We start from the raw sequence: 72,089 nt of genomic DNA, 5'->3' as shown, positions 1-72,089 counted from the left end.
GGGTCCCAAATCTCCAGGTTCAAGGGCATCTTCCTACAACGAAAACATGCATGGGAAACCCAGAAGATGGTACACCGTGTGATCGGGAAAGGTTTCTAAAACGCACCTCACTTCTCCTCTCCTTGTGCTCGGGTTCGCCATTCCAGCCGCTTTACTAACAATCTCCCTACTTGGAGAATCAGCACCGTTAACCTCCTGTTTCGTACAGGTTGCAATTTGTCCTGAGGATGAACGGGAAGAGGGGGAACCAATGAGAGACGAGCTCTCGGTGTTGGGACAGGCACAGGTCACTCTATTTTCCCATCAGGAAGAAGAATGAACCACAGGCTCAGTCTGCCCCCCCGGAACCAGAATGGGGCCTGAAGCAATCCTGCGCTTTTGCGGCCAGCTCCCAAGCAAGCGAGTTGACAAATGGAGCTCAGGGGCACTGCAATTCACAAACCTGCAGAGTTATAAAGGATAACTATCGTCCACAAATGTATTGAGGGAAGGCAACGAAGAGGATTTGAAAGCAAGGCAGAATTGCAGGAAACAGATTTCAGGAGGTAGATTCGACTCGCCTTTAAAGCCCATGAAAAGCGGCAAAACGTCGACAATGATGCCCTTGGCCAAAAAGGGCGTATGCGTTTTTTCCTGAATATATTCAGGAAAAAACGCATACGCCCTTTTTGGCCAACCAAGCAAGCCGGAAAGGCAAATCGGCACTACAAAGAAGTCTCGCTTGCCATCGGTCAAAAGGGCCATGCTGAAAAAAGTGTAAAAACCAGAAATGCAGGACAGGCCATGGAGACATGGGAGCCTTGCTACGCTGATGGGCGGGATGTAAATTGCCAACAGCCACTCTGGAGAAGTGTACGGTGTGATCTGAAACATGTAATAAACACAGCTTAGAGAGCATAGGGCACTTCCACTCATGGGCGTATACATTGCGAAAACTGAAAATCCACAAGACACAGGGACCCCAAAGTGTAGGGCTGCTCTGTTTACAAGAACCTCCACTTCGGTACACCTTAAATAGCCCAGGAAGAAGTTGTGGTACTTATGCACAATGGAATATCCCTCAGCCATGAAATCAATGTCATAAGGCTAGTAGCAGCATGATGAGTGGATTTAGGTACGATGACTCTAAGTGAAATAAGTCACACAGAAAAAGACACTTATCCTAAGATATCACGTACAGAGGGAATGTCAAAATCGCTACCCTTGAACTGAATTACAAAACAGAACAGAGTCACACGTTTAGAAAACACACTATGGCTGCTTAAAGGGAAAGGTCAGGTGGGGTGATGCATAAAACAAGGGTTTGAAATTAGCACAGATACCGTTCCATAAGCCAAATATGTAATAGACAAGACCTACTCCCTGCTCAGTGAACTGGACGCAACACCCCCTATTCACCGCACAAGAATATATCTGACTAGTAAGAATCTGAAAACCTATGTATTGATATCTCTCTGGAAGTGAATCAAGAGGGTGTAAAGCGGCATCAACACAGCAGTGAAAAGCAGCTAAACCCCATTATAAAAATAAATTACTTAAAAAAAACCCCCCTAAAACAAAGACAGTGACAGAGAGAGAAATTCTTACAAAATCCGTTCAGGGGCTCTCATGCAACCTGGATTGACCATATCTAGACCCACAGCTGGATGAGACATTAGGCTGGACACTCTTGGGGCTGAGAGGATTGGTGAGGTTGAGTGAGCAAACGCAGACCCTTTAAAGTAATACTGCGTGCTACCCATCCCATGGGTCCCAAATCTCCAGGTTCAAGGGCATCTTCCTACAACGAAAACATGCATGGGAAACCCAGAAGATGGTACACCGTGTGATCGGGAAAGGTTTCTAAAACGCACCTCACTTCTCCTCTCCTTGTGCTCGGGTTCGCCATTCCAGCCGCTTTACTAACAATCTCCCTACTTGGAGAATCAGCACCGTTAACCTCCTGTTTCGTACAGGTTGCAATTTGTCCTGAGGATGAACGGGAAGAGGGGGAACCAATGAGAGACGAGCTCTCGGTGTTGGGACAGGCACAGGTCACTCTCTTTTCCCATCAGGAAGAAGAATGAACCACAGGCTCAGCCTGCCCCCCCGGAGCCAGAATGGGGCCTGAAGCAATCCTGCGCTTTTGCGGCCAGCTCCCAAGCAAGCGAGTTGACAAATGGAGCTCAGGGGCACTGCAATTCACAAACCTGCAGAGTTATAAAGGATAACTCTCGTCCACAAATGTATTGAGGGAAGGCAACGAAGAGGATTTGAAAGCAAGGCAGAATTGCAAGAAACAGATTTCAGGAGGTAGATTCGACTCGCCTTTAAAGCCCATGAAAAGTGGCAAAACGTCGACAATGATGCCCTTGGCCAAAAAGGGCGTATGCGTTTTTTCCTGAATATATTCAGGAAAAAACGCATACGCCCTTTTTGGCCAACCAAGCAAGCCGGAAAGGCAAATCGGCACTACAAAGAAGTCTCGCTTGCCATCGGTCAAAAGGGCCAAGCTGAAAAAAGTGTAAAAACCAGAAATGCAGGACAGGCCATGGAGACATGGGAGCCTTGCTACGCTGATGGGCGGGATGTAAATTGCCAACAGCCACTCTGGAGAAGTGTACGGTGTGTCCTGAAACATGTAATAAACACAGCTTAGAGAGCATAGGGCACTTCCACTCATGGGCGTATACATTGCGAAAACTGAAAATCCACAAGACACAGGCACCCCAAAGTGTAGGGCTGCTCTGTTTACAAGAACCTCCTCTTCGGTACACCTTAAATAGCCCAGGAAGAAGTTGTGGTACTTATGCACAATGGAATATCCCTCAGCCATGAAATCAATGTCATAAGGCTAGTAGCAGCATGATGAGTGGATTTAGGTACGATGACTCTAAGTGAAATAAGTCACACAGAAAAAAACACTTATCCTAAGATATCACGTACAGAGGGAATGTCAAAATCGCTACCCTTGAACTGAATTACAAAACAGAACAGAGTCACACGTTTAGAAAACACACTATGGCTGCTTAAAGGGAAAGGTCAGGTGGGGTGATGCATAAAACAAGGGTTTGAAATTAGCTCAGATACCGTTCCATAAGCCAAATATGTAATAGACAGGACCTACTCCCTGCTCAGTGAACAGGACGCAACACCCCCTATTCACCGCACAAGAATATATCTGACTAGTAAGAATCTGAAAACCTATGTATTGATATCTCTCTGGAAGTGAATCAAGAGGGTGTAAAGCGGCATCAACACAGCAGTGAAAAGCAGCTAAACCCCATTATAAAAATAAATTACTTTAAAAAAAAACCCCTAAAACAAAGACAGTGACAGAGAGAGAAATTCTTACAAAATCCGTTCAGGGGCTCTGATGCAACCTGGATTGACCATATCTAGACCCACAGCTGGATGAGACATTAGGCTGGACACTCTTGGGGCTGAGAGGATTGGTGAGGTTGAGTGAGCAAACGCAGACCCTTTAAAGTAATACTGCGTGCTACCCATCCCATGGGTCCCAAATCTCCAGGTTCAAGGGCATCTTCCTACAACGAAAACATGCATGGGAAACCCAGAAGATGGTACACCGTGTGATCGGGAAAGGTTTCTAAAACGCACCTCACTTCTCCTCTCCTTGTGCTCGGGTTCGCCATTCCAGCCGCTTTACTAACAATCTCCCTACTTGGAGAATCAGCACCGTTAACCTCCTGTTTCGTACAGGTTGCAATTTGTCCTGAGGATGAACGGGAAGAGGGGGAACCAATGAGAGACGAGCTCTCGGTGTTGGGACAGGCACAGGTCACTCTCTTTTCCCATCAGGAAGAAGAATGAACCACAGGCTCAGCCTGCCCCCCCGGAACCAGAATGGGGCCTGAAGCAATCCTGCGCTTTTGCGGCCAGCTCCCAAACAAGCGAGTTGACAAATGGAGCTCAGGGGCACTGCAATTCACAAACCTGCAGAGTTATAAAGGATAACTCTCTTCCACAAATGTATTGAGGGAAGGCAACGAAGAGGATTTGAAAGCAAGGCAGAATTGCAAGAAACAGATTTCACTAGGTAGATTCGACTCGCCTTTAAAGCCCATGAAAAGCGGCAAAACGTCGACAATGATGCCCTTGGCCAAAAAGGGCGTATGCGTTTTTCCCTGAATATATTCAGGAAAAAACGCATACGCCCTTTTTGGCCAACCAAGCAAGCCGGAAAGGCAAATCGGCACTACAAAGAAGTCTCGCTTGCCATCGGTCAAAAGGGCCATCCTGAAAAAAGTGTAAAAACCAGAAATGCAGGACAGGCCATGGAGACATGGGAGCCTTGCTACGCTGATGGGCGGGATGTAAATTGCCAACAGCCACTCTGGAGAAGTGTACGGTGTGTCCTGAAACATGTAATAAACACAGCTTAGAGAGCATAGGGCACTTCCACTCATGGGCGTATACATTGCGAAAACTGAAAATCCACAAGACACAGGCACCCCAAAGTGTAGGGCTGCTCTGTTTACAAGAACCTCCACTTCGGTACACCTTAAATAGCCCAGGAAAGAGAAAAATGGACAAAGAAGTTGTGGTACTTATGCACAATGGAATATCCCTCAGCCATGAAATCAATGTCATAAGGCTAGTAGCAGCATGATGAGTGGATTTAGGTACGATGACTCTAAGTGAAATAAGTCACACAGAAAAAGACACTTATCCTAAGATATCACGTACAGAGGGAATGTCAAAATCGCTACCCTTGAACTGAATTCCAAAACAGAACAGAGTCACACGTTTAGAAAACACACGATGGCTGCTTAACGGGAAAGGTCAGGTGGGGTGATGCATAAAACAAGGGTTTGAAATTAGCTCAGATACCGTTCCATAAGCCAAATGTGTAATAGACAAGACCTACTCCCTGCTCAGTGAACTGGACTCAACACCCCCTATTCACCGCACAAGAATATATCTGACTAGTAAGAATCTGAAAACCTATGTATTGATATCTCTCTGGAAGTGAATCAAGAGGGTGGAAAGCGGCATAAACACAGCAGTGAAAAGCAGCTAAACCCCATTATAAAAATAAATTACTTTAAAAAAAGAACCCCTAATACAAAGACAGTGACAGAGAGAGAAATTCTTACAAAATCCGTTCAGGGGCTCTAATGCAACCTGGATGGACCATATCTAGACCCACAGCTGGATGAGACATTAGGCTGGACACTCTTGGGGCTGAGAGGATTGGTGAGGTTGAGTGAGCAAACGCAGACCCTTTAAAGTAACACTGCGTGGTACCCATCCCATGGGTCCCAAATCTCCAGGTTCAAGGGCATCTTCCTATATCGAAAACATGCATGGGAAACCCAGAAGATGGTACACCGTGTGAGCGGGAAAGGTTTCTAAAACACACCTCACTTCTCCTCTCCTTGTGCCAGGGTTCGCCATTCCAGCCGCTTTACTTATAATCTCCCTACTTGGAGAATCAGCACCGTTAACCTCCTGTTTCATACAGGTTGTAATTTGTCCTGAGGATGAACGGGAAGAGAGGGAACCAATGAGAGACGAGCTCTCGGTGTTGGGACAGGCACAGGTCACTCTCTTTTCCCATCAGGAAGAAGAATGAACCACAGGCTCAGCCTGCCCCCCCGGAACCAGAATAGGGCCTGAAGCAATCCTACGCTTTTGCGGCCAGCTCCCAAACAAGCGAGTTGACAAATGGAGCTCAGGGGCACTGCAATTCACAAACCTGCAGAGTTATAAAGGATAACTCTCGTCCACAAATATATTGAGGGAAGGCAACGAAGAGGATTTGAAAGCAAGGCAGAATTGCAGCAAACAGATTTCAGGAGGTAGATTCGACTCGCCTTTAAAGCACATGAAAAGCGGCAAAACGTCGACAATGATGCCCTTGGCCAAAAAGGCAAATCGGCACTACAAAGAAGTCTCGCTTGCCATCGGTCAAAAGGGCCATGCTGAAAAAAGTGTAAAAACCAGAAATGCAGGACAGGCCATGGAGACATGGGAGCCTTGCTACGCTGATGGGCGGGATGTAAATTGCCAACAGCCACTCTGGAGAAGTGTACGGTGTGTCCTGAAACAGGTAATAAACACAGCTTAGAGAGCATAGGGCACTTCCACTCATGGGCGTATACATTGGGAAAGCTGAAAATCCACAAGACACAGGCACCCCAAAGTATAGGGCTGCTCTGTTTACAAGAACCTCCACTTTGGTACACCTTAAATAGCCCAGGAAAGAGAAAAATGGACAAAGAAGTTGTGGTACTTATGCACAATGGAATATCACTCAGCCATGAAATCAATGTCATAAGGCTAGTAGCAGCATGATGAGTGGATTTAGGTACGATGACTCTAAGTGAAATAAGTCACACAGAAAAAGACACTTATCCTAAGATATCACGTACAGAGGGAATGTCAAAATCGCTACCCTTGAACTGAATTACAAAACAGAACAGAGTCACACGTTTAGAAAACACACGATGGCTGCTTAACGGGAAAGGTCAGGTGGGGTGATGCATAAAACAAGGGTTTGAAATTAGCTCAGATACCGTTCCATAAGCCAAATATGTAATAGACAAGACCTACTCCCTGCTCAGTGAACTGGACTCAACACCCCCTATTCACCGCACAAGAATATATCTGACTAGTAAGAATCTGAAAACCTATGTATTGATATCTCTCTGGAAGTGAATCAAGAGGGTGTAAAGCGGCATCAACACAGCAGTGAAAAGCAGCTAAACCCCATTATAAAAATAAATTACTTTAAAAAAAGAACCCCTAATACAAAGACAGTGACAGAGAGAGAAATTCTTACAAAATCCGTTCAGGGGCTCTGATGCAACCTGGATTGACCATATCTAGACCCACAGCTGGATGAGACATTAGGCTGGACACTCTTGGGGCTGAGAGGATTGGTGAGGTTGGGTGAGCAAACGCAGACCCTTTAAAGTAACACTGCGTGGTACCCATCCCATGGGTCCCAAATCTCCAGGTTCAAGGGCATCTTCCTACATCGAAAACATGCATGGGAAACCCAGAAGATGGTACACCGTGTGAGCGGGAAAGGTTTCTAAAACGCACCTCACTTCTCCTCTCCTTGTGCCTGGGTTCGCCATTCCAGCCGCTTTACTTATAATCTCCCTACTTGGAGAATCAGCACCGTTAACCTCTTGTTTCGTACAGGTTGCAATTTGTCCTGAGGATGAACGGGAAGAGGGGGAACCAATGAGAGACGAGCTCTCGGTGTTGTTACAGGCACAGGTCACTCTATTTTCCAATCAGGAAGAAGAATGAACCACAGGCTCAGCCTGCCCCCCCGGAACCAGAATAGGGCCTGAAGCAATCCTGCGCTTTTGCGGCCAGCTCCCAAACAAGCGAGTTGACAAATGGAGCTCAGGGGCACTGCAATTCACAAACCTGCAGAGTTATAAAGGATAACTCTCGTCCACAAATATATTGAGGGAAGGCAACGAAGAGGATTTGAAAGCAAGGCAGAATTGCAGCAAACAGATTTCAGGAGGTAGATTCGACTCGCCTTTAAAGCACATGAAAAGCGGCAAAACGTCGACAATGATTCCCTTGGCCAAAAAGGCAAATCGGCACTACAAAGAAGTCTCGCTTGCCATCGGTCAAAAGGGCCATGCTGAAAAAAGTGTAAAAACCAGAAATGCAGGACAGGCCATGGAGACATGGGAGCCTTGCTACGCTGTTGGCGGGATGTAAATTGCCAACAGCCACTCTGGAGAAGTGTACGGTGTGTCCTGAAACAGGTAATAAACACAGCTTAGAGAGCATAGGGCACTTCCACTCATGGGCGTATACATTGGGAAAGCTGAAAATCCACAAGACACAGGCACCCCAAAGTATAGGGCTGCTCTGTTTACAAGAACCTCCACTTTGGTACACCTTAAATAGCCCAGGAAGAAGTTGTGGTACTTATGCACAATGGAATATCCCTCAGCCATGAAATCAATGTCATAAGGCTAGTAGCAGCATGATGAGTGGATTTAGGTACGATGACTCTAAGTGAAATAAGTCACACAGAAAAAGACACTTATCCTAAGATGTCACGTACAGAGGGAATGTCAAAATCGCTACCCTTGAACTGAATTCCAAAACAGAACAGAGTCACACGTTTAGAAAACACACGATGGCTGCTTAACGGGAAAGGTCAGGTGGGGTGATGCATAAAACAAGGGTTTGAAATTAGCTCAGATACCGTTCCATAAGCCAAATGTGTAATAGACAACACCTACTCCCTGCTCAGTGAACTGGACTCAACACCCCCTATTCACCGCACAAGAATATACCTGACTAGTAAGAATCTGAAAACCTATGTATTGATATCTCTCTGGAAGTGAATCAAGAGGGTGGAAAGCGGCATAAACACAGCAGTGAAAAGCAGCTAAACCCCATTATAAAAATAAATTACTTTAAAAAAACAACCCCTAATACAAAGACAGTGACAGAGAGAGAAATTCTTACAAAATCCGTTCAGGGGCTCTGATGCAACCTGGATTGACCATATCTAGACCCACAGCTGGATGAGACATTAGGCTGGACACTCTTGGGGCTGAGAGGATTGGTGAGGTTGGGTGAGCAAACGCAGACCCTTTAAAGTAACACTGCGTGGTACCCATCCCATGGGTCCCAAATCTCCAGGTTCAAGGGCATCTTCCTACATCGAAAACATGCATGGGAAACCCAGAAGATGGTACACCGTGTGAGCGGGAAAGGTTTCTAAAACGCACCTCACTTCTCCTCTCCTTGTGCCTGGGTTCGCCATTCCAGCCGCTTTACTTATAATCTCCCTACTTGGAGAATCAGCACCGTTAACCTCTTGTTTCGTACAGGTTGCAATTTGTCCTGAGGATGAACGGGAAGAGGGGGAACCAATGAGAGACGAGCTCTCGGTGTTGTTACAGGCACAGGTCACTCTATTTTCCAATCTGGAAGAAGAATGAACCACAGGCTCAGCCTGCCCCCCCGGAACCAGAATAGGGCCTGAAGCAATCCTGCGCTTTTGCGGCCAGCTCCCAAACAAGCGAGTTGACAAATGGAGCTCAGGGGCACTGCAATTCACAAACCTGCAGAGTTATAAAGGATAACTCTCGTCCACAAATATAATGAGGGAAGGCAACGAAGAGGATTTGAAAGCAAGGCAGAATTGCAGCAAACAGATTTCAGGAGGTAGATTCGACTCGCCTTTAAAGCACATGAAAAGCGGCAAAACGTCGACAATGATGCCCTTGGCCAAAAAGGCAAATCGGCACTACAAAGAAGTCTCGCTTGCCATCGGTCAAAAGGGCCATGCTGAAAAAAGTGTCAAAACCAGAAATGCAGGACAGGCCATGGAGACATGGGAGCCTTGCTACGCTGATGGGCGGGATGTAAATTGCCAACAGCACTCTGGAGAAGTGTACGGTGTGTCCTGAAACAGGTAATAAACACAGCTTAGAGAGCATAGGGCACTTCCACCCATGGGCGTATACATTGGGAAAGCTGAAAATCCACAAGACACAGGCACCCCAAAGTGTAGGGCTGCGCTGTTTACAAGAACCTCCACTTCGGTACACCTTAAATAGCCCAGGAAAGAGAAAAATGGACAAAGAAGTTGTGGTACTTATGCACAATGGAATATCACTCAGCCATAAAATCAATGTCATAAGGCTAGTAGCAGCATAATGAGTGTATTTAGGTACGATGACTCTAAGTGAAATAAGTCACACAGAAAAAGACACTTATCCTAAGATATCACGTACAGAGGGAATGTCAAAATCGCTACCCTTGAACTGAATTCCAAAACAGAACAGAGTCACACGTTTAGAAAACACACGATGGCTGCTTAACGGGAAAGGTCAGGTGGGGTGATGCATAAAACAAGGGTTTGAAATTAGCTCAGATACCGTTCCATAAGCCAAATATGTAATAGACAAGACCTACTCCCTGCTCAGTGAACTGGACTCAACACCCCCTATTCACCGCACAAGAATATATCTGACTAGTAAGAATCTTAAAACCTATGTATTGATATCTCTCTGGAAGTGAATCAAAAGGGTGGAAAGCGGCATCAACACAGCAGTGAAAAGCAGCTAAACCCCATTAGAACAATAAATTACTTAAAAAAAAAACCCCGAAAACAAAGACAGTGACAGACAGACAAATTCTTACAAAATCCGTTCAGGGGCTCTGATGCAACCTGGATTGACCATATCTAGACCCACAGCTGGATGAGACATTAGGCTGGACACTCTTGGGGCTGAGAGGATTGGTGAGGTTGGGTGAGCAAACGCAGACCCTTTAAAGTAATACTGCGTGCTACCCATCCCATGGGTCCCAAATCTCCAGGTTCAAGGGCATCTTCCTACATCGAAAACATGCATGGGAAACCCAGAAGATGGTACACCGTGTGATCGGGAAAGGTTTCTAAAACCCACCTCACTTCTCCTCTCCTTGTGCTCGGGTTCGCCACTAAAGCCGCTTTACTAACAATCACCCTACTTGGAGAATCAGCACCGTTAACCTCCTGTTTCGTACAGGTTGCAATTTGTCCTGAGGATAAACGGGAAGAGGGGGAACCAATGAGAGACGAGCTCTCGGTGTTGGGACAGGCACAGATCACTCTATTTTCCCATCAGGAAGAAGAATGAACCACAGGCTCAGCCTGCACCTCCGGAACCAGAATAGGGCCTGAAGCAATCCTGCGCTTTTGCGGCCAGCTCCCAAACAAGCGAGTTGACAAATGGAGCTCAGGGGCACTGCAATTCACAAACCTGCAGAGTTATAAAGGATAACTCTCTTCCACAAATGTATTGAGGGAAGGCAACGAAGAGGATTTGAAAGCAAGGCAGAATTGCAAGAAACAGATTTCAGTAGGTAGATTCGACTCGCCTTTAAAGCCCATGAAAAGCGGCAAAACGTCGACAATGATGCCCTTGGCCAAATAGGGCGTATGCGTTTTTTCCTGAATATATTCAGGAAAAAACGCATACGCCCTTTTTGGCCAACCAAGCAAGCCGGAAAGGCAAATCGGCACTACAAAGAAGTCTCGCTTGCCATCGGTCAAAAGGGCCATGCTGAAAAAAGTGTAAAAACCAGAAATGCAGGACAGGCCATGGAGACATGGGAGCCTTGCTACGCTGATGGGCGGGATGTAAATTGCCAACAGCCACTCTGGAGAAGTGTACGGTGTGTCCTGAAACATGTAATAAACACAGCTTAGAGAGCATAGGGCACTTCCACTCATGGGCGTATACATTGCGAAAACTGAAAATCCACAAGACACAGGCACCCCAAAGTGTAGGGCTGCTCTGTTTACAAGAACCTCCACTTCAGTACACCTTAAATAGCCCAGGAAAGAGAAAAATGGACAAAGAAGTTGTGGTACTTATGCACAATGGAATATCACTCAGCCATGAAATCAATGTCATAAGGCTAGTAGCAGCATGATGAGTGGATTTAGGTACGATGACTCTAAGTGAAATAAGTCACACAGAAAAAGACACTTATCCTAAGATATCACGTACAGAGGGAATGTCAAAATCGCTACCCTTGAACTGAATTCCAAAACAGAACAGAGTCACACGTTTAGAAAACACACGATGGCTGCTTAACGGGAAAGGTCAGGTGGGGTGATGCATAAAACAAGGGTTTGAAATTAGCTCAGATACCGTTTCATAAGCCAAATATGTAATAGACAAGACCTACTCTCTGCTCAGTGAACTGGACGCAACACCCCCTATTCACCGCACAAGAATATATCTGACTAGTAAGAATCTGAAAACCTATGTATTGATATCTCTCTGGAAGTGAATCAAGAGGGTGTAAAGCAGCATCAACACAGCAGTGAAAAGCAGCTAAACCCCATTATAAAAATAAATTACTTAAAAAAAATCCCCTAAAACAAAGACAGTGACAGAGAGAGAAATTCTTACAAAATCCGTTCAGGGGCTCTGATGCAACCTGGATTGACCATATCTAGACCCACAGCTGGATGAAACATTAGGCTGGACACTCTTCGGGCTGAGAGGATTGGTGAGGTTGGGTGAGCAAACGCAGACCCTTTAAAGTAATACTGCGTGCTACCCATCCCATGGGTCCCAAATCTCCAGGTTCAAGGGCATCTTCCTACATCGAAAACATGCATGGGAAACCCAGAAGATGGTACACCGTGTGATCGGGAAAGGTTTCTAAAACGCACCTCACTTCTCCTCTCCTTGTGCTCGGGTTCGCCATTCCAGCTGCTTTACTAACAATCTCCCTACTTGGAGAATCAGCACGGTGAACCTCCTGTTTCGTACAGGTTGCAATTTGTCCTGAGGATGAACGGGAAGAGGGGGAACCAATGAGAGACGAGCCCTAGGTGTTGGGAGAGGCACAGGTCACTCTATTTTCCCATCAGGAAGAAGAATGAACCACAGGCTCAGCCTGCCCACCCCGAACCAGAATAGGGTCTGAAGCAATCCTGCGCTTATGCGGCCAGCTCCCAAACAAGCGAGTTGACAAATGGAGCTCAGGGGCACTGCAATTCACAAACCTGCAGAGTTATAAAGGATAACTCTCGTCCACAAATATATTGAGGGAAGGCAACGAAGAGGATGTGAAAGCAAGGCAGAATTGCAGCAAACAGATTTCAGGAGGTAGATTCGACTCGCCTTTAAAGCACATGAAAAGCAGCAAAACGTCCACAATGATGCCCTTGGCCAAAAAGGGCGTATACGTTTTTTCCTGAATATATTCAGGAAAAAACGCATACGCCCTTTTTGGCCAACCAAGCAAGCCGGAAAGGCAAATCGGCACTACAAAGGAGTCTCGCTTGCCATCGGTCAAAAGGGCCATGCTGAAAAAGGTGTCAAAACCAGAAATGCAGGACAGGCCATGGAGACATGGGAGCCTTGCTACGCTGATGGGCGGGATGTAAATTGCCAACAGCCACTCTGGAGAGGTGTACGGTGTGTCCTGAAACATGTAATAAACACAGCTTAGAGAGCATAGGGCACTTCCACTCATGGGCGTATACATTGGGAAAACTGAAAATCCACAAGACACAGGCACCCCAAAGTGTAGGGCTGCTCTGTTTACAAGAACCTCCACTTCGGTACACCTTAAATAGCCCACGAAAGTGAAAAATGGGTAAAGAAGTTGTGGTACTTATGCACAATGGAATATCACTCAGCCATGAAATCAATGTCATAAGGCTAGTAGCAGCATGATGAGTGGATTTAGGTACGATGACTCTAAGTGAAATAAGTCACACAGAAAAAGACACATATCCTAAGATATCACGTACAGAGGGAATGTCAAAATTGCTACCCTTGAACTGAATTATAAAACCGAACAGAGTTACACGTTTAGAAAACACACTATGGCTGCTTAACGGGAAAGGTCAGGTGGGGTGATGCATAAAACAAGGGTTTGAAATGAGCTCAGATACCGTTCCATAAACCAAATATGTAATAGACAAGACCTACTCTCTGCTCAGTGAACTGGACACAACACCCCCTATTCACCGCACAAGAATATATCTGACTAGTAAGAATCTGAAAACCTATGTATTGACATCTCTCTGGAAGTGAATCAAGAGGGTGTAAAGCGGCATAAACACAGCAGTGAAAAGCAGCTAAACCCCATTATAAAAATAAATTACTTAAAAAAAAAACCCTAAAACAAAGACAGTGACAGAGAGAGAAATTCTTACAAAATCCGTTCAGGGGCTCTGATGCAACCTGGATTGACCATATCTACACCCACAGCTGGATGAGACATTAGGCTGGACACTCTTGGGGCTGAGAGGATTGGTGAGGTTGGGTGAGCAAACGCAGACCCTTTAAAGTAATACTGCGTGGTACCCATCCCATGGGTCCCAAATCTCCAGGTTCAAGGGCATCTTCCTACATCGAAAACATGCATGGGAAACCCAGAAGATGGTACACCGTGTGAGCGGGAAAGGTTTCTAAAACGCACCTCACTTCTCCTCTCCTTGTGCTCGGGTTCGCCATTCCATCCGCTTTACTAACAATCTCCCTACTTGGAGAATCAGCACCGAGAACATCCTGTTTCGTACAGGTTGCAATTTGTCCTGAGGATGAACGGGAAGAGGGGAAACCAATGAGAGACGAGCTCTAGGTGTTGGGACAGGCACAGGTCACTCTATTTTCCCATCAGGAAGAAGAATGAACCACAGGCTCAGCCTGTCCCCCCCGGAACCAGAATAGGGCCTGAAGCAATCTTGCGCTTTTGCGGCCAGCTCCCAAACAAGCGAGTTGACAAATGGAGCTCAGTGGAACTGCAATTCAGAAACCTGCAGAGTTACAAAGGATAACTCTCGTCCACAAATATATTAAGGGAAGGCAACGAAGAGGATTTGAAAGCAAGGCAGAATTGCAGGAAACAGATTTCAGGAAGTAGGTTCGACTCGCCTTTAAAGCACATGAAAAGCGGCAAAACATCGACAATGATACCCTTGGCCAAAAAGGGCGTATGCCTTTTTCCCTGAATATATTCAGGAAAAAACGCATACGCCCTTTTTGGCCAACCAAGCAAGCCGTAAAGGCAAATCGGCACTACAAAGAACTCTCGCTTGCCATCGGTCAAAAGGGCCATGCTGAAAAAAGTGTAAAAACCAGAAATGCAGGCCAGGCCATGGAGACATGGGAGCCTTGCTACGCTGATGGGCGGGATGTCAATTGCCAACAGCCACTCTGGAGAAGTGTACGGTGTGTCCTGAAACATGTAACAAACACAGCTGAGAGAGCATAGGGCACTTCCACTCATGGGCGTATACATTGGGAAAACTGAAAATCCACAAGACACAGGCACCCCAAAGTGTAGGGCTGCTCTGTTTACAAGAACCTCCACTTCGGTACACCTTAAATAGCCCAGGAAAGAGAAAAATGGATAAAGAAGTTGCGGTACTTATGCACAATGGAATATCACTCAGCTATGAAATCAATGTCATAAGGCTAGTAGCAGCATGATGAGTGGATTTAGGTACGATGACTCTAAGTGAAATAAGTCACACAGAAAAAGACACTTATCCTAAGATATCACTTACAGAGGGAATGTCAAAATCGCTACCCTTCAACTGAATTACAAAACAGAACAGAGTCACACGTTTACAAAACACACTATGGCTGCTTAACTATGGTCAGGTGGGGTGATGCATAAAACAAGGGTTTGAAATTAGCTCAGATACCGTTCCATAAGCCAAATATGTAATAGACAAGACCTACTCCCTGCTCAGTGAATGGACTCAACACCCCCTATGCACCACACAAGAATATATCTGACTAGTAAGAATCTTAAAACCTATGTATTGACATCTCTCTGGAAGTGAATCAAGAGGGTGGAAAGCGGCATAAACACAGCAGTGAAAAGCAGCTAAACCCCATTATAAAAATAAATTACTTAAAAAAAAACCCCTAAAACAAAGACAGTGACACAGAGAGAAATTCTTACAAAATCCGTTCAGGGGCTCTGATGCAACCTGGATTGACCATATCTAGACCCACAACCGGATGAGACATTAGGCTGGACACTCTTGGGGCTGAGAGGATTGGTGAGGTTGGGTGAACAAACGCAGACCCTTTAAAGTAATACTGCATGGTACCCACCCCATGGGTCCCAAATCTCCAGGTTCAAGGGCATCTTCCTACATCGAAAACATGCATGGGAAACCCAGAAGATGGTACACCGTGTGATCGGGAAAGGTTTCTAAAACGCACCTCGCTTCTCCTCTGCTTGTGCTCGGGTTCGCCATTCCAGCCGCTTTCCTAAAAATCTCCCGACTTGGAGAATCAGCACCGTTAACGTCCTGTTTCGTACAGGCTGCAATTTGTCCTGAGGATGAACGGGAAGAGGGGGAACCAATGAGAGACGAGCTGTAGGTGTTGGCACAGGCACAGGTCACTCTATTTTCCCATCAGGAAGAAGAATGAACCACAGGCTCAGCCTGCCCCCCCGGAACCAGAATAGGGCCTGAAGCAATCCTGCGCTTTTGCGGCCAGCTCCCAAACAAGCGAGTTGACAAATGGAGCTCAGGGGCACTGCAATTCACAAACCTGCAGAGTTATAAAGGATAACTCTCGTCCACAAATATATTGAGGGAAGGCAACGAAGAGGATTTGAAAGCAAGGCAGAATTGCAGCAAACAGATTCGGGAGGTAGATTCGACTCGCCTTTAAAGCACATGAAAAGCGGCAAAACGTCGACAATGATGCCCTTGGCCAAAAAGGGCGTATGCGTTTTTCCCTGAATATATTCAGGAAAAAACGCATACGCCCTTTTTGGCCAACCAAGCAAGCCGGAAAGGCAAATCGGCACTACAAAGAAGTCTCGCTTGCCATCGGTCAAAAGGGCCATGCTGAAAAAAGTGTCAAAACCAGAAATGCAGGACAGGCCATGGAGACATGGGAGCCTTGCTACGCTGATGGGCGGGATGTAAATTGCCAACATCCACTCTGGAGAAGTGGACGGTGTGTCCTGAAACAGGTAATAAACACAGCTTAGAGAGCATAGGGCACTTCCACTCATGGGCGTATACATTGGGAAAACTGAAAATCCACAAGACACAGGCACCCCAAAGTGTAGGGCTGCTCTGTTTACAAGAACCTCCACTTCGGTACACCTTAAATAGCCCAGGAAAGAGAAAAATGGATAAAGAAGTTGTGGTACTTAGGCACAATGGAATATCCCTCAGCCATGAAATCAATGTCATAAGGCTAGTAGCAGCATGATGAGTGGATTTTGGTACGATGATTCTAAGTGAAATAAGTCACACAGAAAAAGACACTTATCCTAAGATATCACTTATACAGGGCATGTCAAAATCGCTACACTTCAACTGAATTACAAAGCAGAACAGAGTCACACATTTAGAACATACACTATGGCTGCTTAACGGGAAAGGTGAGGTTGGGTGATGCATAAAACAAGGGTTTGAAATTAGCTCAGATACCGTTCCATAAGCCAAATATGTAATAGACAAGACCGACTCCCTGCTCAGTGAACTGGACTCAACACCCCCTATTCACCACACAAGAATATATCCGACTAGTAAGAATCTTAAAACCTATGTATTGATATCTCTCTGGAAGTGAATGAAGAGGGTGTAAAGTGGCATAAACACAGCAGTGAAAAGCAGCTAAACGCCATTATAAAAATAAATTACTTTAAAAACCCCATAAAACAAAGACAGTAAAAGAGAGAGAAATACTTACAAAATCCGTTCAGGGGCTCTGATGCAACCTGGATTGACCAAATCTAGACCCACAGCTGGATGAGACATAAGGCTGGACACTCTAGAGACTGAGAGGATCGGTGAGGTTGGGTGAGCAAACGCAGACCCTTTAAAGTAATACCGCGTGGTACCCACCCCATGCGTCCCAAATCTCCAGGTTCAAGGGCATCTTCCTACATCGAAAACATGCATGGGAAACCCAGAAGATGGTACACCGTGTGATCGGAAAAGGTTTCTAAAACGCACCTCATTTCTCCTCTCCTTGTGCTCAGGTTCGCCATTCCAGCCGCTTTCCTAACAGTCTCCCTACTTGGAGAATCAGCACCTTTATCCTCCTGTTTCGTACAGGTTGCAGTTTGTCCTGAGGATGAACGGGAAGAGGGGGAACCAATGAGAGACGAGCTCTAGGTGTTGGGACAGGCACAGGTCGCTCTATTTTCCCATCAGGAAGAAGAATGAACCACAGGCTCAGCCTGCCCCCCGGAACCAGAATAGGGCCTGAAGCAATCCTGCGCTTTTGAGGCCAGCTCCCAAAAAAACGAGTTGACAAATGGAGCTCAGGGGCACTGCAATTCACAAACCTGAAGAGTTATAAACGATAACTCTCGTCCACAAATATAGTGAGCGAAGGCAACGAAGAGGATTTGAAAGCAAGGCAGAATTGCAGCAAACAGATTTCAGGAGGTAGATTCGACTCGCCTTTAAAGCACATGAAAAGCGGCAAAACGTCCACAATGATGCCTTTGGCCAAAAAGGGCGTATGCGTTTTTTCCTGAGTATATTCAGGAAAAAACGCATACGCCCTCTTTGGCAACCCAGCAAGCCGGAAAGGGAAATCAGCACTACAAAAAAGTCTCTCTTGCCATCGGTCAAAAGGGCCATGCTGAAAAAAGTGTAAAAACCCGAAATGCAGGACAGGCCATGGAGACATGGGAGCCTTGCTACCCTGATGGGTAGGATGTCAATTGCCACCGGCCACTCTTTAGAAGTGTATGTTGTACCCTAAAACATCTAAAAAACAGAGCTACAGAGCATACAGCACTTCCCCTCATGGGCATATATCTTGGGAAAACCAACAAATCGACAGGACACAGGCACCCCAAAGTTTAGGCCTGCTTTGTTTAGAAATGCCTCGATTTGGGTACAACTTACATGTCCTTGGAAGGAAAAAAAATGGATAAAGAAGATGTGGTACTTATGTACAATGGAATATTACTCAGCAATTACATGAATGAAATAAGCCCAGTGGCAGCAAGTCGTGGAGACTGAGGTACGATGATTCAAAGTGACATAAGTCAAACATAAAAAGAGACTTACCATAAGGTATCACTTAGAGATAGTATCTAAAAATGTCTACACATGAATGCAATTACAAAACAGAAACGGAGTCACACATTTAGAAAACACACTTATGGCTGCTAAAGGAGAAAGGTGGGGTGGGGTGATGCATAAACCAGGAGGTTGAAATTAGCATAGATACGGTTCCATAAACAAAATAGGTATTCGACAGGACCTACTCTATAGCTCAAAGAGCTGGACTCAGCACACTGCTGTCACCAGAGAAGGATATATAAGACTGGTAAGAATCTGTAAAAGAATTTATTGATGTCTCTCTTTAAGTGAATCAAGTGGATAGATGTAGAGCAGGAAGAAACACAGTATTGAAAATCAGCTATACCCCATTATAAAATTAAATAACAAGAACAAAATAAAGACAGTGAGAGAGAGAGAAATTCTTACAAAATTTGTTCAAGGGCTGTGATGCAACCTGGACTGACCACATCTAGACACAGAGCTGGATGGGACCTAAGGCTCTACACTCGTTGGTCTGAGAGGCTTCGTGAGGATGGGACAGCAAATGCAGCACTTTTAGAGTAATACTGCCTGGCCCCCATTCCATGGGTCCCATATCTCCAGGTGCAGGGGACCCTTCCTACAGCTAAAACATGCATGGCACATCCAGAGGATGGTACACCGTCTGATCGGGAAGAGTTTGGAAAAGTCACCTCATCTCCACGTCTCCTGGTATTCGGGTTCCCCAGCTCCTTTCCTTAGAGTCTCCCCACATTGGGAAGGCAGCACACTCAACAGCCGGTTTTTCACAGCTTGGAATTTTCCGGGTGAAGAAGGGGAATGGGGGGATGGAATGAGACACAAGCCTTAGATGTTTGGACAGGCATATGCCACTCTAGTTTCCTACCTGGAAGAAGAATTTCCCTATCCTTCAGGTGCCCCAGTAACTGGAATGGGTCTGTAGAAATCCTGCCCCTTTGTGTCTGCTTCCCTAAACAAGTTGAAAACCGGTGCTCAGGGGCACTGCAATTCACAAACATGCAGGGTTGTAATTGACACCTCTAATGGAGTCATTTCTTGAGCCAAGTATTCGTAAAGGCCTTGTAAGCAAGGCAGAATTGCAGGAAAGGGATTTCAAGAGGTAGTTTGCACTCGTCATTAAAGCACACGCAAAGCTGCTGAACATCGCCAATGATGCAGTTTGCCAAAAAGGCCGTATGCGTTATCCCTTAATATATTCAGGAAAAACCCTTACTCCATTTTTGGCCAACAAAAGAGGTGGGCAATGTAAATTAATACTACAAAGAGATATCGCTTCGCACCAGTCAGAATGGCCAACCTCACAAACTGTAAAACCTGAAATGCAGGACAGGGCGTGGAGAAAAGGGAACCCTGACAAGCTGATGGTGGGAATGTAAATTGCTAACAGCCACTCCGGAGAAGTGGGTGGTGATTCCTTAAAAATCTAAAAACCAGAGCTTCAGAGCATATGGCGCTTCCACTCCTGGGCCTGTATCTTGGAATAAACGTAAATTGACAGGACCCAGGCACTCTAAAATTTATGCAGCCCTGTTTACAAGAGCCTCTACTCGGAAGCTACCTAAAAGTTCTTGGAAGGAAGAATGGATAAAGAAATTATGGTAGATATGTACAATGGAATATTACTCAGCCATGAAATGAATGAAATAAGGCCATTTAGGGCCACTCAGAAGGACCTACATACATTCATACTAAGTGTCATAAACCAGACAATGAAAAATATCATATGATATTACTTATTGGTGGAATCTAAAAATTGATAGAAAAGTACTATCTTACAACACAGAAACAGAGTCCCAGACTTAGAACACAAACTTATGGTTACCAAACTGGAAAGGTGTGTTGGAGGCATAAATCATGAGGTTGGAGTTAGTATATACATATTTACAGAGAGAAAACTTGTAATCAACATGGACCTGCTGTAGAGCACTTGGAACTCTTCTCAACACCCTTTGGTAACCTCAATGGGAAAATAATTCTAAAAAGAATATATAGTCATCTCTGTATAAATGAATCATGTTGGTGTATGTCAAAAATGAACACAACATGATAAATCAACTATATACTCCATTATAAATTTAAAATTAAATTAAAGAAAAGAAAAATGATCACTAAATTTGTTTAGTCGCAGTGAACGTACTAGTGTCACATCCCTGGACACAGACACAATTTGGTCCCAAGGCTGGACTGTTGTGGGCCTGAGGACCTCGGGAGGATATGCCAGCTAATTCGCCCCCCTTGAACATGTAGTACCTGGTCCCCTCTGCATGGGATCACTATCTCCAGATCTAAGTGTGCCCTCATACTACTAAACCAACCCTCTGACACCCAAAGGATGGTGGACTCTCTGGGCTGGATGACATTTGGAAAATCACCTGCTCTCAACATATCCTGGTGTTTGGGTTCCGACCTCCCGACTCCTTCGTAAGGGTCATCCCACTCTACAAGACAGCACCCTCAACAGGTGGTTTTGCAGGGGTTTATACTTGTTCGGGGGACGAAGGGTAAGGGGGAAGAAGGAATGGGACAGAAGCCCTTACATGTTTGGTCAGGCACATTCCACTCTAATTTAAAACCCAAGAACAGGACTTGCCCTACATCTAAGGTTGTGTCAGTAACCAGAGAGGGACAGTAGAAATCCTGCCGCCTTCTGTTTCCCATAACAACAATTCTAAAACTGGACTTTATACGCACTTCATATTCACAATGCCTGGGGAGCTGTAAATGACAACAGCCCTCAAAAAATGTCTTGGGGTAGGTAATCGAAATAGACTTCAAAACAAGGCAACTTTTCAATAACCCTCTTTCAAGGGGTAAATTTTACTGACACTGTTCAAAAAAAAAAAAAAGCACATATGAAGATGCTCACCATTGCTTTATGTTAGACAAATGCAAATCAGATGTACAAAGAAGTATCACCTGGAACCACTCAGAATAGTCATCATCACAATGTCTACAAACAAGAAATGCTTCAGAGGGTGTGGGAAAATGAGAAACCTACTACTTATTTTTTTTTTAATCTGCGTTGGGTCTTCGTTGCTGCGCGTGGCTTTTCTATAGTTGCAGCAAGCGGGGGCTACTCATCGTTGTGGTACGAAGCCTTCTCTTTGTGGTGGCTTCTCTTGTTGTGGAGCACAGGCTCTAGGCACACAGGCTTCAGTAGTTGTGGCTCGTGGGCTCTAGAGTGCAGACTGAGTAGTTGTGGTGCACGGGCTTACTTGTTCTGTGGAATGTGAGATCTTCCCAGGCCAGGGCTCGAACCTGTGTCCCCTGAACTGGCAGGCAGATTCTTAACCACTGTGCCACCAATTCTATGCTATCGGTGGCAATGTCAATTGGTAACAGGCACTATGGAGCACAGAATGGAGGTTACCAGAGTAAGGGGAGGTGGGAGGGATAAATTGGAAATTGGGATTGACATATACACACCACTGTATATAAAAGAGATAACAAATAAGGGCTTACTGTATAGCACAGGGAACTCTACTCAATACTCTGTAATGACCTGTATGGGAAAGGAATCCAAAAAGGATTGGATATATGTATAACTGCTTCACTGTGCTGTGCAGCAGAAAGTAATACAACATTGTAAATCAACTATACTCCAAAAAAATTGAAATTGAAATGAAATGAAATGAAATAAAATAAAATAGAGCTACCAGATGATCCAGCAAGTTCACTCCTGTGCGCATATCTGGAGGAAAGCATAAATCGAAAAGACACATCTTCCCCAATGTTCACTGCAACACTCTTTACAATAGCGAAGACATGGAAGCAACCAAAATGTCCATCAACATATGAATATAGGTAAAGAATATGTGATACATATATATAATGGAATATGACTCAGCCATAAAATAGAAGAAAATAATGCCAATTGCAGTAACATGGATGGACCTAGAGATGATTGTACTAAGTGAAGTAAGTCAGACAGAGTAAGACAAATATTGTATGATATCACTTCTAGGTGGAAGCTAAAAATGGATACAAATGAACTAACTTACAAAACAGAGGCAGACTCACAAACTTGGAAAACAAACTTATGGTTACCAAAGGGGAAAGGTGGGGGGTAGGGATAAATCAGGAACTTGGGGTAAACATACGAATACTACTATATACAACAGATAAGCAACAAGGACCTACTGTATAGCACAGGGAGCTCTACTCAGTATTCTGGGAATACCTTTATCAGAAAAGAATCTGAAAAAGAATGAATATATGCATATGTGTAACTGAATCACTTGCTGTGCAGCTGAAATGAACACAACATTGTAAATCAACTATACTCCAATAAAATTTAAATTACAAAATAAAGAAAATCACCTATATTTCAAAAGAAAAAAAAGAATTCCCATCTATTTATATGGCTTGATAGCTTACTTTTTTAGTGCTCAACATTATCCCATTCCCAGAATATATTAATACTATATCATTTCATTCACCTATTGGAGGACACCTTAGTTTCATTCACATTTTGGCAATATTGAATTAGGTGCTATAAATATCCATATGCAGGTTTTCCTCTGGAAGTATGTTTTAAACTACTTTCAGTAACTATCCATGAGAACACTTGCCGGATTGTACAGTAAGGGAATGTTCAATATTATAGCAAGTGTCAATCAGACTACCAAAGTAGCTGTATTATTTTTCATTTCCACCAATGGCAAATGACATTTCCTATTGTTCCACATCTCCTACAGAATTTGTTCTTGTCATTGTTCACATTTTAGCCATTCTAAGTGTTACATAGTGGTATGTAATTGTATTTTTAATTTGCTTTTTCATGGCAGCATGTAATCTGGATTATTCTTCTGTATACTTATATGCATAGTGTCTATTTTCTTTGGTGAGGTGTCCATAAAGTATATTGGTCCACATTTTATTTAGGTTGCTTTCATTTTTTTCTACCCAATCTGTATTTGTTTTATTTATTTTCGTGCCTTATTGCATTAGCAAGGACTTGGAGTAAGATATGGAAAAGGAGTCATGAAAGGGGACGTCCTTGCTTTTACCTGAACTTAGTGGAAAAGCTTCATGTTTTTGACCATTAATCATGATGTAAGATAAAAGTTTCCTGTAAATCTTTGTTATCAACTTGAGAAAGCTCCAGTCTATTTCTTTAACTGAGAGTTTTTATGAAGAATGGGTGTTAGATTTTTTCAAAGGTCTTCTGAATCTATTGATATGCTAATGATTGTCTTTAAGGTGTTGATATGATGGATATAATTATTTGATTTTAGAATGTTGAACCAGCCTTTCATACCTGGGATTATTCCCTCTCATTCATGATATAAAATTCTCTCAAAATATTGTTGGATTCGATTTGGTAACATTTTGTTGAGGATTTTTGCATTGATGTTCCTGAGAGATATTGGTCAGTTTCCTTTACTATTCATATGTTCTTCTAAGTTTGGATGTTGTGGATTTAGTGTCAGACATTCATCTGGGGAGATTCTCAGTCATTTTTAAAAAATATTTTCTGTTCTTTGTTAACTTTATTCTCCTCCTGCTATACCCATTATGTATAGGTCACAGCATTTTTCATTGTTCCCCAATTATTGATTACTCTGTTCTGTTGATTTCTTTCCTGCCCATTTTCTCTTTTCTCTTGAGATTTAAAGGTTTCTCTTGATATGTCTTCAAGCTCACAGATATTTCTCCTCAGCCAGCTCTTTGACTGCTAAAACAAAATACGAGAGACTTGGTATTTTATAAACAACAGAATATTTTTGTTTTCTCATAATTGCTGAGGCTGAAAAGTTCAAGAACAAGTAACCAGGGGCTTCCCTGGAGGTGCAGTGGTTAAGAATCTGCCTACCAATAAAGGGGACAAGGGTTCGAGCCCTGGTCCAGGAAGATCCCACATGCCATGGAACAACTAAGCCCGTGCACCACAAATACTGAGCCTGTGCTCTAGAGTCCACAGGCCACAACTACGGAGCCCGTGAGCCACAACTACTGAAACCCACACGCCTAGAGCCCGTGCTCCGCAACAAGAGAAGCCACCCAATGAGAAGACCGCGCACCGCACCAAAGACCCAACACAGCCAAAAATTAATTAATTAATTATCTAATTAATTAAAAATAAAAAGAACAAGTTGCCAGCTGACTTAGTGTCTGGCGAGGGACCAATTTCTGGTTCATAATGTGGGTCTTCTCGCTCGGCAATGAAATCATGGAATGGGCATAAGATCTTCTGTGTGCTACATTTATTAGGTCACTAATCCCATGTTTGAGGTCTCTGGCCTCATGACCTAATCACCTCCCAAAAGCCCCACCTCCTAATACCATCAACATGGGAGGTGGGTTTCAAAATTTTAAAATTAGAGGTACAAAATATTTACAACATAACAGGGACCACAGAGTTAACTGATTTTTCCTTTCATGTTAAAGGTTTGCACACTTATATTTATTATATAATCCCAAAACCCTTGTTTTTTTTTTAAGATTCTTTTTCCGTATACGCCAGTACAGACCATTGAGTAGAGTTCCCTGTGCTATAAAGCAGGTCTTTATCAATACTTATCTATTTTATATATAGTAGTGTGTATAAGTCAGTCCCAATCTCCCAATTTATCCTTTCCCCACTTATCCCCTGGTAACCATAAGTTTGTTTTCTATATCCATGACTCTATTTCTGTTGTGTAAATAAGTTCATTTGTACCTTTTTTTTTCTTTTTTAGATTCCTCATATAAGCAGTATCATATGATATCTGTCTTTCTGTGTCTGACTTGCTTCACTCAGTATAACAATCTCTAGGTCCATCCATGTTGCTACGAAACCCTTAATTGTTAAGGATAACTCTCAATTTCTTCCAGTATCATCAGCAATTCTTTCTGGCAGACACTTTTTAAACAGGGATATTGAGACCAAGGCTTCTGACCTGCAAACAAACAAAACATCATTCATATAGTGAAAACTTTGCAAATCAAAGGATGAAAGCACTTGGTCTAAATCCCTTTGCACCCACTGCTGACAGAGGGCAGAGGAGTTTGACTCACTAATCTTCCTTACGTGCACTTCTTCCTAATGGGGTATTCCATCTAAAACTTATAAGAAGCGGGAATGCATCATGGAACACAGCAATCTCTACTACAGATACTGAAGCGGGAATGCATCATGGAACACAGCAATCTCTACTACAGATACTGAAGCAGCAAAAAAAAAAAAAAAAAAAAAAAAACCATGATGAATCCATCCAAAGGGTTCTGTCCACATTGTTACAATAGTTTCCCTCGCACTGTGAACCCTTTTCAAACCCTATCACTTGAACCTATTTTTATTTTTTTCAACAAAAATAATGTTAATCTGCAGTCACACACTCCAGTAATATTACACTATCCCTTGTGCAAGTATGTAGGGATTTGAGGAGCTATGGGAGGCCATCATGAGAGGTTGCCTAGAGTAATTAGGACATTTCATTTAATGTTGGCTCTTCTCCCTAAGATGTCTGCTATCCTCTTCTTTTTGTAGCTACTAGCATTGAGAAAGTGACCAAGATAAGGCCCTTCTCTTTTACTGCCCATGAATGCAGCTGTGATTAACCCCACAGAACTTGGTGCTTCCAGAATCCCCTGAACCTACTGACCCTCCATGCATGGCAGGACATAGATAAGGATGGTGACGTGTATCCTTGTATAGAGCATGTTATAAAATTTTTGACTCTTCCCTTCCTCATAATTCCAAAGAATAGATTTCTTTGGATTTCTGCTTAATGCTGCTGGAGTTGGTACATAAGTTGAGGGAGGTATCAGGGCACACCAAAACAGAGGGTAACTGCACAGAAAATACAAGCAGGTACATTTCTGTGTAGTTTCAAGCAGCTTATTTGCTATATCAACCATGGTGACAGGTTGACCCTTCCTCTTTCTACTAGTAGTACAACAAACATAAAGGACATTTAGGCTGCTTGTTTTATCCCCACCTCTCACAATTGATCTGCATTAACATATAGGACAATGAAGGGCCCTTTCTACCATCTTAACCAATATCTGAGAACTAGAAAATGTCCAGATTTTTCTGGGGATTATTTTCATATTCCCCAATCAGGCCTATGAAGGAATCTTACCTATTGTGTTTAATGAAGTCATATCTCTGACGGCATCCCATCATCAACAAGACTGGGAAGAAATCTGAAGGGTCTTCGATTTTACCATATTTGAAATAACAATATTTTAGCCTGACACGTTTTTGGATTTTAGAAAAAAATATTTTAAATGAGACAAAAAATCATTTTTATGACACAAAAAGACAGCAATAGTTTTATAGTTTTATCTGTTCCACTTGCACACAAGTGTCTCATGGGGTTATGTAAAGCACTCCTGTTGGGTGCTGTGCATGGTGCAAGTATGGATTAAAGCTTAGGAATTTTAAGCTTCAGTCACCTGAAACATTTAAATTAGGATGCAAGCAATCCTGTCCAACATTTGAAAAGAGCAAGACACTCTCTTTATTTTATTTGTTAGGTAATTAATCTGTCTTTTCCCCAAGGAGAGAAACAACTGGCATCTTCCATCAATGTGTTGTACAAAAATCTTTGAACAGAGAGTGCAAGCAGAGGCTGATACAGGATGTGAAAAAAAAAAAAAGAGAGACCCTTGTGGCATTTTCTCCTAACTTATTGCAATCTCCCATTTAAAATGTGGGAATAATCAATCTTCTGAGGAAAAAGGCCCAAGGAAGGTTTTTGCTTCTGTGGAATAATGGGATTGCTAAAGATTTCAGGAGGCAAGATGAATTAGTGAGAATGACCATGAGAACTCAGAGAAAAGTCAGATCCATGGATGAAGTGATGTTTACCACTGTGAATCAATGAGAAGTAGGAGCAAATGAAAAGAAAGCTGATACAACATTTTCTGAATAAATATAACCTTTCAGCTGTCATAGAAAAATTAATATTCACTATGATACAACATATTTAGTTTAGAAAGTTAACTTAAATTTAAAGCTTAATAATTACATTTATTGAAGAAACAAAAACATATTTGTGGTTTAGAATAAATAATGTGTTCTGCTACAGATAAGAAGACTACATAAATAAATAGAAATAAGACTAAATAAATAAATAAAGAGGAAAATAACAAATTAGATGTTATTAACATTAAAAACTGACACTCATCTAAAGAAAGAGAAGGAGAGACAGAAAGAGAGAAGAACTCATATCAAGCATGTATTAAAAACTCCTAAATAAGAAGTCTTCAGATGTTAAAAAAAAAGGAAGTCTTCAATAAGAAGACAATGGAATAGCAAAATGGGGAAAACATACCAAAAGATATTTCCAAAAAGAGAGTACAGAATGTTAAGTAAACATATCAAAAGATGCTTGGCTTCTTAGTAGTCAATTAAATGCAAAAACGTGATACCTGGAATTATCACTCACCAACCAGAAAGTTCAAATGAAAATGACAGGTATTATCAAGTTTGACAAGAATGTGTATAATCCTTGAATCTCATTCACTGCTGCTGAAGATGAAAAATCATACAAATGTTTTGAAAATATTTAGAAATATCTAAAAAGATAAACACAAGGAAGCTATGACTCGAAAATTTTACTACTACATGTATACTGAACAATAATTTATACACACACCACAAAAGCTCAAGTTCTAGAATTTATATACCAGTGCTGTTCTCAATAGACACAAACTGAAAATCACTCATATTGTAATACACATTGGAATAAATTAATTAATAGTTAAATATTTACACTATGGAATCCTATGCAACAGTGGCAATGCATGATCACAACAACAGGCAACCATATAGGCATATTCACAAACAACATAAAATAAAAAAGCCCAATCCAAAAGTGATTTTACTGTGCCATAACATTTATATAAAATACAAAATACAGGTAAAGTTATCTTTTTGTTAGATACCAGAACAATATTAAACCTTAAGGGGAGTCACTAGAATGGGACCAGGGGGCCTCTGAGTATCCGGCGATTTTCTGTGTCTTTATCTAGAAGCTATGTTTAGAGTGTATTCAGATGCTGAATTTTCTGAAATTTGTCATTTCCTTACAAACCAGGCATGTTTTTCGTTGTTTTTTATACATAAGAAAAACTAAAAAAGATAGACTAGGGAAGGTAATTGTATTAGCACTTTAATACCCATGCTTTTCAAGGTGGAAGTGAAAAGTATTAAATACTTGACATTGTGATTACTTCTTAAAAGTAAGGTGAAAATTTGAGGTTAATAAATAAGACATACTTCTTCATATATAATCCTCAAAGAGGAGGGGTAGAAAGGAGTATTATTTTTTTTTCTTTAATACAGATTCGTTAAGATAGAAAATAATGAAAACAGACTAGGTTTAAAAAAGAGCACACTGGACTTCCCTGGTGGCACAGTGGGTAAGAATTTGCCTGCCAATGCAGGGAACAGGGGTTCCATCCCTGGTCTGGGAAGATCCCACATGCCGCAGAGCAACTAAGCCCGTGTGCCACAACTACTGAGCCTGTGCTCTAGAGCCTGCAAGCAACAACTATTGAGCCTGCATGACACAACTACTGAAGCCCATGCACCTAGAGTCCGTACTCCACAACAAGAGAAACCACCGCAAGGAGAAGCCCGTGCACCACAACGATGAGTAACCCCTGCTTGACACAACTAGAGAAACCCTGTGCAGCAACGAAGACCCAACGCAACCAAAAATAAAAAAAATTAAATCTTTTGACTTCTGAGATGACTCACTCACGTGGCTGTAGGTAAGAGGCCTCAGTTCCTTGCCACATGGATCTCTCCTTAGGGCTGCTTGAGTGTCCTCATGACATGGCAGCTGGCTTACCCCGGGATGAGTGATCTAGCAGAAACCAAAGCAGAAGCTGCAATGTCTTTTATAACTTTGGAAGCTGCACTTTGTCATTTCTGCAATTTCTTATTAGTTAAACAGTCAACCCTTTTCAAGTGCGAGGAGCCACACTGGTACATGAAGACTGGGAGATAATTAGGGCCATCTTGGAGGCTGGCTACCAAAGTGGCTGACTAGCCAAAGTCTGAATTTTGTTTTCTTCACTTCTGGAGAGAAAATGGTCAGTGAATCTCATTGGTAGTCTTTGAGATGTACCAAAGCTACCTCTTGCTCTCACCCCCAGCCGTGTGGCTGACAGGGTCTTGGTGCTCCAGCCGGGTGTCAAGCCTGTGCCTCTGAGGTGGCAGAGCCGAGTTCAGGACATTGGTCTACCAGAGACCTCCAGTACCTTGTAATATCAAATGGCGAAAGCGCTCCCAGAGATATCCGTCTCAACGCTAAGACCCAGCTCCACTCAGAGACCAGCAAGATCCAGTGCTGGACATCCCATGCCAAACAACTAGCAAGACAGGAATGCAGGCCCACCCATTAGCAGAGAGGCTGCCGAAAATCACAATAAGGTCACAGACACCCCAAAACACACCACCAGATGCTGATCTGTCCACCAGAAAGAGAAGATCCAGACACAGCCACCAGAACACAGGCACCAGTCCCCTCCATCAGAAAGCCTACACAGCCCACTGAACCAACCTTAGCCACTGGGGGCAGACACCAAAAACAACGGGAACTACGAATCTGCAGCCTCTGAAAAGGAGACCCCAAACACAGTCCCCAAAGCCAAATGAGAAGACACAGAAACACACAGCAGATGAAGGAGCAAGGTAAAAACCCACCAGACCAAACAAATGTAGAGGAAATAGGCAGTCTACCTGAAAAAGAATTCAGAGTAATGATAGTAAAGATGATCCCAAATCTTGGAACTGGAATGGAGAATAGACAAGAAACGTTTAACAAGGACCTAGAAGAACTAAAGAGCAAACAAACAATGATGAACAACACAATAAATGGAATTAAAAATTCTCTAGAAGGAAACAATAGCAGAATAACTGAGGCAGAAGAATGGATAAATGACCTGGAAGATAAAATAGTGGAAATAACTACTGCAGAGCAGAATAAAGAAAAAAGAATGAAAAGAACTGAGGACAATCTGAGACACCTCTGGGACAACATTAAATGCACCAACATTCGAATATAGGGGTCCCAGAAGTAGAGGAGAAAAAGAAAGACACTGAGAAAATATTTAAAGAGATTATAGTTGAAAACTTCCCTAATATGGGAAAGGAAATCATTAATCAAGCCCAGGAAGCGCAGAGAGTCCCATACAAGATAAACCCAAGGAGAAACATGCCAAAACATATATTAATCAAACTATCAAAAATTAAATACAAAGAAAAAATATTAAAAGCAGCAAGGGAAAAACAACAAATAACATACAAGGGAATCCCCATAAGGTTAACAGCTGAACTTTCAGCAGAAACTCTGCAAGCCAGAAGGGACTGGCAGGACATATTTAAAGTAATGAAAGGGGAAAAGCTACAACCAAGATTACTCGACCCACCAAGGATCTCGTTCAGCTTCGACAGAGAAATTAAAACCTTTACAGACAAGCAAAAGCTAAGAGAATTCAGCACCACCAAACCCGCTTTACAACAAATGCTAAAGGAACTTCTCTAGGCAGGAAACACAAGAGAAGGAAAAGACCTACAATAAGAAACCCAAAACAATTAAGAAAATAGTAATAAGAACATACATATCAATAATTACCTTAAATGTAAATGGATTAAATGCTCCAACCAAAAGACATAGACTGGCTGAATGGATCCGAGAACATGGCCGGTATGTATGTGGTCTACAAGAGACCCACTTCAGACATAGGGACACATACAGATGGAAAGTGAGGGGATGGAATAAGATATTCCATGCAAATGGAAATCAAAAGAAAGCTAGAGTAGCAATTCTCATGTCAGACAAAAAAGACTTTAAAATAAAGACTATTACAGGAGACAAAGAAGGACACTACATAATGATCAAGGGATCAATCCAAGAAGAAGATATAACAATTGTACACATTTATGCACCTAACATAGGAGCACCTCAATACATAAGGCAAATGCTAACAGCCATAAAAGGGGAAATCGACAGTAACACAATCATAGTAGGGGACCTTAGCACCCCTCTTTCACCAATGAACAGATCATCCACAATGAAAATAAATAAGGAAACACAAGCTTTAAATGATACATTAAACAAGATGGACTTAATTGATATTTATAGGACATTCCATCCAAAAACAACAGAATACACTTTTTCTCAAGTGCTCGTGGAACATTCTCCAGGATAGATCATATCTTGGGTCACAAACCAAGCCTTGGTAAATTTAAGAAAATTGAAATCGTATCAAGTATCTTTTCCGACCACAACGCTATCAGACTAGATGTCAATTACAGGGAAAAATCTGTAAAAAAAGAGAAACACATGGACGCTAAACAATACACTACTTAATAACCAAGACATCACTGAAGAAATCAAAGAGGAAATAAAAAAATACCTAGAAACAAATGACAATGAAAACATGAAGACCCAAAACCTATGGGATGCAGCAAAAGCAGTTCTAAAAGGGAAGTTTATAACAATACAATCCTACCTCAAGAAACAAGAAACATCTCAAATAAACAAGTTAACCTTACACCTAAAGCAATTAGAGAAAGAAAGGAAAAAAAAAAAACCCCAAAGTCAGCAGAGGAAAGACATCATAAAGATCAGACCAGAAATAAATGAAAAAGAAATGAAGGAAACAACAGCAAAGATGAAAAAAAACTAAAAGCTGGTTCTTTGAGAAGATAAACAAAATTGATAAACCATTAGCCAGACTCATCAAGAAAAAAAGGAAGAAGACTCAAATCAATAGAATGACAATTGAAAAAGGAGAAGTAACAACTGACACTGCAGAAATACAAAGGATCATGAGAGATTACTGCAAGCAACTATATGCCAATAAAATGGACAACCTGGAAGAAATGGACAAATTCTTAGAAAAGCACAACCTTCCAAGACTGAACCAGGAAGAAATAGAAACTATAAACAAACCAATCCCAAGCACTGAAATTGAGACTGTGATTAAAGATCTTCCAACAAACAAAAGCCCAGGACCAGATGGCTTCACAGGCAAATTCTATCAAACATTTAGAGAAGAGTTAACACCTATCCTTCTCAAACTCTTCCAAAATATAGCAGAGGGAGGAACTCTCCCAAACTTATTCTATGAGACCACCATCTCCCTGACTCCAAAACCAGACAAAGATGTCACAAATAAAGAAAACTACAGGCCAATATCACTGATGAACATAGCTGCAAAAGTCCACGGCACAATACTAGCAAACAGAATCCAACAGCACCTTAAAAGGATCATACACCATGATCAAGTGGGGTTTATCCCAGGGATGCAAGGATTCTTCAATACATGCAAATCAGTGTGATACACCATATTAAAAAGCTGAAGGATAAAAACCATATGGTCATCTCAATAGATGCAGAAAATGCTTCCGACAATATTAAACACCCATTTATGATAAAAACCCTCCAGAAAGTAGGCATAGAGGGAACTTTCCTCAACATAATAAAGGCCATATATGACAAACCCACAGCCAGCATCGTTCTCAATGGTGAAAAAGTGAAACCATTTCCACCAAGATCAGGAACAAGACAAGGTTGCCCACTCTCACCACTATTATTCCACACACGTTTGGAATTTTTAGCTACAGCAATCAGAGAAGAAAAAGAAATAAAAGGAATCCAAATTGGAAAAGAAGAAGTTAAGCTCTCACTGTTTGCAGATGACATGATACTATACATAGAGAATCCTAAAGATGCTACCAGAAACCTACTAGAGTTAATCAATGAATCTGGTAAGGTTGCAGGATACAAAATTAATGTACAGATATCCCTTTCATTCCTATACACTAAAGATGAAAAATATGAAAGAGAAATTAAGGAAACACTCCCATTTACCACTGCAACAAATAGAATAAAATACCTAGGAATAAACCTACCTAAGGAGACAAAAGACGTTTACTCAACAAACTATAAGACACTGATGAAAGAAATCAAAGATGACACAAACAGATACAGAGATATACCATGTTCTTGGATTGGAAGAATCAACATTGTGAAAATGACTCTACTACCCAAAGCAATCTACAGATGCAATGCAATCCCTATCAAACTACCAATGGACTTTTTCAGAGAACTAGAACAAAAAACTTTCACAATTTGTATGGAAACACAAAAGACCCCGAACAGCCAAAGCAATCTTGAGAAGAAAAACAGAGCTGGAGGAATCAGGCTCCCTGACTTCAGACAATACTACAAAGCTACAGTAGTCAAGACAGTACGGTACTGGCACAAAAACAGAAATATAGATCAATGGAACAGGAGAGAAAGCCCAGACATAAACCCATACACATATGGTCACCTTATTTTTGATAAAGGAGGCAAGAATATACAATGGAGAAATCACAGCCTCTTCAATAAGTGGTGCTGGGAAAACTGGACAGCTACAGGTAAAAGAATGAAATTAGAAGACTCCCTAACACCATACACAAAAAGTAAACTCAAAATGGATTAAAGACCTAAATGCAAGGCCAAACACTATCAAACTCTTAGAGGAAAACATAGGCAGAACACTCTATGACATCAATCACAGCAAGATCCTTTTTGACCCACCTCCTAGAAAACAGAAATTAAAAAGAAACATAAACAAATGAGACCTAAGGAGACTTAAAAGCTTTTGCACAGCAAAGGAAAATGTAAACAAGACAAAAAGGCCACCCTCAGAATGGGAGAAAATATTTGCCAGTGAAGCAGCTGACAAAGGATTAATCTCCAAACTTTACAAGCAGCCCATGCAGCTCAATATCAAAAAACACAAACAACCCAATCCATAAATGGGCAGAAGACCTAAATAGACATTTCTCCAAAGAAGATATACAGATTGCCAACAAACACATGAAAGAATGCTCAACATCACTGATCATTAGAGAAATGCAAATCGAAATTACAATGAGGTATCACCACACACAGGTAAGAATGGCCATCATCAAAAAAATCTACAAACAATAAATGCTGCAGAGGTGTGGAAAAAAGGGAACCCTCTTGCACCGTTGGTGGGAGTGTAAATTGATACAGCCACTATCGAGAGCAGTATGGAGGTTCCTTAGAAAACTAAAAATAGAACTACCATATGACACAGCAATCCCACTACTGGGCATATACCTGGAGAAAACCATAATTTAAAAAGAGTCATGTTCCACAATGTTCATTGCAGCTCTATTTGCAATAGCCAGGACATGGAAACAACCTAAGTGTCCATCAACTGATGAATGGGTAAAAAAGATGTTGCACATCTTCAATATAAAATGGAATATTACTCAGCCATAAAAAGAAATGAAATTGAGTTATTTGTAGTGAGATGGATGGACCTAGAGTCTGTCATACAGAGTGAAGTAAGTCAGAAAGAGAAAAACTAATACTGTATGCTAACACATATATGTGGAATCTAAAAAGAAAAGAAAAGAAAAAAAAATGGTTGGGAAGAACCTAGGGACAGGACAGGAATAAAGATGCAGACATAGAGAATGGACTTGAGGACATGGGGAGGGGGAAGGGTAAGCTGGGACGAAGTGAGAGAGTGGCATGGACTTATATATACTACCAAATGTAAAATAGCTAGCTAGTAGGAAACAGCTGCATAGAACAGGGAGATCAGCTCAGTGCTTTATGACCACTTAGAGGGGTGGGATAGGGAGGGCGGGAGGGAGACACAACAGGGAGGAGATATGGGGATATATGGATATGTATAGCTGATTCACTTTGTTATAAAGCAGAGACTAACACACCATTGTAAAGCAATTATAGTCCAATAAAGATGTTAAAATTAAATAAATAAATAATTTATGCCCCCCCCACAAATTCAATCTTTTTTAAAAATAAATAAATAAAAAAGAGCACTCAGTGACATGGAACTCTAAACCAAAGTATTTTCAGTACTATAGTAAATGTAAATGGATTAATATCTCCTATTAAAGTGTGATTTTTTATATTATGTGCAACTAAATTTTTTTCACAATATACAGGTAAAATAAAAGAATTACATTAGAAAGGAGAAAACATTCCATGTATTTAAAAACAATAAAACAATAAGCATATAATATGCATCTTAGATATAAGTAGTCTTTAAGTTCAGAACAATTTGTCATTATTGTAATTAGTATTATTATACCAATTTCTTTAAAACATTTCAATACTTTTTGTATTTGAAAAAATATTTTACTATTTTTTCTTCGCTCTTTTGTGGTCTAATACATGGTAAGTATTTAGGTGCTAACATAACTTAAAAATATATTTTGTTTTTTTACAGCCGAACAAAACTGAATCAAGAAGAAATAGATAACTTGAACATACTGATCACTAAAAGCAAAATAGAGGGTTTCCCTGGTGGCGCAGTGGTTGAGAATCTGCCTGCCAATGCAGGGGACACGGGTTCGAGCCCTGGTCTGGGGAGATCCCAGATGCCGCAGAGCAACTGGGCCCGTGAGCCACAACTACTGAGCCTGAGCGTCTGGAGCCCGTGCCCCGCAACAAGAGAGGTCGCGATAGTGAGAGGCCCACGCACCGTGATGAAGAGTGGCCCCCGCTCGCTGCAACTAGAGAAAGCCCTCGCACAGAAACGAAGACCCAACACAGCCAAAAATAAATAAATAAATAAATAAAATTTAAAAAAAAATAGAATCTGTAATTTTAAAAAACTCCCTACCAACAGAAGTCCAGGATCAGATGGTTTCACAGGCAAATTCTACCAAATATAAAAAGCAGAACTTACACCGATTCTTCTCAAACTCTTCGAAAAGATTGAAGAGTAAGGAATACTTCCAAAGACATTCTATGAAGCCACTATCACGCTGACATCAAAAACAGATGGGGGGGGGACTTCCCTGGTGGCACAGTGGTTAAGAATCTGTCTGCCAATGCAGGGGACATAGGTTCGAGACCTGGTCTGGAAAGATCCCACATGCCACGGAACAACTAAGCCTGTGTGCCACAACTACTGAGCCTGCGCTCTACAGCCCACGAACCACAACTACTGAGCCTGATAGCCACAACTGCTGAAGCCCACGCACCTAGAGCCCATGATCTGCAACAAAAGAAGCCACCACAATGAACAGCCTGCACACCACAACGAAGAGTAGCCCCCGCTCGCCGCAACTAGAGAGAGCCCGAGCGCAGCAACGAATGCCCAATGCATCCAAAAATAAATAAAGAAAGAAATTTACTTAAAAAAAAAAACAAATAAAACAGATGGGGACTTTTCTGGTGGTCCAGCAGTTAAGATTTCGCCTGCCAGTGCAGGGGGTGCGGGTTCGATCACTGGTTTTGGAGCTAAGATCCCACATGCCTCACAAACAAGAAACCAAAACATAAAACAGAAGCAATATTGGAACAAATTCAATAAAGACTTTAAAAAAAAAAAAACACAGAGAAAGACACTACCAAAAAAGAAAACTGCAGGCCAATATCGTTGATAAATATAGACGCAAAAATTCTCAACTGAATATTAGAAAACCAAATCCGACAACACATAAGAGGATCATACACCATGACCAAATTTGATTCACCCCAGTGTCACAAAGTTGTTTCAACATATGCAAATCAATCAACATGATACACCCCATCAACAAAGGAAAAACAAGAAACAAACGATCATCTCAATAGATGGCGAAAAAGCATTTGAAAAACTTCAATATCCATTCATGATAAAAACACTTACCAAAGTGGGTATAGAGGAAACATATCTCAACATAATGAAAGCTATTTATGACAAACCCACAGCCAATATAATACTCAATGTTCATAAGCTGAAAGCCTTCCCGCTAAAATCTGGAACAAGACAAGGATGCCCACTCTCACCTCTTCTCTTCAACATAGTATTGGAAGTCCTAGCCACAACAATCAGACAAGAAAAAGAAATAAATTCTAACCAAATTGGAAGGGAAGAGGTAGAGTTGTCATTATATGCAGATGACATGATAATATATATAAAGGAAACCCTAAAAATTCCACACAAACACTACTAGAACTGATAAACAAATTCAGCAAAGTAGCAGGATACAAGATTAACATATATAAATTGGTTGCATTTCCTGGTTTTTCTTCCTTTTTTTTTTTTTAATTTATTTTGGCTGCATTGGGTCTTCATTGCTGTGCACGGGCTTTCTCTAGTTGTGGCCAGTGGGGACTAGACTTTCTTGTGGTGCGCAGGCTTCTCATTGCAGTGGCTTCTCTTGTTGTGGAGCACGGGCTCTAGGCACACAGGCTTAAGTAGTTGTGGCACATGGGCTCAGTATTTGTGGCTCACTGGCTCTAGAGTGCAGGCTAAGTAGTTATGGCACACAGGTTTAGTTGCTCCACGGCATGTGAGATCTTCCTGCATCAGGGCTCAAACCCGTGTCCCTTGTATTGGCAGGCGGATTCTCAACCACGGAGCCACCAGGGAAGTCCCTGGTTGCATTTCTTTACACTAACAATGAAATATCAGAAAGGAAATGTAAACAAGCAATCCTTTTTTAAATGGCATCAAAAACATAAAATGCTTAGGAATAAACCTCACCAAGGAGGTGAAAGACTTATATACTGAGAACTACAAAACATTAGTAAAGGAAACTGAAGATGATTCAAAGAAATGGAAAGACATCCCACGCTCTTGGATGGGAAGAATTAATACTGTTAAAATGGCTATACTACCCAAAGCAATCTACAGATTTAATGTGATCCCTATCAAATTACCCATGACATTTTCCCCAGAACTAGAACAAATAATCCTAAAATGTATCTGGAACCATAAAAAGTCAGAAATGTCAACACAATCCCCAGGAAAAAGAACAAAGCAGGAGGCATAACCCTCCTAAACTTCAGACAATACTACAAAGTTACAGTAATCAAAGCCACATGGTATTGGCACAGAAAGAGATACATGGATCAATGGAATAGAATAGAGAGCTAAGAAATAAACCCACACACCTATGGTCAATTAACCTTTGACAAAGGAGGCAAGAATATACAATGGGGAAAAGATAGTCTCTTCAGCAAGTGGTGTTTTGAAAGTTGGAGAGCCGTATGCAAATCAGTGAAGTCAGAACATACCCTCACACCATACACAAAAGTAAACTCAAAACGACTTATATGCTTAAATATAAGATAGGACACCTTATAACTCCTAGAAGAGAACATAAGCAAAACATTCTCTGACATAAGTCATACCAAAATTTTCCTAGGTAGTTCTCCTTAGGCAGTACAAATACAGTAAGTCACCTACATACGAACCTTCAAGTTGCAAACTTTCAAAGATGCAAACGTCCATTCGCATGTCCAATCATGTACGTTAGTTCACGTGTCTGGCATACGTTGTCACGTGCGTGCTTCCTCTATATGTGGTTGTGCTTTTGTGTACTTTACAGTACTGTATAGAGTACAGTAGTACAGTACCTTTATTTCAAGCCCAAGATGTCTGGAAGCAAGCATAAAAGCAGAGGTGATGTAGCTGGTACTGTTAAGAAGCGCCGAGCGATAATGATGGAAACAAAAGTGAAAGTAATTGAGAGAGTGGAGCGAGGCAAAAAGATGTTAGACATCGCTCATTCTTATAACATGAATCATTCAATCATTGGCACGAATCTAAAGAACAAGGACAAGATCATGGAACATGTGAAGTCTGCTGTGCCGACGATGTTGACAAAATATCCAAGAAGCATGGAAAAGTGATGGAGGAGATGGAGAAACTTCTCAGTGTGCGGATGCAGGATCAACATCAGCGCTGAGTCCTGCTCAGCTTAACGCTGATTCAAGAGAAAGCTAAAAGCCTTTATGAAGACTTGAAGAAGAAACACGGCAAAGAATCAGAGGGCACATCTTTTAATGCCAGCCATGGCTGGTTTCATCGGTTCAAGGCTAGAGCCAACCTTCACAATGTAAAAGTAAGTGGAGAGGCAGCAAGTGCAGATAGGGTAGCTGTCCAGGAACTTCCAGAAACACTTTGAGAAATTATTGAGGATGTGGATGAGACACAACTGTACTGGAAGAGGATGCCAGACCGAAGTTACATCAGTAAGGAGGAAAAGTTGATGCCGGGCTGTAAAGCAGCAAAGGATAGGCTAACTGTTGTTTGGTGGCAATGCTTCCGGTGAATTGAAGCTGAAACCTCTCTTAGTTTATCATTCACAGAACCCAAGAACCCTTAAAAACATAGCCAAGGGCTCTCTTCCTGTTGTGTGGAAGCGTAACCCCAAATCCCGGATTACACAGGCCACGTTCCAGGACTGGTTTTGCCACCACTTTATCCCAGATGTAGAGAAATATTGCTTGGAGAAGGACGTTCCAGCAAAACATTCTTTTGCTGCTCGACTATGCTCTGGGCCACCCCCCATTCATGGATGACTTTCATCCCGACGTCAAAGTACTGCATCTGTCACCAAATACTACGTTGCTCATCCAACCTATGGACCAGGGAGTTATAGTGACTTTCAAGAAATACTATTTATGTCACACTTTTTGTCAGGCAGTAAAGGTAAGTGACAAATCAGGAACAACCTAGGGACAACTTTGGAAGGACTATAACATCTACAAGACCATAAAAAACATTGACTTTGCATGGTGTGAGGGTATGGCGGTCACCATGAATGGGGTTTGGAAGAACCTTTGCCCACAGTTTGTTCATGAGTTTTGTGGATTTGAGAAGGTAGATCAGAAGTCCGAAGAGGTCTTCAGCAACGTAGTGACCCTCAGCGAGAAGCTGGAGCTAGATCTGCAAGAGGACGATTTTGCTGAACTCCTTGTTGTGCAACATGAGGAGCTTACTGATGGAATTGGAGGCCCAGAGAAAGGATGAAGAGGGACAGGAGGAAGAAGAAGTAACTGAAGAGATTCACGACACAGAAAATGGCAAGGGAATCTTCGTTATTTGAGGAAGCACTGTTAGTTTTTGAGGCACAGGACCCGAACCTAGAATGGGACCCAAAGGTGGCAGCAGCCATTCAGAATGCAATCCAGTGCTACCTTGTCATCTATGATGAGAAAAAAAGAGCTACTACCCAGACATCAATGGATCATTCTTTCAAGAGGGTAGATAGGATTAAATCCAGCAAGGAACCAGAACCTTTGCCCTCAACGTCAGGTATGAGTGAAATTGCAGCTTGCCCTCTGTCTCCTACTGCTGATAATCCTTCACCTCTACCATCTCCCACCTCCTCTCCCTCCTCCAATCAGTAACTCTTCTCGCCTGTTCCCTCGATGCCAGCCCGAGTATCCCAGGTGTTGTACTGTATTACTGTACTTTTCAAGTTACTGTACTGTAAGATTAAAAATGTTTTCTTGTTTTTGTGCTTGTTTTTTATGTATTGTTTCCGTGAAAAGTATTATAAACCTATTACGGTACAATACCATATAGCCGACTGTGTAAGTTGGGTACCTAGGCGAACTTTGTTGGACTTACAAACGCACTCTTGGAACAGAACTTGTTCATATGTAGGGGACTTACTGTAAAAGCAAAAAAGAAACAGGAACTAATCAAACTTATAAGCTTTTGCACAGCAAAAGAAACCATAATCAAAATGAAAATACAACCTATGGACTGGGAGAAAATATTAGCAAATGATGAGACTGACAAGGGCTTAATTTCCAAACTATACAAACAGCTCATACAACTCAATAACAAAATAACAAATAACTCAATGGAAAAATGGGTAGAAGACCTAAATAAACATTTCTCCAAAGAAGACATACAGAGAGCCAATAGGCACATGAAAAGATGCTCATCATCACTAATTATTAGATAAACGCAAATCCAAATTACAATGAGGTATCACTTCACACTGATCAGAATGGCCATCATTAAAAAAAAATCTACAATTAACAAATGCTGGAGGGGGTATGGAGAAAAGGGAACCCTTCTACACTGTCGGCGGCCATGTAAGTTGGTGCAGCCACTATGGAAAACAGTATGGAGGTTCCTCAAAAATACTATAAAGACAGTTGCCATATGATCTAGCAATCCCACTTGTGGACATATATCTAGACAAAACTATAATTCAAAAAGATACATGAAACCTTATGTTCATAGCAGCGCTATTTATAATAGCCAAGACATGGACACAACCTAAATGTTCATTGAAAAATGAATGTATAAAGAAGGTGTGGTATACGTATACAATAGATATTACTCAGACATAAAAAAGAATGAAATAATGCCATTTGCAGCAACATGGATGGACCTAGAGATAATGATACTAAGTGAAGTAAGTCAGAGAGAGAAAGACAAATACCATATAATATCACTTATATGTGGAATCGAAAACAGGACACAAATGAACATGTCAGCGAAACAGAAACAAACACACAGATATAGAAAAGAGAGTTGTGGTTGCCAAGGAGAGAGTGAAGGAAAGATTGGGAGTTGTGGAATAGCAGAAGCAAACTATTCTACATAGGATGGACAACCCACAAAGACCTACTGTATAGCACAGGAAACTATATTCAATATCCTGTGATAAACCATAATGGAAAAGAAGATATATAGATATATAGATATAGACATACAGATATAGATATAGATACATAGATAGATATATATAAAACTGAATCACTTTGCTGCACAGCAGAAATTAATACAACAATGTATAAAGGCTGCAGAGGGTGTGGAGAAAAGGGAACCCTCCTGAACTGTTGGTGGGAATGCAAACTGATACAGCCACTATGGAGAACAGAATGGAGATTCCTTAAAAGCTAAAAATAGAACTACCATATGACCCAGCAATCCCACTACTGGGCATATACCCGGAGAAAACCATAATTCAAAAAGATACATGTACCACAATGTTCACTGTAGCACTATTTACAATAGCCAGGACATAGAAGCAACCTAAATGTCCATCGACAGATGAATACATAAAGAAGATGTGGCACATCTATACAATGGAGTATTACTCAGCCATAAAAAGGAACAAAATTGAGTTATTTGCAGTGAGGTGGTTGGACCTAGAGTCTGTCATACAGAGTGAAGTAAGTCAGAAAGAGAAAAAAAATTCCGTATATGGAATCTAGAAAAATGGTACTGACGAACCTAGTGACAGGGCAGGAATAAAGACACAGATGTAGAGAACGGACTTAAGGACACAGGGTGGAAGGGGAGACAGGGACATAGTGAGAGAGTAGCACTGACATATATACACTACCAAATGTAAAATAGCTAGTGGTAAGCTGCCGCATAGCACAGGGAGATCAGCTCGGTGCTTTATGTCCCCCAGAGGGGTGGGATAGGGAGTGTGGGAGGGAGGCTCAAGAGGGGGGGATATGGGGAATATATGTATACATATAGCTGATTCACTTTGTTGTAAAGCAGAAACTAATAAAGTGTTATAAAGTAAGTATACTCCAATAAACATGTATTTAAAAAACCCACAACATTGTAAATCAACTACACTTGAAAATATTTCTTAAGTGCAAAAAATTTTCTGAATGTAAGTTTTACTGTATGTGTGTACCACAGGTTCAATATATATGAATTATGTCAAATTGATTACATTGCTTTTCAAAAAAAGATTTTTTGATATTTTACATCAGCTTCATATTATAAATGCAGAAAAACTATATTATTTGTTTCTAAAGTTCAGAAATAGCCATTTTGCTCATTCGGTATACTATAAACCGTTAACTATTAAAAAGGGATTCGTGACCTCTTCCTTCCAAAGAAATATTTCTCCACTCACACAAGTTTAATAGAATGTTCCGCCATGAACTGACTTCCCACCTTAGAGACACGAGATTTGCATCCTGAAATCTCTTTCTTGCAAAAATGTCCAATTATCATCCTAGCATTACAGAAAAGAAATGCTTTTTTCCAGATCTCAAATTCCATACAACTTTAGTCAAGACATCATGTATGTTTTTTTTCACACACACACAGACTGTATTTTATTTTTACAAGAGATAAATCAACTGACACCAAGCATTGTAAATGGATGACCACAACAAAAGCAACAATCATACTATGTCATAATATTGACATTCAGTCCAGTAATCCTCCACTGTGACAGCTCCTTTACTTTGCAGTGAAAGACATCATGTATTTTTAAATAATCAGCACTCACCTGAGGTCTTTAAAAATCAACATAAACATAATTTTGTGTTCTCTTTCATTTATTCTGGTTCTAAGTGGTCATTTCTAAACGAAATTATTTAAGTATGTTAACGTCATCTTATAACATCATATTTCAAATGACTACCGTGTCTCCAAAGATGAAATATGAGGAACTCACAATTAGGCTCTCCAAGGTTTTGCTCTCTGAATGTGTATGACCCTTCTGCTGAACTCCACACTGTTCATTATTCTCTGAGAATATTCTTTTTCTTGTATGGCCATCTCACATGCTCTTTCATTTCATGAAGTTTTTTCCTACAATGTTATGCCTAGTTTATTTCTGAGAATATGCATTATTTCAGAATGATATTTATAGACACAAAGACTTCTCTATAATTCCCTGAGAGTTTCAAGAACTCCTTCTTCTTTTTTTTTTTTAATACCTAGATTCTGAAGCTCTGCACAAAGCATTACTAAACTTGCATTTACATAAGTATCTACATATTAATCACACATTAATGCATTCACAATTGTATTATGATTTATTGCTAATTTTGGAGCATAAACGTAGCTGTCTTATTTACCACCCTCTTGGAAATCACTTTAATATTTGCACTTAGGACTTGAAAGAGAATGGATAAATAAAAACCTGAAGAATATGCAAATACAATTTATATATTTCTCATAAAATTAGGTGATTATCTAACCTTTATCCAGAAAAAAAGAAGAGCCCAGATACTCCGCAGGCATGATCCTCGAGAATGTGTGGTCTTCCAGCAGGAAAACATGCAGTAATCCATGTGGCAGAGTTTACCTGTGACCAGCTGGGGTTAGTGACCTATGCATTCCTTACATGCAACATATCAGGAGTGGAAAAAGGGAATTTGTCCGTTGTGGCAATAAGTATAATGAAGATTTGTAGCAGGTCATGCTCATATGTTCAACACAGGTACAATCAAAAGTTTGTTCAATTCTGGTAGATCTAAGTCTGTATCTGTTACCTTGTCTTTAACGAGGAAATGTCAGAACTGACTTACCAAAAAAAAAAAAGTGTTTTGTTTGTTTGTTTGTTTTAATTAGAGTCACGGTGAGTAAGGCAGAGCTCAGAACAGCTAATGTGACTTAGTGATTCTCTCATCAGGAAATACAGTTTCTACTTCCTTGTTTATTCTCCACATCCTGTAGTAAGTAAAGTTTCAACGAAAGATAAATCTACAGCGTGAAAAGAAAAGAAAACTTACATGTGTCGATAAGATCATTTTGACAGATTTTACCACGTATGTCAGTGTTTCTGGGGATGGACACAAGCCAGAGCTCCCTACTCTGACATTTTCACTGATGTCATTCCCCTTGATCCTCAATTTGAAAACGGATAAAAATGTTTTCTATGTTTTCTTCTTTAAGAAATTAAATAAAGAATGCTTTCTAGACATGATCCTCTAATGATTTTCAGTCAGTGGTCATCAACAGAGGAAAAGCACAGAATCTCATCCCAACAGAAGGGTGACATTCAGTCAGGTTAAAAAAATTCTCCCCGAAATCAGAGCTTCATCTTTAACATGCAATCAAAGGCTTTCACAGGTTCTTCATCACTCTGCACTCAGCCCTACCATATGGGATTGGCTCTGAGAATCTCACATCAGATGACTGACAAACATGTCATAGTACACTGATCTGGTACCAGATCCTGCCTCTCTTAATGATCTCCTGCAGGGACATTGGAATATTCTAGGATATTTCCTGGAGCCCTCTATTCTACACAGGTACACTTCCAAGTAGAAACAGAAGCTTGGATTCTCACTGGGACCCCTGCTCTGTCCAACCAACCTCTCTAGAAATATGATGTTCTAATCTCTCCTGATTAGAACATTTCACAGTCTCTCCCTGTGCTAATTTAGTAAAGGTAAAAGAGAAACAAGAAAGAGCAAACTATGCAGGGAGCAATATATAAGATTCCTTTACTTAATGTATTTATCTGATATACCCAAATATTGAGAAATATAGATTCATTTCATAATGTTCAAGAAAAGAGGAGGAGGAACCTCCATGCCAACAGTATATATAAAATGGAATCAATATTGCATAAGCTCCAGCTTAACCTTAGCTACGAGGTACTAACTCTTCTCATAAAGAAGCAATAGTTCTCCATCATTTGAAGCACACTGAGGACTCAGATAGCTGGACACTGAAGGTGTAGCCTCCTCACTGGAATCCTGTACCTGCATCACAGAACAGTGAAATATTCCCAAAGAATTATTAAGGATGAGGGGGGGGAGGCGAAATAAAAAAGATGAATCCATAGTCTGTCCTACCATCTGTTCTGTTGGATATTACCACCATCTTGGCCCAATATGACCTTCCCACTTTTCTCTGGGCCTCCCTACTTTCCACCTCCATCCTCTCATTATATCTTACCTACACTTGGGAACGACTCTAGTTTTTCCACTTATCTTTATCAACAAGTAATCCAAATAGCAACTGTGTATATAACGCCTTAGAAACCTCAGGTCTGACTCAGTAATAATACATGACCTTCGAAGTCCAAAGTTTTCCTAATTCCCTTTATTATTTTTTTTTCTAATTTCCATGTACTTACACTCTTAAGACCTCCACTGTTCTCAGGTTCGTCTTCCCTGCAGAATCTGTCAACCTAGACATAGACTTAAGTACCACCCTCTAATTATCTCCTGGGGAATCCAGATTTTTAAAAAGCCTCAGCAAGCCTTATGGACTTTATTAAAGACTCTTTAAGATAACCCATGGGAGATAGCAGCACACCCACAGATATCTATCTAATACAACCTCAGAGTAATTTTTTTTTTCTTTTTTATAAAGTCTCTTCTGGCCAATGAAGACTCTCAGCTCTTCTTCTTCAACATATGCAGTGTCTCACCCTTCTGATTACTCTCTGCTCTATCCCAGGTCCACTCCCTTTCCTGATATTACATTCTTTCCCAATTTTGTATGTTGGTAAAATCAAATAACATAAAATATAACATGTTAATTATTATAAAGTGCACCGTTCAGTGATATTAAATACATTCATATTATTGGGCGATCAACATCACCATTTATCTTTCTAATTCTTTTCTACGTTTTAAAAGTGTAACTCTATATCCTTTAAACATAACTTTCCTTTTTGTTCCATAACCACCTGAAAAGCATCATTACCCTCCCAATTTCTATGGTTCTGACTACACTAAGTACCTCATATAATTGAAATAAGTAGTTGTATTGTTATGACTCACTAAAAGTCACAAAAATGGCATTTTTGGTAGCTAAATTTCCTCAAGACTCATCCATGTTGTAGCATATTCCTAGATCTTTTCCTTCTTAACACTGAATAATATTGTATTATATGGGTATATCACACTTTGCTTATCCAGGAACTAGTGGATGAACACTTAGGTTGCTTTCATATTTTAGCTACTGTGATTATTACTGCTCTAAACACTGGAGTACAAATATTTCTTTAAGACCCTGATTTCAATACCTTTGGGTATACCTCATAGTAAAATTCCTGGATCATGTAGTAATTCTATTTTTCAATATCTGAAAGAAAAATTGCCATACTCTTTTGCAAAGCAGCTGTATCATTCTGCATTCCCTCTGACATAGCACAATGGTCCCAACTCCCTCACACCCTCACCAATAGTTGTTTTCTGCTTGTGTATGTGTGTGTGTGCTTGTGTGTGTATGCATGCACACAAATATATAAACATGCATTTAGTGATATGGAGCATCTATTCAAGTGCTTAGTCATTTGTACATCTTTTTGAAGAACCATCTATTCAAGTCTTTTATCCATTTTTGAATCAGGGTGTTTGCTTTTTGTTCAGTTGTAGGAGTTCCCTGTATATTCTGAATAGAAATCTCTTGTCAGATAGATGGCTTTGAAATATTTTCTCCCATCTTGTGGGTTGCCATTTTATTCTGTTTACATTTCTTTGATACACATTTTTTTTTAATTATGTACTGCAAATTGTTTATTTTTTTGTTAGCTGTACCTTTGTTGTTCCTTCGTTTCATATTGAGGAAAACACTGCCAAATCCAATATCATGAAGCTCTTGCCCCGTATCTTCTTCTAAGACTTTTTATTTTATTAGGTCTTATATGTAGTTTCTTGATACGTTTTCATTAATTTTTGCATATGATGTTAGGTAAGGGTCCATCTCCCTTCTTTTGCATGTTGATCACAAGACTTCTCAGCACCATTTGTTGAAAATACTATCCTTTCTACTTTGAAAAGTCTTGGCAACTTGTCAAAAATCATTTGGCCATATATCAGGGTTTATTTCTGGGTGTTCTATTCTATTCTATTGGTCTTGAATAAGGGAGAAAATAGTATAACCTATCCAGGTTGATGAAGAACATAAAGAAAGACCAGGACTGAGAATTAGGAGGGCAATATAAAAGAGCAGGGAGTAAAAGACAGTGTGAGAGAAGATCTTGTATTTGTGAGTTCATGGAAATAGGATCATGCTAAAACCACTAAACGCCTGACTTTGAACAATACGGTAAATGTGCCAGCAAGAAACATAACACTTACCCATCTCTGGGAAATATAGTATGGGCATAAAGATAAACTACACACAAATATATTAAAAAGGGAAGGGTTTTCATGGTGTGAGAATATTGTGGCATTTGAAATACAATTTACTTCCGTTCTACCATTGTCTCTAAAATTTATCAAAGTGTATATACAAGCAATTCCAATTCTGGTAATGTGCTTGACAGGTTTATATATGAACTTCAGTAGAGCAGTAAGTGTACATTCATAGTAGGACTGTTCCCTAAACCAAAAAACAAAACACAAAAACTGCAAAGACTAGAGTTCACTTTGTCAACACACATACAGATGCAATGATGGTTAACGGTCCGAAAACAGAAGGTGAGCATGGGTGCAAGAGGTTAATCCCCAGGCTGGGGTGGGGTGCAGAGTTTGAGGGTAACACAAGTAGAAAAGGCTTTTGTCCTATCCTTGATTATTGAGGTATGGAAATTCGCAGGTCACTACCTTCATTTCAAACTGAATGAATGCACTATTCAATTTTTTTAAACAGGCGAAGTAAACATGAGTGATAATAAATTTCAAACTGTCGCTAATCAAATAAGATACTAAGAAAACTTAAATAATATGATTTAAGCATGAAGTAGAGAGACTGTCCAACATGGTAGCACTCAGAGACCCAGAGCTTGATGCCTCTCATGGGCACACCAAAGTCACAACTGTTTACAGAACAGCAATTGATGAAAAAGGCCGGGACCTACCATAGAAGATATTTTACAGCTAAAGATACAAGGAAGGCACCTCGACAAGACAGAAAGGAAGGGCAAAATCTCAATAGAGTCAAGACCCATACCACCAAGTGGGTGGCCCACAAATGGGAGAATAACTACAATTTCAGAGGTGCTCCCAGGTAGCAAGGGGTATGAAGCCAACATCAGGCTCCCAAGCCCAGGGATCCTGTTCTGGAAAGAAGAGTTCTTAGAAAGTTGGGCTTTGAAGACCACTAGTGCTTATTTTCCAGAGAGCCAGAGGGTTGTGGGAAATAGAGATTCCACTCTTAAAAGATGCTCACAAAACCCCACATGATCTGAGAATCAGAACAGAAGCAGTCATTTGAAAGGATCCCGGGTCACACCTACCTCCTGATCTTGGAGAGTCTCCCAGAGAGGCAAGAGGCAACTACAGCACAGCCTCAGGGACAGAGGCACTGGCAGCAGCCATTCGGGGGAGCTCCTTCTACCTCGTGGACGCTGGTACCGGCAAGCATAATTTCAGAATCCTCCCTCTAGCTTATCAGCCTCAGGACTGAGCCCTACCCATTTCCACCAGACTATAGACACAAGTACTAGGATGCTGCAGGCCAAGCAACTAACTGAGCAGGGGCATAGCCCCACCCACCAGCAAACAGGCTGCCTTCAGATCCTCTCAATGCACAGCTGCCCCTGGACATGGGCCCAGCCACCAAAAGCCCCAGGACCAGCCTCCACACCTCAGTGGACAGGCACCAGCCCCAGAGTCCCTGGCCCCTCTGACAAGTGAGCCTGCTCTGGCCTTGGAGTCAGCCTCACCATCGGCAGGTGATAACTGCACAGGGACTGGATGGAGCTTGGACCTACCCAACAGCAAATCTGCTCTAGCAGTGGGATCAGCCTCATACACCAACAGGCACACACCAGCTCCAGGAATACCACAGCCCAGCAGCCTGTGTGACCAGAACACTCACTTGCAGGCCAGAAGCAGCCATGGACTCAGCTGGGTCCTGACCCTGCCCATCAGAATGCCAACACAAGATTAGGGATACCCCCGACCCTGCAGAGAGCTGTGTCAGGAACAGTGATCCAACACCAACTCTGTGACTCCTGGGCCCTGCAGCCAGAACGCAGGACCTGTCTCTTCCTCCCAGTAGCCAGCATAGCCCCAGAAGCAGTGACTGGGCACTAGCCCTGATATCACCTGGACTGCAATTCTACCCATAAGTGAACCAGCACCAGATTTGGTGTCCCCCAGAGTTGTGCAGCCAGCTGCCTTATGATTTAGTCTCACCAAGCAGCACAGACAGCCTCCATACAAGGCAGAGCCTGGCAAACAAGCAGTCTGGGGGCAGCCAAGCCTACCAGACCACCCACAGTAGTCAGCCCACCACAGCAGAAGAGCCCAAGCAGCCCACATAGGGGGTACACCTAGAATAAATAGCTCTAGTGACCAGGGGAGAGGGGGCTGCTGGGACCCATAGGACATCTCCTACAAAAGGCCACTTCCCCAAGGTCAGGAAATGTAACAAACCTACTACATACATAGCAATAAAAACAGGAAGTTAAGAAAAATGAGGTGACACAGAAACACGATCCAAATGAAGGACCAAGATAAGAATTCAGAAGAAGATCTAAGTGAAGTGGATATAGCCAATCTCCTCAACAAAGGGTTCAAGGTAATGACTGTAAAGATGATCAAAGAACTCAGGAGAAGAATGGACGACCAGAGCAAGAAGTTAGAATTTTTTAAAAAAGAGTTAGACCATTAAAGAACAACAAAACAGAGATGAGGAATACAATAACTGAAATGAAAAATACATTAAAGGAAACTACTGTAGACTAAATGATACAGAGGAATGAATCAGAAAACTGAAGGACAGAGTACTGGCAATCACTGAAGATGAACGGTAAAACAATAGATTAAAATGACATGAGGAAAGTTGAACAGACTTGTGAAACAACATCAAGTGTACTAACATTTGCATTATACTGGTCCCAGAAGCAAAAAGGAAAGAGAAAGCAGTGTAGAACATACCTGAAGACATAAGAGCTGAAAACTTCCCTAACCTGGGAAAGAAAACAGACATCCAAGTCCAGTAAACACAGTAAGGCCAAAACAGGATCAACCCAAAGAGGACCACACCAAGACTCATTGTAATTAAAATGGAAAAAAAATAAAGATAAAAAGACACTATTAAAAGGAACAAAGGAAAAGCAACAAGTTACAAACATGGGAAATTGCATAAAGTTATCTGCTGACTTTTCAGGATAACCTCTGCATGCCAGAAGGGAGTGGCATGGTATATTTAAAGTCATGAAAGGGAAAAGCCTATAAGCAAAAATACTCTACCCAGCAAGGCTCTCCTTCAGATTTGATGGTGAGATCTAAAGTTTTACAGAGAAGCAAAACTAAAAGAGCTCAGCATCGCCAAACCAGCTTTATGAGAAATCTTAAAGGGGCTTTTCTAAGTGAAAAACAAAAGGTCACGATTGAAACATAAAAATTAGGAAAGGAAACTTACTAAAGGAAAAACCTCATTGGTTAACGCAAATATTCAACAAAGGTAGTAAATCAACCATGGACACAGCTAATAGGAAGGATGAAAGAAAACAGTAATAACATCATCTATATTCACAATAAGAAGTTAAGGGACACACAAAACAAGTAGATGTAAAATATAAGGTCAAATTCAGTAACTGTGGGGGAGCAGAGCAACAATGCAGGGTTGTTAGTGTCCATGTGAAATTAAGAGCTCAGCAACTTAAGTAATCACACACACACACACACACACACACACACACACGCACATACACAAAACTGAAAGAAATCCAAACATAATATTAAAGATAGTCCTCACATCACAGATGAAGGGAATAAAAGGGGAAGAAAGGAACACTGAAGAAATTAAAGAGGGATTCTAAAAATACCCAAGACAAATAAAAATGAACACACAATGATCCAAAATCTATGGGACACACACAGCCAGCGCAGTTCACAGGGGGAAGTTATAGTGATACAAGCTTATTCTTAGGAATCAAGAAAAATATCAAATAAACAACCTAACATTACACCTGAAGGAATTAGAAAAAGAAGAAAAAACAAAACCCAAAGCTGTCAGAAAGAAAAATTAAGAAAACTATACCATATGCAATCACATCAAAAAGAATAAGATACCTAGGAATAAACACACCTAAGCAGGTCAAAGACATGTGCTCAGAAATCTATCAGCCATTGGTGAAAGAAGTTGAAGACAACACAAAAAGATGGAAAAATATAGCATGTGCATGGACTGGAAGAATTAATACTGTTAAAATAACCATACTACCAAAGACAATCTACAGATTTAATGCAATCCCTATCAGAATACCAAAGCATTTGCACAGAACTTGAAAAAGTAATTTTAAAATTTGTATAGAAACACAAAGACCCCAAATAGCCAAACAATCTTGAGAAAGAACACAGCTGGAGGCATCACGCACCTTGACTTCAGACTATACTGCAAAGCGACAGTAATCAGAGAGAAAGGTACCAGAGCAAAAACAGACACAAAGATCACTGGAATAGAATAGAGATCCCAGAAATAAGCCCACACACTTACATTTAATTGATTTATGACAAAGCAGGCAATAGGGAGAAAAAACTGTCTCTTCAATAAGTGGTACTGGGAAAACTGGTCAGTTACATGGAAAAGAATAAAATTAGATTATTTTAGCACACCATATATAAAATAAATGCAAAACTGAATAAACACCTAAATGTAGGACCAGAAACCATAAAACCCCTAGAGGAAAATATACAACATTCTTCAACATAAATGATAGCAACAGTTTTAGGTTCAGTCTACTAAGGCAAATGAAACAAAAGCAAAAATAAACAAATGGGACTTCACTAAACTTAAAAGATTTTGCACAGCAAAGGAAACCAAAGACAAAATGAAAAGACAACCTGCTGAAGGAGAGACAATATTTGCACATGATAACAGGTTAACATCAAAAAAGATGACCAAGCAAGGGTTCATATCTAAACTACAGAAACAGCACATACAACTCAATATCAAAAAAACACCCACAATCTTTTTTAAAAAAATGAGAAGACCTAAATAGACATTTTTTCCAAGGAAAAACTACATATAGACAGCCAGAACTCACAAAGATGCTAAACATAGCTAATCGGCAGTAAAATGCAAATCAAAACTATGAGATATATCACCTCAGTCTTGTCAGAATGGCTGTCATCAAAAAGATCACAAATAACAAAGGTTAGTGAGGATGTGGAGAAAGGGAAACTCTTGTACACTCTTGATGTGAATGTGAAGTAGTGCAGCTACTGTGGAAAGCAGAATGGAGGTTCCACAAAAAACTAAAAATAGAACTACCATAATATCCAGCAATTTCACTGTTGGGTATATCAGAAGAAAACAAAAACACTATTTCAAAAAAAATAACTGCACACCAATGTTCCTAACAGTGTTATTTGCCATAGCCAAGATATAGAGTCAAACTAAGTGTTCATCAATAGCTTAGTGGATAAAAAAGATTTTTTATGATGACTTCAGCAAAAAATGAAATTTTGCCATTTGCAAGAACATGGATGGATTTGGAGGGTATTATGCTTAGTAAAATAAGCTGCAGAGAAAACAAGCATGGCATGTTATGAGAAAAAAAGCATAGTATGTTATGAGAAAACAAGCATGGTATGTTATCACTTACACGTGGCATCTAAAAAATTGAATACAACAACAACAAAAAAACAGACTCACAGATTAAAGAACAGACTAGTGGTTACCAGCAGGGGGACATAGGGTGGAGGAGCAAAATAGTGGTAGGAGATTTTGAGGTACAATCCACTATGTATAAAATCAATAATCTACAGTGATGTACTGTATAGCATGGGGAATATAGCCACTCTTTTATATTAACTATAAATGGAGAAGACCCTAAACATTTATGAATCACTATGTTGTACCTCTGAACCTAATATAATAATGTAAATTAACTATAGATCAATAAAATATAAAGTAAGAAACAATAAAGGGGAGACACAGATTATTAGATAGAAATCAATTAAATAAACACAAGTTTTGGAAATCAAGGAATTAAAAAACAACACGTAAGACACAACATTGGCATTTAAAGTGTACAATCTATTCATTTAAAAGAAATCATTTAAGTGGTAAAAAAATGGTACCCATTCTCACAATTTTGTATATCTAGGATAAATTATTATCTACAAAAATATGTTACAAATATTCACTCAAAAAGAAAGAGAAAATTGGGATAAACCCATTTTAGTATACAAATTTAATATCAAAGTCTCTATGTAAAATTGATTTGAATAAGTTCTGTTAGCCACTTCTAGTTTCTTTGTGATGTAAACTCTTTTAAAGCATAAAAATCAGCCTTTCTACATTATTCCATTAGACATACATAGAAGTTAAAAGAAATGAGAAGACAGAACAATCAACCAGGAAGGTGAATTTACTGAGAAACAGTCATTCGTTCTCCCTCCTCCTTTTCTTTTCCTCCTTTTCCAGGTCTCTTTCGGTTCCGATCAAGAGAAGTCTTGAGAGTTCTGAGAATATTTGAGGGCTTCAAATCACCATACCTACATCCTCTGCCACAACTACACACACGGGAACAAAAATAAACCTCTGCTATCTACTCATGTAGGAGGGATTCATGCAAAATTAACTCCTACATGGAGACCAACAGGTGAGCTTTCTACCTGTTCTTTATAATGTCCTTCCATTATAGTAAATCCCACACATTATGAGGAAGAAACGGTTATGTGAGCTTTTCCTTGAAGTCAAAAAACTTGCATTCATTTCAAGTACCTGCTGATCATAGGGTACAGCCAGGGAAGGTGCCATCCCCCTTGGGGGGAGGGGCGGTGAATGGGCTCCCGCACCCATGCACCTCCTGATGTACAGATTCTGGAGAAACAAAGGGCGGTCACACCGCAGTCAGCCCGTCAGGCTGTCGGGCCACTGGGCAACCCGACCAGCCTGGAAGTGCCCCATCAGTTTGCTGAAAGCAAAACTCTGTCCCCCCTGTGAAGCCAGGCAATTTGGGTCAGAGAGTCAGAGGAGACCGGTAATCAACTCCTCCTCTCTGCTCACCTCCTTGGGGTTACAGCAACCCCATCTCCAAACCCAAATCTGACCCTGGAGTGCCAAACTGGGAGTGGCAGGTGGGCTCTGCCGGTGCTTCAGCGCCCTCTGGAGGTTGTCTGCTCTAATGGCAACTCTCAGCCCTTCCTCCTCCTTCTTCCCTAGTCCTGGGGGCTGCCTTGGCCCCCTGCAGCTGCTGGCCTGAATTCATTCTTCTTTTTTCTCCAATTACAATGAAGTGTCTTACAGAGGTCTGGAATCTCTTGAAGAAGGAAGATCTTTTAGCCAATACACCGTAACCGTGAGAAGTTGGTTTCAGGAATGAACCTGAAATACTGCATTTTTCTCCTGATGATTCCAAGGAGAGACAGCTCAAGTTTTCTAAATCATAAGAAAAACCAAGGTAAATATGATATTCTGAGCCAGAGATGAAAAAGCAGTTTTTAGCACCCCCTCCTCATGTCATATGACCGGGATTTAAATCAATCAACTGCCACTGGTTTTTAAATCACATGACCCAACTTTAAATCAATCAGCTGCTTCCCTGTAACTCGCGTGACTTGGCTTTGAACAGTAAGAAATGCAGAGGTATAAAAATGATGTTCTGAACAATAAATGGAAAAACAACATTTTAGAAAGATTTTTTTCTTTTCGAATGGACCATTCATTGCCTGCAGAATAAAGGATTCCCTTGTGGATTTCTTGAACTGTAAACACATACATTGTCTCCGTTGGCTTGATTGACTTAGATTTGGGGGGTTTTTTGTTGTTGTTGTTAACATCTTTATTGGAGTATAATTGCTTTACCTTGTTGTGTTAGCTTCTGCTGTATAACAAAGTGAATCAACTATTCGTATACATATATCCCCATATCCTCTCCCTCTTGTGTCTCCCTCCCACCTTCCCTATCCCACCCCTCTAGGTGGTCACAAAGCACTGAGCTGATCTCCCTGTGCTATATGCAGCTGCTTCCCAATAGCTATCTATTTCACCTTTGGTAGTGTATATATGTCCATGCCACTCTCTCACTTCATCCCAGCTTACCCTTCCCCCTCCCTGTGTCCTCAAGTCCGTCCTCTACTGCTAGGTCTTTATTCCTCTGCAGCGACTCCTGCTAGGGACGGATACTTCCTTTTATGCTCAGGGAAATCCCCTAGTTTGAATATGATTTGAGTTTGATCCTGTGAAACCATCAGAACTTCCCACCAGAGATAAATGAGGAGATTCTGGCCTTTATTCGTATGCATGATGAACACGGGTGTCCTGGCTGTACTTGCCAACCCTCCTATTTTACCCACCTATTTTTATCCACCTTCCTCCCTGTGAGTACCTTTGACCAACCCTGAGTTCAGACTCCTGACCTATTACAGTGACTTTGTCAGTCTTTCTTTAAAAATGGACAGGTAACAAAATGAATTTAACCTAGAAGCAGCAGCTCAGTAAGGGAAATAAAATCATCAGAAGTTATCTAATCACAGCCACAGCCATCCAGGGCTCTGTCTTACCTGCTGGGTCATAAGAATGGGACCTTCCTAAACTTGAAGGGCATCCAATCAAATAAGTAAAGGTTTGCTCACCTCTGGCTCTTGGAGGGATTGCTAGGCAGTCTACCCAGTGTATACTAACTGCAAAACACTGTCATGGTTGTGAAACACCTGTGTTCCAGGAAAGCTTTTTGGGGTGCATGGGGAAGGTTTCTTTTTGACATCAAGCAAAAAATAAATCACCAAGCTCTTTGAGCACAGGGTTCTTAAGAGGGCAGTAGAAGGAAGGAATGGGCAGAAAAGACGATCTCCAATGAAGTGAAGGCCGTTTTTCCAAAAGAGTAGGATCTAGTCTCAGTTTAAGGAGAATACTTTTAAATAGCTGGGACAGCTCCAAACTGCACTTTAGGGAACGAGTGCTTCAAAAGAACAGTGCTTTAAAAGTCCTGACAAGGCAGCAAGAGGATGAAGAGTTGGTTTTGCATAGTTTTGAACACAGGAGTAAAGAAGCAGAGGCATCTCTGACTAAAAGGCCCTGAGATCCTATGGCATCAGTGGGTCAGTTGCAGGGGCAGGGGGTGTGGGGGGCGATATTTCTCTCTCAACGTCTCCCAGGGCAGCCACCCCTCCCGACCCGACCCCCCCACTCCCTTCACCCTTCCTCCCTCCACTGTTGGGTCCCCAGGGACAGCACTTCTCAAGCTGGAGCGCTCAGGCACCATCTCTGCAGTCTGGATTCTTCCTGGAGCCTGGCAAGTTCTGGGACAGGAAGGCGGGTCTGCAAGGCCGCTGCGGTGCAGTCGGACCTGGAGGCCTGGAGGGGAACTGGAGCCCTGAAGCCCACCCACGTCCTTGAAGCCGAGGGAGGAACACGTCTTCCTAACAGTACTTCTCAGGGGTCAGCGTGCTCCCCACCCGACGGTGATCCATACTCACTTGGGGCAGCAAGGACTGCCTCTAACTGGCCCCCTCGATTCCGCCTTAAGGGTCCTCGCACATGTATGATAGCGCAGGCCCCGGATCTCTTTAGTCAGCTGAGGCCAGTGCTGCCGGCATCCCTCCAGTCCCATCCCCCAGCCCCTCCCTCTGGGACTGTATCTAATAGAAGAAAGAGCACAGAGGAATTGGCTGAATCAAGGGACCTGGGAGCCTGGGTATGAGTTTGAAGACCGAGAACCTAAGGTGCAATTACATATTATTGGAAACTCTTGTGGAGTGTGTGGGGGGAGGTTAGGAGGCTGAGAGGCTGAGTCGACCTGGTGAGTCCAGCCCCAGGACACCACACAGCCCCGTCCCCCTTTCCCTGCCATCAGACAAGGGGTGCCGCAACTCCAGCCGGGACTCTGCACTTCCCCCTCCCTGATTCTCCAGAAGAGCAGGTGGCCCCCCTCTGAGGACAGGGGCAAGACAACGGACCAAGTCCCCCTGCACTATGGCGCTACTGGAAGCTCTTCCTGAACAGCAGTGCTGGCTTGGAGCGAGCCCGTGCACCGCCAAAGTTGGTCTCGTCCTGCAGCTGAGGGACGCAGGCTTTAAGTCAGCTGCCTTGGCTTTAAATCAGTCAGTCCCCCCTTTAAGTCAGGTGACCCGACTTTAAATCACTGTGTGCCCCTCAAGCCTGCAACTTCAAAGGTTGGGAACTTCACTTTGATCCCAGCACCTCACACAGCTGCATGCACACTGTAGTCACCCCCAAGCCTGGCTTAGAGGCAGGATATAAGGTAAGGGGATGGGCTGCACACATGGTGAGGAGGCTGCACTTCATGTACCAGAAGGGTCCGGGTACTCTGGGTACAGCAAGCAGTGCACGATACAGCAGCTCCCTGGCAAAGCTGGTGATGCACAGGGGGAGCAGGCACGCCCAGGCACGCAGAGGTTCCAGGCCGGGAGCTGGGGCACAGCCAGCCGGGAGGGTGTGAAAGCCGAGGATCTGAGCCTTCTTGAGAAAGGCAGACACAGAGGATGGATGAGAAACAAAGACCAGATGAAACATGGATTTGGAAAACACACCCTGCTCTTGAAATTGGGGTGGGGGCACCCCAGATTTGAGTCTTCTTACTCCCCAGTACCTAGTGCTTTGGCATTTGCCCAATTACTTATAAAATGTGACTGATAATATCTAACCCATAGAATACTGCATTTGCAGTGGTTTTGCGTGTTTATGTTTCTATAGTGGAATAATCTTTTCTACAAGAAAAATGTACACAATCTGAAATAAATTAAAACCCCTCTTTAAAAAGTACTATATCGGACTTCCCTGGTGGCGCAGTGGTTAAGAATCTGCCTGCCAAGGCAGGGGACATGGGTTTGAGCCCTGGTCAGGGAAGATCCCACATGCCGCGGAGCAGCTAAGCCCATGCACCACAACTACTGAGCCTGCAGGCCACAACTACTGAAGCCCGTGCGCCTAGAACCGGTGCTCCACAACAAGCGCAGCAAGAGAAGCCACCGCAATGAGAAGCCCGTGCACCGCAACAAAGAGTAGCCCCCGCTTGCCGCAACTAGAGAAAGCCTGCGCATAGCAACGAAGACCCAACGCAGCCAAAAACAAATTAATTAATTAATTAGTTAACTATTTTAAAAAAGTACTATATCCTTCTGTACAGCTTCTCTGGGAAGAACAGAGAGATGGCGTAGGAGAGTGAGAAAGACCAATATTTAGTGCACATCTCTCATGCAGGTTCTCTGCTGGCTCAGATAGATTTATCCCCACTTTACAAAGGAGGAAATAATCTCAGAGAGGTTTAGTAATTTTCCCAAAGCCAAACAGCTATTGAGTGGCAGAACCAAGATCTGAACCAAGTCTGTTAACCTTCAAAGCCTAAGTCCTCATCACAGCAAAACTCAATTAATATTTACATTTATCGAATTACATTGCAACCTGGGGAGTTCTTGGCACAATCCTGAATAAGAGTGAGAAAGAAAGAAATAGCATTGTTCCTACAGTCAACCAAAATTTTTGGAGCAGCTGCTAGATGCCTGGCCCTTTTTGGGGTTCAGCAGTGATCAAGACAGGAAGAGTCCTGCTTTCATGAACCACGTAGTGGGGAGGAGAGACGGGTGCAACTTGGGTGAGGGATTTCACCTTGCTGGACCTCTGTTTTCTCATCTGGAAAATGGGATGGGTGTTCCTCATTTTCTGGGATTGTCCAGCCCTCACAGTCTCTGATTCCATAAGAAGCATTTGTTTTCCTGTTTCTTTAAAATTCATTCAGGCCGTGAGCTGTGATGAATGTTGTTAGCTGCTCCCCAAATCACTCTATTCCCACCCTTTTCCTGTGATCAGGTCTTTCCCGAAACGTGACTCACAGTCAGTCAAGTCACAGAACCTAAGGGGCACCCAGCAGAGAAATTCCAACCCTTGCTTCCCAGGAGCTCTGCGGTCTACCTGCCAGGTAAACTTAACTCACCTGGCACAAGGTGGCCATCCCTGGTTTCACATCAACATGATCTCAGGCACAAACCTTGTTTTTCCATTTTGTCTTTAAGTTACTTGTTGAAACAACTGCACAAATATGACAAAGATATGAAATCAGGCATCTTCTGCCCCCAGTGCCTACTAATAAATGATTTTCTGCCACTTTAATGATAAAGATAGAACATTTCAACATTCTGCTACCCTTATTATTTGTCATTTTTGTTGATATTTCTATTGAATACATCTTTCAATATTTTAACAATGGAACATTTATTTAGGTTGTTCCAGACCCAGCCTTTAGTGGTAAAGGTTTTGTTGTTATATTTCTATTATGTTTCCTTTAAAAATCATTATCCTATTTAAATGGATTAAGTCAATTCTATAGGCATTTATCTTATGATATTGATGAAATTGATACATAGAGGGCAGTAGTACAAGTTGATTGGACTTGAGAACCTCTATTAGCACAGTTAAGTATAAATATTATCTATATGTAAACCAAAGTACATGCCAAGTGAGATTCTCCGACTCTTTTTCACTGTCTGCCCCTCAAGCCTGTGAGAAATGGAATATTTCTTGCCATATCAGTAAACAAAGGATGTCACAGTCTTCAGCACTTGCAGCCCTCCACTGTGAGCCGGCGGGCCCTGAGGCACTCAGGATATGCAAATACAGAATGCAGGCCCCAGAGAGCTGAGGTGCATATCAAAGGAAGGATTTCAGTGAGCCCAGACTCTTGCATCTTCCCATATGAAGAAAAGCGCTCCATTCCTCACCTTGGGAGAGCTGGTTTTCCATAGTTAACAATCACCTTTTGATGTTCCCCATTACCTGCACCAGTCCCCTGCCCTGTCCCCTCCCCCCGGTACTTTAGCTCAGGGAGGAGGAAGCGCAGAGGGACTCGGCTGAATAAGGGGCCTGCGCGCCTCGGGAAGAGTTTTCAGCCGCTTTCCCCGCAGTCGGGAGGAGGGGCGCTGACGCTGCAGCCGGACCCTGCGCCTCCCTTGCCCCGTTTCCCCTCAGGACGCTCAGCCCGACCCCCTCCCCACGCCCACCAGGCCCCGCGAGCCAGGCCGAGGTCAGGGGCGAGAGGAGGGACCGAAGTTTCCCGGGACCAGAGGCTGGGGGCCGCTCTTTCTGCACAGCAGCGGCGGGTGGCAGCGAACCCCTGCCCCTCAGAAGCTGGTCTTGCGCTGCCGCCTGGGCACCGGACCAGGCGGAGGGTCGGCGCCCACTTACCCGGCCCGCCGTCCCCACGACTGTCGCGGCTTCGGCCGCCGGGGCACCTCCAGAGCCGGCAGCCTCAGTGAGGTCGCCCTCCCCTCGGGCTCCGGGGCAGTTCCGTGACGGCGGAGGGAAGAGACCCCGAGCCGGGAGTTCCAGCTCTGCGGAAACACGGGCTCTGTTCAGCACGCAGGGGGTGGGACCGCTCTGCCCCGAGGCCTTCCGGGAGGGAGCGGGGCGGCGGGGGAGGGAGCCGCCAGGAGCGCAGGGCCCCGTCGGGGGTCCTGGAGGGGCGGCCCGGCCTGGGGGTCACGCCCACTGTGGCCGCAGCCCAGGCCTTTTTCCTGGAATCCTACACAAAAAAGTTAGAAAGATACACAGTCTATAGTAAATATTCACAAATGACTGTTGCTGCTGTGCTCACTATTCTATTAAAGGTGTAAAATCCATAAAACACTTTAAGTTCAAAATTAAATATGAATTTTTACCTTTCTAATTATGTCTCTGATATTCACAGTTGTGGTTAATGAATCAGAGACTGTGGCATCACTAGTTAAAAATGAGCTTGTTAAAAAAATAGAACTCAGGCCCACCGGACCTACTGAATCACAATCTGCACTTTTACAATCTCCCCAGTGTACTTCTGTACCCATGAATAGTTGAAAGGTACATTTCTACCTTGACATGTCTTTTCTGTATGAGAAATACACACATTTTATCCAGTTTGATATAAATAAAACACTCAAAAATGCATATGCCTGTGTTGAAACCATCATTTTATCATTTCTTTTCCAGACAAGTATAGACTCTATACTGGTTTTGTGGATCACATGCCATACTCTTTTCTTGTAGTTAGAAATAAGGTAGAGAAAGTTACTTTGTAAAAAAAATATATATATATATATATATATATATATATATATATATATATAATTAGTGGATAATTGAAGACACTCTTCTAAATTAAAACCAGTTCTCTTAACTTGCTGTTTTCTTCTTGGGTCACATTATGAACTCTTCCCGTGGCCACATGGCATGTGTACTTTTAATTTCAGGGACTGCTGCCATTCCAGGAGGTGGCCATAGATTTCTCTCAAGAGGAGTGAGAATGCCTGGACCAAGATCAATGGGAATTGTACAGGGATGTGATGTTAGAGAAGTATAGGAACCTGCTCTCCTTGGGTGAGGATACCTTCCTTCCAGAATTCCTTATCCAACCACAGGGTTTGGAGTCCTTCATTTGTAGAATGTCTCCTGGAATCTTCTGCTTCCTACAATAGGGTTTCAGATTGCAACGTTTCAGGAAGGATTGGGAGTTTGTGGGTATAATTTTTCTTATTCTTTTAAAATTGCAGCCTCCCTCTTAATATACTTTGTAACTGCTTGGGATGTGTCTATATGAACTGTGTACTATATGCTTCTGTTATAGTCCTTACAATATTTTATTGTCTTATTTTCTGTAACAATTTTCCATGGATTCTTTGGGCTTAAGGTATATTAAAAGGGAGACTGCGATTCTGGGACTTCCCTGGTGATGCAGTGATTAAGAATTCGCCTGCCAATGCAGGGGACCCGGTTCAATCCCCGGTCCGGGAAGATCTCACGTGCCACGGAACAACTAAGCCAGTGGGCCACAACTACTGAGTCTGCACGCCACAACTACTGAAGCCGGTGTGTCTTGAGCCCGTGCGCCATTTATTTTTTGGAGAATAAAACCACGTCTGAGTGATTAAAATTTAGGCCAGCTAGTCAAAATGCTTTATCACCTGTTCTTCTAAAACACTGATCAATGGAACAAGTTTTACTAGGAATAACAGTGTAATTGTATTCTGGAGTTCATATGGGCAATATGGTTTATGACCTTGATGCTGGATCACGACATTTCAATGGTATAACTGCTATTAATTGTCTGTTTGTTCAACGATTAAAGTCTCACGTGATCTGAGTTCAGACTGGAGTCATCCTGGTTGGTTTCTGTCTATTGCAGATTTCTTCCAGTATGAAAGGACAAGAGCAATACGGCTTACTTTACAAAATGTCTTCAAACTAAATGATGATATAATCTACATTCAATTAATTTATACATACCCTACTGTAGAACAGGGTTCGTTACGGTGGCAGAGCCCGGTAATTATGTAAAACTGAAACTTTTTCTGCACTGGTTCAAGTCCTCTTCCTAAGAATATGTTTATAATCAACACTCTTTCACAAATTACCCAATTTAATTCACCATAGCATTCCTCATATTAACTAAATGGAAAATCCTAGGCTATATACAAATCCAGAAAGGGCCAAAAATCATCAGCCCCCATGGATTATTACAACCCATTGCTGAGGCATTCAAATTACTTATTAAAGAACCACTATGTCCATCAACATCATCAATTTATATATTATTGCCCCAATGCTAGCCTTAACCCTGGCTCTCACAACATGAATTCCTCTTCCCATATCTTATCCACTAATTAATATAAATGTAGGCATATTATTTATATTAGCCATATCACACCTAGCCATTTATTCCATCCTCAGATCTGGATGAACTTCACATTCAAAATACTCACTCACTGGAGCTCTAGGGACAATAGCACAGACAATCATCTCATATGAAGTAATGTAGCAGTTATTCTATTCTCAGTCTTACTGATAAATGGATCATTTACACTTTCAACAGTAATTATCACACAAGAACACCTATGACTAATTTTCTCCTGACCCCTACCCAGTATTTGATTATCTCCACAGTAGCAGAAATCCAGTGAAGCCCCACTTGATTTAACAGAAGTAGAATCAAAACCTGTATATGTCTTCAATGTAGAAAATGTAGCAGGCCCATTCACCCCGTCCTTCCTAGAGAATATGTCAATTTCCATATAATAAACATTTCCACAGCAATCTATTTTTAGGAGCATTCGACAATCCCTAGGTGCCAGAATTATAGATTCTTTCATCTTGTAAATATAGTTTTTTTAAAAAAATAATTTTTATAGTTTTACTACCTTTAAACAAAATGTACTCCATTGCTGTGGAATATTCCTTCATAGGAGAGTGCATGGTTCATTTCTGCATCCGCCTGTGATGGCCTTCAGGTTCTTTCAGGTTTGGCTTCTGTGGCTGCGAGTCCATGTCCGTGTGTCCTGGTGCAGGGCTGGTGGGCTTGTGTTCAACTTGGAGGAGCACTGTGAGTCTCTGTGCACGGACTTCGCTATCTGAGGCCCGATTGTTTCAGAAGTGGTTGCATCCCCCCGCTGCGTACCAGGCTTTCCATTGCTCCACATCCTGCTGATATTTGATACTATGTCTTTCATGTCTGCCATTCTGGTAGGTGTATGCACAGTATTTTTCTTATGGCTTTAATCCCTCGGTTGTTAGTGAAGTTGTGCATCTTGTGGTATTCATGGACTATTTCCTGTTGTTTTTTAAAAAGTTTTAAAAATTGTGGTCAGATACACATAACATAAAATTTACTATCTTAACCATTTTTAAGTGCACATTTCAGGGTCAAGAAGTAATTCACACTGTTGTGCAAACCTGACCACCATCATCCTCCAGAACTTTTTCATCTTGCAAAATTGAAACAGTCCCCATTAAACACTCACTCTCCATTGTCCCTCCCTCAGCCCCTGGCACTCAACATCCTACTTTATGTCTCTATGTTTCCGACTGCTCTAGGGGCCTTGTATGAGTGGATCAAGCACTGTTTGTTTTTTTGTGTCTAGCTTACATCACTGAGCATAATGCCCTCAAGGTTCATCCCTGCTGCAGCCTGTGTCAGAATTGCCTTCCTTTTTAGGCTGAATAGCATTCCCTTGTATTGATGGACCGTGTTTTTCTTCTCCATTCATCCATTAGTGGACACATGTAATATCTACATTCATTTCTCCTGTCATAATATTTGTGGAATAACATCAGAAAGTCCTATGAATCAAAAGTCGTTTGCCATTAACTTTTTTCTTAAACTTTTTATTGTGAAAAACATCAAGGCTAAGAAAAGGGAAAAATACATGTCAGCTTCACTTGTGTTCAGGAATTAATACTTTACGGATTCACTTTATTCCCTGTGTGTGTGCTATGCGTGTGCATGTGCCTGTTTGCATACATATGCTGTGCATGTGCATAGGTATGCGCACTTGCACGCGTTAGTGTGTGCATGGTCATATGCGTGCATGTGTGTTCACATGCTAGTGTGTGAATATATTTGTGCTGTGCACATGCATATGTTTGTGTGTGTGCTGTGCCTGCCTGTGCGCACACCTGTGTGTTTGCTGGAACCCCTTGCAAGTTGGTTGCAGACTGAATTGTGCCCCAGATATGTCCACATGCACCTGCTCTAACAATCCTGCATAGCCACGTAAAGGTCACAGATCTCAGGGATTTAAATGGATGGAGCAGGATATCCTGACACAGAGTCTGTCCTCCAATGACTGTCACTGTCTCAGTAACATCCTTCACACCTTCTTTAAGCCCCATTCAGGGTCCAGTTTAGACTCCCATTACATTCAGTCACCTGCCCCAGGTCCCCTAAAGCAACAATGTCACCGTTGGAGAGCCCGGCCAAGGCTGGGGGTGCCCCTCCTGTTGGCCTGGCCTCCAGGCCCTGCACTTGGCTCCTGTGTTCCCATCTCTCAGCCAGGCCCCGACTTGGATGGGGCCGCCACCTCTTTCCTCACAGGGTCCCATCGCCCAGTCAAGGGGGTTCATTCTCCCCAAACACAGCATCAAGAGTGGGGGGGGGGTGACAGTCCCCACTGGGTCTTCTTCATGTGAGACCCTGTGCTGTTGAAAGAGCAGGCAGCCTGCCCTCGGGGGTGGGGGGCTGGGGGGTGACATGCGGCCCACAATGGGTAGGCGGGTCTCCGGGTGGGGCGAGCCAGTGTGCAAGGAGTTTCGTGGTGGGTTCTCCTCTCCAACGGCTTCTGTGCCCCTTCCTCTCCCCGTGCCTCCCCTCGAAGACAGTGCGGTGCACGGGACGGGAGCCATGGGAGCCGTCAGCCACCGCCCCCTCTACACACACACACGCACACGCACACGCACACACACACGCACACGCTGCAGGGAAGCAGGACCTGAGTGCAGGGCTCTCAGCGGCCCTGAGCGCCCCGCCCGGAATCGGCCAGCCGAATGGACAGACCGGATCTCCCGGCCCGGACCATGCAGGACTCTCCTGCCTGGGCTTCCAGTGTGGTCGCCTCCATCTGGAGGCCTGGGAGGCTGGAATCAGGCCACTTCTTGTCTGTCCTGGCAGCAGACTGGGCTGCACTCTAAGAAGTTCGTGGCTCACCCGTGGATCCTGACCATCAGGTGGCCAGAGAAATTGGGAACATTTCTGTTTTGCCTGTTGAAATGTTTAATGACAAAGATTTTGTTCAGTTTCCTGATGTGGGTGTCCAAAGATGAGAGACCCACGTGTGTGATCTGTACCTCCTATGAGATCAGCCCTAAGCTAGTTTAAACATGATCAAGTTCTGTCTACACGGTAGATTTAGACCTCTGCATGTCCTGTCTACTGATTATGTTTAGAGCTGACCATGTGTTGTCTATAATAAGAAGATTTAGACCTGACCATGTTCTGTGTACGCTAGGACTATGCGGACCTGGGTAGAGACATGGCCTGGCCTCAGTACTGGGAAGCTCCGTGCCTGCATCTGAATGTCAGTGCTTAGATGTCTGGGGTCTGGAGCTGAGGTGGGTTTGTCTACGTAACAGCCTCTCTTCTGAGTGTGGTGACCTGGTCCTCCCAAGGGTCAGTGCTATGGTCGGGGCCTTAGTGTTAATCCCTGCAAGGTTCACCTTCCCTGGGGCTCGTGGAGAATCCTCAGGAGGGCTACCTGGCAATAATTCCAATTTACCAGCACGTGCATGGTGCATAGGGAGGCAGGTTTAGCTGGTGAATTGATTGCAGGGCACGCAGATTGGGCAAAAGGCCGATGGGTAACAGCTGAGGCTCCTGCTGAGCTCTCCTTCCAGTCTACCGTCCCTACTCAGCAGAGTCCAGAGCTGCCCCTCGGCTTTCAGCCCTGCTGTCCTGTGAGTTTTCTCAACATGTAAGTGAGACGAGAAAGGACTGAGCCTGCCAGCGCCAAGGTCGTGTGTTCAACTCTAGCCTGAAAGCTTTAAAAACAGTTAAAATCACACAGAGCCAAAGTGAGAAGAGGAGGACTCCTGTGGGACAAGTGTGGGGAAAGGAGACCCACCTGACACTTTTTCCCATCCCAGGAGGTACCAGGGACCCAGCTTGTTTCCACATTGGGAGAGCACCCTGCAGAGCCATGGTGTCCTGACCAAGGGGACGTGTGACCCCAGGTGCAGGGTCTGGGGAGGTGAGGTCACCCTGGGACTGTGGACGTGTAACCCAGGTGGAGGGGTCTGGGGAGGTGGGTCAGCCTGGTGAGTGTGGATGTGTGACCCCAGGTATAGGGTGCGGGGACTGTGTGGGTCTCACCACACCTGCATGGGTCAGGATCACATGTATGGGGAGACCACATATGCGCTCTTTGCCTGCAGTGTGTCCTGTCCCCTTTGAGATTTCCAACCTCTGCATTAAGGGTGTTGTCCTGATTAACCTGTGGTTCCTTTTCTTCTCTTAATCTTGTCACAATCATATGAGGTCAGGCATGTTTGAGTGGGTTGCTGCTCTGTGTTCTGGTGAGTGACAACACTTGGTGGTATCATATTAATATCATAGCATATCATATGTCTAATCTATGGGGGTCACCACTGCCTGGGTCCCCCTGGACAGAGGTCAGGTGAGCACAGACTAGCCCCCCCTAAGAATGGTCTCCCACGTGCTCTGTGAGGGTACCGTGATGGCCCCTAAGGTAGGGGACTGTGTCTGGGCCTCCGACATTTGTGATGAAGGGGAGTCGAAATGGAATCTCAATTAACAAGACATTATTTTAAGAATTTATATTAAGTGAAATAAAACACACGTCACATACCCTTTAACATCATCACCATTTTAAGTGCAGGTTTCTGAGGCATCAGATATATTCACTTTCTCGTGGAGCCATCACCACCATCCCTAGAACTTTTCATCTTGCAAAACCAAAATTCCACAACCATGAAAGTCTCATTCCCCATTCCCTCCCACCGCCCCTGGCACCTATATCCACTTCAGTCCCTGAGTTGTCGACTCCAGGGCACCCACTGGAGTGGAATCCTGCAGTGTTTGCTGACGGGTCATTTTGGAAGAGCTGACTTTCAGTCTGAAGCTCTGCCTGTTTGCATCTGAAGAATCTGCATTTAAGGAGAGGGTGTATGAGGAAGGGGGTGTATGAGGGACAAATGTGTCCGGGGTGCAGATGAGCCAGGACCTGACCAGCTGCCTTTTGGGTCCTCTGGTCCCATCTCTTGGTCTGTGCCTCATCTGCATCATCACTGTCCCCGCTGGCACCCCTGGGGTGTTGTTGTCTGAGTGAGATTCCCCTGGTGCCCCTGCTCTCCTCCCTTCCTCCTGCTGGTTGGGGAGGGAACTGCTTGCTGTGTGGTCTCTACTCCTGAGGCACGAAGGACCCTGTAGCATGGACCTGCAGAGTGTGGGGTGTGGTCCCAAGAGCATGGGGCCCACATAGGACACAACATCGGGGCGTGACAAGTGCTAGGGCTGCCTCATCACTGACAGGGAATGTTGCCCAGATCCTGCTCGAGAGGGCGTGGTGGGTGGCCTGGGACCCTAGAGGCCCCATTCCTATCCTGGAGCTTGGAGAGTGCATCCCCATGGGCTCCAGATTCACCCCATATCTCAGCCATATCCCTCTGTCCTGTCTTTGAACTCAGGAAAATGAGCTCTTTTATCCACAACATAGGCCTGGTCCTGTTGGTATTAGGATTCTTTACGTTAGGTGTCTTGGGATAGCAGCTCTTTTTAGGCCTGAGAAGGAACAACTCAGGAGTGTACAACAATTTCAGATGAAACTAATATTCATTGACTATCTCTAACTACTCGGTTGTTGACTTCTATTAGTCATTATTCTCCTGGTTTTAGCTCTGATGTGGGGATTACAGAGGAGTCAACATTTAAATCTTCATAATCTGTGTATTTGTAGCTTCAGTATCATTACTGACCCATAGTTTTTTACGGTTTGGGAAGAGTTATTGATTTCATATATCATGTAAAGGATTCACAATGATGATAGGGCAATTAAGATTACAATAATGGCTAGTAAATTGTTCACATTTTCTCTACCTGTGCATCTATTGTACGCATATGAGTTAGTTTAGATGTCAATATTAGTGAAATGATATAAAGGACTAGAGAACTTATTTTAAAAATCACTATTCATGTGTGATGATGAAAATGTAAAAGTTCTTCCATAATTGGTGATGCTGTATCTTGAGAGCCTAGATGAAATTGATATGCCTTAGTGATATACAGGATTTTAGCCTATGATTTAACTTTGACAAAGCTACATCACTTTTTACTTTTATCTCATTTATTGAGAAAGACATAATTGTTATGGTGTTGGCTTGAAACTGGTTGAGAAGGACTTGAGTCCTTCCTTATTTTACATTTACATAGGTAGGATCTTGAAGCATAGGATATGGTGGAGGGCATCCGTGTAACCATTCTAGGTTAGGATTAGCAATTTCCACTGCTAAGACTTCTTGTTTAGACACAAATGCTTTTCAAAGTATGAAGATTATTAGCATTACTGCTGCTACTGAGATGAATGAGCCTAAAGACAAAATATTCCGTGTTGTGTGTGCCTCAGGGTACTCAGACTAACGTAGTGACATCCCTGAGAGGCCAAGAAAGTGCTGCAGGAAGTCATATTTACTACTACAAATATACGTGTGAAGTGAATTTTTGCTCATGCTGAGTTAACTGTATAACCTGAGAATAGTGGGAATCAGTGTAGGAAGCCTCCTACAATAGTGAAGACTGCTCCCATGGACATTAGGTCATGGAAGTGTGCTACTACATAGTATGTATCCTGGAGGACAATGTCTGGGGATGAGTTGGCTAAGATGATTCCTGTCAAACCACCTACTGTAAAAAGAAAAAGTAAAGCCTAAAACTCATAATATAGTGGGAGGTCATATAATATTACCTCCGTGAACAGTTGCCAACCAGGGACTTCCCTGGTGACGCAGTGGTTAAGAATTCGCCTGCCAATGCAGGGGACACGGGTTCGAGCCCTCGTCTGGGAAGAGTCCACATGCCGCGGAGCAAAAAGCCCGTGCGCCACAACTACTGAGCCTGCCCTCTAGAGCCCGCAAGCCACAACTACTGAAGCCCACGCACCTAGAGGCCGTGCTCTGCAACAAGAGAAGCCACTGCTATGAAAGGGCCGCACACCGCAACGAAGAGTAGCTGCCGCTCACCGCAACCAGAGAAAGCCCACGCACAGCAACCAAGACCCAACTCAGCCAAAAAAAAAAAAAAATGAAAAGAAAAAGAAAAATTAAATAAAGAGTTACTAATCAGCTAGATACTTTTACTCCTGTAGGGATAGAAGTAATTACGGTAGCTGATGCAAAGTATGCTCCTGAGTCGACAGCTATCCCTATGGTAAACATATGATGGGCCCACAAGAGAAATCCTAAAAAGCCAGTGGACATGACTCGTACTATTCCCAAATAGCTGAAAGGCACTTTTTGTCCTAAATAGTATGTAATGATATGTGAGTTTATAACAAACCCTGGTAGGCCATGAATACAGACTTCAGGGTGAGCAAAGAATCAAAATAGGTGTTGGTATAGGATTTGGTCTCCTCCTGCAGGGTCAAAGAAAGTAGTGTTTAGATTTCTATCTCTTAACAGTATGGCAATTCTGGCTGCTCGGACTGAGAGTGGTAATGATAGTAATATGGCTATAGTTGGGGAAGATTAAACAAATAATGTTGTTTGGTATTGGGATATGACTGCTGGTTTTGTATTAAAGACTATAGTAATAAAAGTAATAATACCAAGAATTGAAGAGACACCTGCTAAATGTAAGGAGAAAACAGTTAGGTCGACAGAGGCTCCTGCATGGGCCAGATTGCAGGCTAGAGCTGAATACACGGTTCCACTGGTACCAGAACCAGCTTCTACTATTGGTGATATGAGTAGGAGTAAGAATGATGGGGGAAGTAGTCAAAAGTTTATATGATTTATTTGGGGAAATGCTACTTCAGGTGTCCGAGTTATTAGTGGCCCAAGTCAGTTTTGAAAGCCTGCAATCATAATGGGTACAACTATAAAGAAAATTATTACAAGTGCAGGGACTGTTATGACTACTTTACAGATTTGGGCATCTCCAAATAGCGCTCCAGGTCAGCATAGCTCAGCTTGGATTAATATAATTAAGGTGCTGCCTGCTACTCCAGCTCAAGCACCAAATAGTAAATATAAAATGCCGATATCTTTGTGATTTGTTGAAAATAATCAGCAGTGTATGAACAGAGGTAAAATGACTGAGTTAGCATTAGACTCTAAATCTAAAGACAGAGATTGAGCCCTCTTTCTGGTAAACCCTGTGGTGAATCAACAAATTGAATTGTAACTTGAGAGAAGCAGCTTCAATTCTGCCGGTGATTTTCCTGCCTTTTTTTTTCTTTTTTTCTTTTTCAAATGAAGGAGAAGTAGACTGAAGCCAGTTGACTAGAGGATTTGCCTGTTAACTAAAGTTTCCTGGGGTTAAAACTCATCAATCTCGTAAAGATTTGGCTTAAATACAGTGTTTGCTTTACATTCAATTGATGTAGAATAAAGTCTTGCAATCCTTATTTTTAGGAATTAAGTAAATTTTACTTGTTTAGGGTTTTGAAAGCTCTTGGTCTGAACTAACCTAAATTCCTAGTCCAGCACTAATAGAATGGGTGTTGTGTGTAGTAATCGTGTGGGTATTATGATTGGTAATGATAGGAAGGTTATTTCTTTGTATGTTCAAATTGTTTTGTGTCTGTGTTGTTTAATGAAGGGAATATAGTTAGTGATGTGGAGTATGTTAGCTGCAAGTAGAAATATATGCTGAGGACTGATATGATGGCTATTAGTGTTGGTAGAATGATGTCATTTTTGTTATCTCTTGGATAATTATTCATTTGGGTAAAAACCCTGATAGTGATGG

The sequence above is a fragment of the Eubalaena glacialis genome, chromosome 5 (genome assembly GCF_028564815.1).
Source record: "Eubalaena glacialis isolate mEubGla1 chromosome 5, mEubGla1.1.hap2.+ XY, whole genome shotgun sequence".
NCBI classification, from domain to species: Eukaryota; Metazoa; Chordata; class Mammalia; order Artiodactyla; family Balaenidae; genus Eubalaena; species Eubalaena glacialis.
The sequence above is the reverse complement of the archived record's forward strand: the minus strand, read 5'-3'. Positions refer to the sequence as shown.